General features: G+C 44.4%; 6 protein-coding genes, 2 long non-coding RNA genes and 1 pseudogene across 10 annotated transcripts in view; 7 read left to right on the top strand and 2 right to left on the bottom strand.

Annotated features, from left to right (window-relative positions):
* The window catches only part of mmp9 (matrix metallopeptidase 9), a gene marked incomplete at its 5' end in the record, with an annotated part of 4177 nt that extends 1328 nt beyond the window's left edge, over positions 1-2849 (top strand). The window contains 9 exons of the mRNA XM_080014955.1: positions 1-145; positions 267-440; positions 532-705; positions 878-1033; positions 1185-1398; positions 1487-1626; positions 1723-1873; positions 2041-2144; positions 2255-2849. The exon at positions 1-145 is cut by the window's left edge and continues 29 nt beyond it. Coding sequence (XP_079871081.1) covers positions 1-145; positions 267-440; positions 532-705; positions 878-1033; positions 1185-1398; positions 1487-1626; positions 1723-1873; positions 2041-2144; positions 2255-2379 — 1383 coding nt within the window. The 3' untranslated portion in view covers positions 2380-2849. The remainder of the gene's footprint in view (positions 146-266; positions 441-531; positions 706-877; positions 1034-1184; positions 1399-1486; positions 1627-1722; positions 1874-2040; positions 2145-2254) is intronic.
* Positions 2850-10768: 7919 nt separating this feature from the next.
* LOC307240743 (matrix metalloproteinase-9-like) lies at positions 10769-13331 on the top strand (annotated as a pseudogene). Its single transcript has 9 exons — positions 10769-10903; positions 11113-11315; positions 11547-11663; positions 11758-11863; positions 11995-12168; positions 12290-12463; positions 12555-12727; positions 12821-12961; positions 13318-13331. The product of its transcript is annotated as a matrix metalloproteinase-9-like (transcript).
* Positions 13332-14351: 1020 nt separating this feature from the next.
* LOC307241642 (zinc finger protein 335-like) lies at positions 14352-29378 on the top strand. Of its 2 annotated transcripts, none has more exons than XM_080015829.1 (28): positions 14352-14445; positions 16090-16283; positions 16405-16675; positions 16798-16875; positions 17285-18427; positions 18512-18691; positions 18832-19005; positions 19114-19369; positions 19466-19643; positions 19767-19879; positions 19980-19998; positions 20128-20244; positions 20611-20687; positions 20814-20974; positions 21094-21308; positions 21497-21596; positions 21681-21769; positions 22232-22482; positions 23099-23213; positions 23324-23521; positions 24147-24289; positions 25849-25988; positions 26224-26321; positions 26409-26492; positions 27603-27686; positions 27774-27833; positions 27928-28033; positions 28543-29378. In XM_080015829.1, exons 2-28 carry the CDS (start codon positions 16092-16094, stop codon positions 28662-28664), a joined length of 4764 nt encoding a protein of 1587 aa, XP_079871955.1. In that variant the 5' UTR covers positions 14352-14445; positions 16090-16091; the 3' UTR covers positions 28665-29378. The 2 variants fall into 2 exon arrangements, with proteins under 2 accessions (XP_079871955.1, XP_079871954.1); XM_080015828.1 differs by having other exon boundaries at positions 26406-26492.
* Positions 29379-30072: 694 nt separating this feature from the next.
* Positions 30073-30708, top strand: LOC307240769. The gene is made up of 3 exons (XR_013844525.1): positions 30073-30112; positions 30221-30535; positions 30630-30708. It is a non-coding gene; the product is annotated as an uncharacterized lncRNA (long non-coding RNA).
* A 146-nt stretch (positions 30709-30854) lies between these two features.
* On the top strand, positions 30855-32171 carry LOC307240771. The gene is made up of 3 exons (XR_013844526.1): positions 30855-30974; positions 31322-31368; positions 31505-32171. It is a non-coding gene; the product is annotated as an uncharacterized lncRNA (long non-coding RNA).
* A 698-nt stretch (positions 32172-32869) lies between these two features.
* On the bottom strand, positions 32870-35355 carry LOC307240742 (pepsin A-like; the record flags this gene model as incomplete). Its single annotated transcript, XM_080014593.1, has 9 exons — positions 32870-33007; positions 33095-33193; positions 33281-33425; positions 33516-33632; positions 33722-33918; positions 34087-34205; positions 34431-34548; positions 34773-34914; positions 35297-35355. 9 exons carry the CDS (start codon positions 35353-35355, stop codon positions 32870-32872), a joined length of 1134 nt encoding a protein of 377 aa, XP_079870719.1.
* A 1324-nt stretch (positions 35356-36679) lies between these two features.
* prok1 (prokineticin 1) lies at positions 36680-38321 on the bottom strand (the record flags this gene model as incomplete). Its single annotated transcript, XM_080014808.1, has 3 exons — positions 36680-36799; positions 37248-37373; positions 38247-38321. The coding sequence occupies 3 exons, from the start codon at positions 38319-38321 to the stop codon at positions 36680-36682; spliced, it is 321 nt and encodes a 106-aa protein (XP_079870934.1).
* A 3803-nt stretch (positions 38322-42124) lies between these two features.
* On the top strand, positions 42125-48176 carry lamtor5 (late endosomal/lysosomal adaptor, MAPK and MTOR activator 5). Its single transcript, XM_080014761.1, has 4 exons — positions 42125-42217; positions 42302-42363; positions 45225-45342; positions 47846-48176. The coding sequence occupies exons 1-4, from the start codon at positions 42183-42185 to the stop codon at positions 47904-47906; spliced, it is 276 nt and encodes a 91-aa protein (XP_079870887.1). The 5' UTR covers positions 42125-42182; the 3' UTR covers positions 47907-48176.
* A 3363-nt stretch (positions 48177-51539) lies between these two features.
* Positions 51540-68430, top strand: part of slc16a4 (solute carrier family 16 member 4) — a gene marked incomplete at both ends in the record, with an annotated part of 20708 nt that continues 3817 nt past the window's right edge. Inside the window, 7 exons of the mRNA XM_080014589.1 lie at positions 51540-51562; positions 57892-58027; positions 61867-61999; positions 62414-62557; positions 63238-63399; positions 63560-64213; positions 67632-67843. Of these exons, the coding sequence (XP_079870715.1) occupies positions 51540-51562; positions 57892-58027; positions 61867-61999; positions 62414-62557; positions 63238-63399; positions 63560-64213; positions 67632-67843 (1464 nt within the window). The remainder of the gene's footprint in view (positions 51563-57891; positions 58028-61866; positions 62000-62413; positions 62558-63237; positions 63400-63559; positions 64214-67631; positions 67844-68430) is intronic.

Here is a 68430-nt window from a genome sequence, read left to right as displayed (position 1 = left end):
GGCGCCTTGTGCCACTTCCCCTTCACGTTCGAGGGCAAGTCCTACAGCAGCTGCACCACTGAGGGTCGTTCTGACAACTTGCCTTGGTGTGCCACCACAGATGACTATGAAAAGGACAAGAAATTTGGCTTCTGCCCCAGTGAACGTAAGATTGACAATTTATACTTTGGGGGGAACATAGGTCAGACTCTTGAGCTGCTTTTGTGACCAACTGTCAGCACTCATCTTAACATGTGCCCTTCTGCTCCTGTTTGTTGCCCTGACAGTTTTATACACAACTGGAGGCAACGCGAATGGAGCCAAGTGTGTCTTTCCTTTTGTGTTTCTGGGGGAGACTTATGACAGCTGTACCACAGAGGGCCGCAGTGACGGCTACCGCTGGTGTTCCACCACAGACAACTTTGACAATGACAAGACATTTGGATTCTGTCCCAGTCAAGGTGAGTGGCAAACATCCGTATTGCATGATAGGTTAAGGACAATGGTGGCACAAGGACTTTTCTTCTTATTGCTATTGTTATGCTTGAGCAGACACGGCTGTGATTGGTGGGAATTCGGAGGGAGAGCTCTGCCACTTCCCGTTTGTGTTCCTGGGAAAGAAGTATGAATCCTGTACTAGTGAGGGTCGGGGAGATGGCAGGCTTTGGTGTGGCACTACTGACAACTATGATGAGGACAAGAAATGGGGATTATGTCCTGATCAGGGTGAGTAACATCAATAAATAAATAAAGAAAGAAAGAAAGAAAGAAAGAAAGAAAGAAAGAAAGAAAGAAAGAAAGAAATAGATAGATAAATACATAGATAGATAGAAAAATAAATAAATGCTGTATTTGTGGTTAAATATTTAACTCAAGAATATTTTGCTGTCCCTCTCAGGTTACAGTCTCTTCCTGGTGGCAGCCCATGAGTTTGGTCATGCACTGGGTCTTGATCATTCCAACATCAGAGACGCTCTAATGTACCCCATGTACAGCTACATGGAAAAGTTTCCCCTTCATGAAGACGACATCGAAGGCATTCAATATCTATATGGTACGAAATATTGATTAGGATAAATCAACATGCTGCATATCATCTGGTATTCCTAGTATCCATGATAAAATCGATCCACAACCACCAACAGGTTTTAAATTTTCAACTTCGCTGAAGCGATTTTTCTCATACAAGAATTTATTTTTCTCAGGAGCTAAAGCTGGACCTGATCCTACTCCTCCTAAGCCCACGGCCGCTCACACCCCCTCCACAGACCCTAGTGTTGGGCCTTTCACCACACCTACCACAAAACCTAGTACCACTACCTCCCCGGGAACCGTGGATCCAACCAAAGACGTCTGCCAGGTGACAGAATTTGACGCTATCACAGTGATTGAAAAAGATCTGCATTTCTTCAAGGATGGGTAAGTAGACACATCTTTCTCTGATTTGCGAAATACATGAGTACAAATATGTTGTATATTTGTTCTTACAACGACCTTTTTCCAACAGACATTACTGGAGAATGTCAAGCAAGAACAACGAAGAATTAAACGGCCCCTTTGCCATGTCTGAGAGGTGGCCGGCTCTTCCAGCTACCATCGACACTGCCTTTGAGGACGTCCTGACCAAGAAGATCTACTTTTTTGCGGGTAAGGTTCATACAATTTGATGAGAATGTAATCTCACCATACAAATAAATAATGCTGGTTAACCTTGCATAACTGTTTGCTTTGCACTGTTTATAGGAACTAGATTCTGGGTGTACACGAGACAGAGTGTTCTCGGTCCCCGTGCCTTAGGGAAGTTGGGCCTGCCAAGCAGCATTGAGAAGGTGGAGGGATCGCTGCAGAGAGGGACAGGAAAGGTCTTACTCTTCAGTGGAGAGAACTTCTGGAGGTCAGGGTTTATTTGAATATAAGTTAAATTTGTAGACCTAAACTTGGGCTGGTGACACAAGCGCCCCAGCTCCGGACCTTTTGCCAATTTGATGCTGATGTTTGATGAAGTGCAGCAGAGTGGGATAAGTATTTTAACAATCTGTTTGCCATGTTTGATCAAACCAGGCTTGATATGAAGGCCCAAAGAATTGACAGAGGGTATCCCCGCTACACAGACGTGGTCTTTGGTGGCGTCCCCAATGATGCTCATGATGTATTCCAATACAAAGGTAAATATTTAATCTCGTTCCGCATATGTCTGTAATTACAATGACTTATATATTCGTATCAGAAATCCTCCAGTACTTCCAATATGACAAAGTGAATCTTTCAACCATAGGTCACATGTACTTCTGCCGAGACCGCTTCTACTGGCGAATGAATTCCCGCCGACAGGTGGACCGGGTGGGCTATGTGAAGTATGACCTCCTCAAGTGCTCAGACTCCAGTGGCCTCAGTTACTAAGGGACACGTCCACATCCCATGTGTACTGAAAGAGCACCAGCCTCCCGATGCTCTGCAAAGCTTTGTGACATACAAGTAGAATGTGATGCGGTATTCATCGACAGAACTGTTTGAATTAAGTGCTTTTTTAGGTTGGCAATTGTTGGATGGCATTAATGTAGGCCTACTGTGTGATGCACAGCACCACTTCTTATATGTCAGGAGCCAGACCAATTAATCTGTGAAGATTGGTTATAGACGTCTACAGGTTTAGGCCCATAAATAACCATAGCCCAGATGTTTTAAAAGCAGTATCTCCATCAAATCAGCTTAAATGCTGAGAAATTATTTGTTTATGTCTGACAGGTTCAGACAGTTAAAGTATTGATATTTAAAGCAATATCTACTTTTCCAAGAGTGTGTTTTGTATATTTTTGTGTGTGTGATAGTGAAAATGGCTTAAATGCCACTTTTTTGCACTGGATGGCATTGCATGTCTCCTTCACTGAAGTAATTTATATTTTAAAAAATGAGCTGTTTTGTATTTTACTCCCAAGTTTAATTCCAATAAACAATTACAAAATACTTTCCTTTCTCAAGTATTTACTCACACACACGACAAGACTAGAGTGGATATTGTACAATATGGCTCTGCAATAGTGAGAAAATCACATGGTTTTTTTATGAATACCTCAATACTGATTGTGACAATACTTTACGGATGACTGCTTTCATATAGTTACAGGCAAAAAAAACCCCAATAACTAGCAATGTGGATATTATGACCAAACGCATTAGATGACTTTACTGCAATGCAGCTTTACAGACAACATTTAAATATACGACGACGTTACCACAATCTCCCAAACGATATTTAGTGTCATATAATGATACCTATATTAAATCGATATATCATCCAGCCCTGTAGCACAATCCACAAATGACTATTATTGCGATCCAAGCAAAGTACACGACAAACAGAATACTACACATTATGGACGACATCCAGGGAAATCCCGTGTCGCTGCGCACATGTGCTTATATTCGCCAAATATATGACGCATTATTAATCGTTGTAAAAATGAGTAAAAAAAAAACCAACAAACATTAATAAAAAAAATATAGAATGACAATCGAGGCGGATAAATACGTTTACAGCAAGAACATAAACAAGATCCGGCTGGTCGAGGCAAGGAGAAGCTCATGGCGCCGGAATGGAATGGCGGAAAAAAAAAATATATATATATATATCGTTCGCAAATCTCCCTTCTGTTTAGCCGCTCTACAGCGGGAGACGCGGACCAACTCCGAAATACACGGTAAGAAAACAATAGCGCCGAATCGCGGGCTGTGTGTGTGTGTTTGGGGGGGGGGGGTTCGGGCGGTCTGTTGACGTTGAGGTGTCGGGCTTTTGACGTCAGCGGTTTGAGTTCACTTTCCCCGCGCGGTGCGTGTTTGGACGGGTCGAGGACTGGTTTTGCCGAAAGTTTCCCCATCGTTGATACGTTTTTCCCCCAATAACCTCATTTGATTGCGTCCCTTGTTGTTTAAAACCAGAGTATTCCATTTCATGAAAAGTCATGAAATAGTCTTTTAAGTTGAATTTCCAGGTGTCAATTTCAACATCAGCGAATACATTTTTATTTTTTTGTATGTTTATTTATCTTTTCAATATTTGTCAAGTTCTGCATCAGTCCACACACCCCATGGTATTTGCTTTTACATTTCGAATTGATACACAATTGATGATTTTGTTTCTTTCCATTTTAATCGTACATTTTTCGTGTAGGACCAATTTTTCCTCTATATTTATTACTTAATTGTGATCTCAGTATTTGTTCTGATGTCTCTTTATACTTGTCTTCTACAGTTGGGGAAAACAGTTTATAACCTTTTGTTATAAATAAGTAATTCATAACCTTCCATATTCAGAGCTATCACTTACATCTGCCCGGCAACCAAATATATAGTTTATACTTACAGTATACTTAATCAAATTACTCAATTCACAGATTACTCAGATACCCATCAGCAGTACAGTTGATATTTAGGAGTGGTATTACTGGACACCATGCTGATTAAAAGGAAAGTGTCAATACTATTCTAAAAGTGATCTGCTATGTTTAGCCTTCAGCCCTGAGTTTTCCCGAGAAAATAATTGATATTATCGAAATGAGATGCAGATACATAAAATGGCACCACATCATAAGTGGCATTAACTTTTTGTTTACTGTATAAAAAAAAACAACCTTTAATGTTAGTATTGAGAGCTTAGTCCCTTTGACTGCACAAGGTGACTTGTCATTTATTTATTTATTATTTATTTTTGTTGGAAATTAATCCTATATGTAATGATATACAGCACTTTTTGAGTGACTTTCATGGTGTTTGGCGTATGTGTATGCATGTTCTGTGAGCAGCCATGGATTCGGAGGAGAACTCCTAATGTGTCTGTTTTCTTCTCTGAAATTTGTGACGTTTTCCAAACAGAACATTAAAGTTAAAGGCTTAAAAATGTTTTAATTAAACTGTTTCACCGACAGGTGAATGTCCAGCCGGACCGCCATTAAGGCTTAAGGAGAAGGTCCGACCTCCATCCTGACCTGCAGAGCAACCTGGAACCCGACCAACCAGGACATTCGGGCTACCCAGAGGAAAGCCGCAGTCAGCCCGATCAGCCCCGTGGAGTGCTCCAGAGAAGAGCCCGACCAGACGCGCTCCCAGTCAGGTTTCCCCAACTACAGCGGGGACAACTGTGGCCAGGACCTGTCTGGGTACGTGCAGCGGGGCAAACTCAAACCCTTCCAGCCACGGTCACTATGTGGTGGAGTGCAGCGCCGGGTACCTGGAGTGTGCGGAGGCTGACGGAGAGCGGCCACATCACTCACGGAGCTACATCAACAGCAGCGCCGACCACCTCTCTCAGACGAGTCGTCAGTATGGGGCCGAGTACAGCAGGGACTGTATTGGAGCTGCAGACTCAGAGCAGCCAGGCTGTTCTCAGTACAAAGCTAGAGATGGCGACGATGATGATGATGATGACGACAAAGATGATGATGATGATGATGATGATCAGAACCAGAACCCAGACTACACTCAGCAGTCGCAGCAACAGCCCCAACACTCGTGCTATACGGAAAACAGCAACGGCCCCGATGAAGGCTCCTCATCAGACCACCCCATCGCGGACACCGCAGGGTCAGCCGGGCTCCCCGAGGCCTTGGAGTGCAGTGAGAGCCAGCCCGGCACCTACATCAGCAGCAGCGGCACCTACACCGCCAACCCAGACCCCGAGGCGGCCCCGCAGTGCTCCCCCAGCCAGGAGGAGCCTCAGGGCTCCCAGGGGCCTCCGAACGAGGCCGGGCTGTTGGGAGACTCAGTCACGACGGAGGGCGGTGTGTCTCGCCCCCCAAACCTAGCAGAGCTGGAGGAGATGATGGAGGTCATGATCGTGCAGCAGTTAAAGTGCAAGTGCAAGTGGATCACACAACAGAAGGATGTGTGCTGTGTTCAGTGTTAAGTGCTCTGCGTATTGTATGTTTTACCACTCTGTGTGATATAGGGGACCCTCTGAAGAAGCGGGGCCGTGGGCGGCCGCCCAAAAGCAAGAACGTGGCCCGTCGTCAGGCAGAGCAGAAGGTGGCGGAGGAGAGGAGGTTGGCGAAGAAGCCTCAGGAGCCCCAACCAGCAGAAGAAGAGGAGGACGATATTGTAGATGCTGGTGCTATCGATGATCAAGCAGGTCAGTTGAGATGAAAATGTGTTGTGTCTGGTTCAGGAACCAGTAACAACCGACAAGTATAGGTACCATATCAAAGATTTTGACTCATTAGCCATCCCTTGTAATGAACATCTACTCATCCTTCTCGCTTATTTACTCAGAGGACAGTGATTATAACCCAGCCGATGAAGACAACAGGGCCAGACCAGCAGCTGTTGTAGCAAATCATCCTCCATCTCTCACAATGCATGTCCATTTTGTGGCCTGTGAAATGGCGGCATCCTGTGGCTAGATTGCAGTGTTTCCATATCGGCATTTAACTAAAGCCGTTTTCTAACAAGCAATGGGAGTTGAAAAAGATCAACAAATAATTCCAAAAATGTCCAACGAGAGAAAAATTGATGCAGAGGGAAGGCAACTTAATGAAAGATGGGAAAGCGCATACATGTTTGTGCCTCAAGGAGAAATGTCTTCTGTGTTATGAGGCAGTGTTGGTGATGAAGGAATACAATTTATGTCGGCATTTTGACACCAAACAAGGAGCCAAGTGTGCTGAATTTAGCCTCCAAGAAAAACATAAAATTGTCCAAAAATTAAAAAGCAGACCGCAATCCCAGTAGAATATGTTTACAAAAGCTACAGCCAAAAAATGATGCAGCAGTGAAAGTTAGCTTTATTGCGGCTGAAGAAATCGCCCAAGCTTCCAAATGCCTTTCAGAGGGTGCATTTTTGAAGTGGTGAACGCTAAAGGTATGTGAGCAGGTGTGCCCTGACCAGATACAGACTACATGTCTTTTTGTCAAGAAACACCATCGCAGATCCAGTTAAGGAACTAGCTGGTAATCTTACAACACAGCTGGCCAAAGAGACGCACAGTTACCTGGCTTTTTCATTATCTGTTGATGAAAGCACAGACAAGACCGAAATAGTGCATATATCAATTTTTGTGCTACGGAGGCACAGTGCATTGCACTGTGCCTCACAGCAAGAAGGTCCTGGGTTCCATTCCCGCCCACGGCGCTGTTGGCACCGTGCTCCGACGGGGAGGGACATTTTTGATGCGGCGGAGAGGTCCGTAAATAAAACAAAATGACCCTGGGAAAAGTCGGTGGGGCTAACTACCGATGGCGCACCTGCAATGTGCGGAGAAAAAACTGGCTTGTCAGTGCCACACACCTCTGATAACTTATCATTGCATTATCCACCAAGAAGCTCTGTGTGGAAAGGTTCTGGAACAGTGTGTTTACAGGTGTATGTGTTCATGCAGCCAAATGTTTACTGTAATCAAAACCATCTCTCATTAGTTGAATGTATGCACTCTGCAAGGCTGTCTGCAGCCATTTGTTTTTGTTAAATGCCACATCTGTCACGCATGTTCTTAGCAGCTCACAATTATTTGTTGTACCATACTTCTGTCCCTCTCAACTTTGACTAAAAAAAGTTTTAACAAAGTCGATGTAATAACTTGTGTTTGATGATATCTGTCTTTGTTATTCCATTGAAAAGTTTGGTCTTTGATTGATAGAGTAACATGGGTTTCTTATCCTGATAAATTAAAGGGATTTATGTTATAATAACACAGAGCAATATGCTTACATATATTTTTAAATTTAATGCATGTACAATATTTGTACCTGAATACAATAAATGAATGAATACACTTGAATACACTGATACACTTGAATAAATAAAATAAATCGGAGGGCCCTGGAAACGCCACTTGAGTGGCGCGTGGTGGCGAAACTGCCACAGTGGCACCTGAACAGGGACTCCGGTACGAGGAAGGGACACAGAAGGGCTGTCCGAAGATGTGCCGGAGCCACCAACAGGTCAACGGGCAGCCCCAGCACTAGCCTTTGCCCCGACTGGCAGCAGCAGCACCTAGGGGTCCGGCGGAGGACCGGGGAAGAAGCAGCTGCGACAGCAACGATGGGTGACTCTCTGCGGCTAGCTCCTCCGCCCAGCACCCACCGCCGGGACCATCCAACAGCCAGTCAAATGATTTTAAACATTGTGTGATTTCTTGATTCTATTTTATTTCCTATGAATTTATATGATTTTATTTCCAACATGTCAACCTCTGTTTAATGGGAATTGTATTAATTACCCTACTATGTTATGTTACCATGACCATATAAACTTGTGTGTGTAACAATATATCTAAATCTATGTAATCACATATCCGCACACAGTGTTAATTCCCACAGACAGTAATCACTGTGAACTATCTAAAGAAATAAACTGTACATTAATTCATTCCTTCGACCGTCACAGAGTTTGCCTTATCTTGAACACGTACGAATCTGTGACGCCTGACCATATATTCTCTGACTCCCCAAAATAAACTGTTGATCCCAGAGATCTGCTCTTAAGCACATCTCTGGTCCAACCCTTGAACAACCCGCTCTTGTACAAGATAATAAATTCACTTTGAGACCAAAAACCTTTTCCTCTTCATTGTTAATTAGAAAACAGGGCATTCAGCAAAATATTTTTTCTAACAAACTTGGCACCCAACGTGGGGCTCCAACATCCTTGATTTTCCTCCGGGAAGACCAAAAAGTGCAAAAAATCTCCACCTCTTTTTTCCTCAATAAAAGGGATTTGGAAATAGGGAGGCAAACTCTCACTCGAGGAGAACCAGGTGACAGAGTCCTGCGCGAACCAACCCAGAGGAAAAAGCAAGGTCTCATCTAAAATAATTCTCAGTATAAAATAATGAATTGAAATAGTTAACTAGGCTGTTGTACTGACAAACTAAACTGTCCGCTCGCACAGGTCAGGGACCTGAGGAAAAGTACCTGGGGTACTTAAGAAGGTAAAGGTTATCATAGTCTTGGAGACTTAGCCTTATCTTAAAGAAAATCAGTCTGGGATTGAGGCAGTTTGGAACTGTTTAAAGACACGAGGGACAGCGAAGATATTCAGGATAAATAACCATGGGTAACAACAACAGAAAAATCGCGAGAAGCAATCTCAAAGGAGATCTTAAATTTATGCAGGAGAAAGACAAAAGAAATTCAAAATACTATTATAGGTGGAGTAAGAAATATGGGTTCAGAGGGAAGTTGAATGTGGATGAATGTAACCAGCTAGTGGCTGATATTGCAAAGGAGGCGAGAGAAAAAAAGAAAGACAAAGAAAAATTTGGCTTTAAGGAAGCAAGACAATGGCTGGAAGAGGCTAGGAAGAGAAGGGACACAAATGAAAAAACAGAAACTAACGATTTTATGCATACTGGAGACAATGAGGAATTTTACAGATGGAGACAACAACTCGGACCACAGTCCGACCTCCTCCATAACCAGATCCGTCACTCCTCACTCCCTCAGCGTCCTCCTGCTCACCTCCTCGCCAGGAACCAGCCCCTCCAACTCCATCAATATACCCGGACCTGCAAGACTACCCTGCCAAGATCCCGATGGCCACGTCAACACCAACCCACCCCAAACGTGATCAGGTAAAACATTCTTTAATCCTTTGAGTCTAACGCCAAAATTACCGGACTGGACTATAAGCGGTGCAGAACGGTATCCTATGATAGCAATGCCAAATCCAAACGCCGGAGAGGACAACCAGCCTCAAACAGTGTATGTGTACAGGCCCTGGAATATGAATGATGTAAAGAAAGCTGTTGCCGGTATACTACATCTGCGAGACAACCGAGGGCGCCTTCCTCACAGGGGTCAGAAATTTGCTGGCTAGCTATCGACTCAATGCTGTAGAATGTGAACAGGCCCTTCTCTCTCGGTCGTCCTCAGACGAGCTTCCATCTGAGTCTCCAATCCTTCCGGTTCTCCATACACCCGGCCAGCTCCGAAGAGCTTTCAGCTCCCGCATCCTTCTTCAAGACGTCCACATACATAAGCGCTGAACGTCCTCGCGATCGATGCCCGTGCGTTGGTTCCCATAGGACCAGCCTGCTGGCCGGGAGCTCCCGATGTCTGTGACAGTGGCCAGCCAGCCTCATCCTCCTAGATGCTACCTTCTTGCTGAGCCCTGGCAGTTGCCCGTACAGGTCCTTGTTGGTAATGTGGATGTTCTGGTCCACATTCAGAACAGCTCGAAGCATTCTGGTGTAGCACCCATCCAGGGACTACTGCAGGGTGGGTGTAAGGGTCCAGCTTTCGCAGCCATACAGGAGGACAGACTCCACAGTGGCGTGGAATAGGCTCAGCTTTATGTGTCGAGGGAGATTCGAGCAACACACTCTTGACATACCCTTAGGCAATTATAAAACAGGGCATTCAGCAAAATATTTTTTCTAACACTGTTTGAATGTAATTAAAGCAACATCAGGTTGAAGGGGCCCGTCCCCAACTATTGTACCACCGGTATTGAATTTACACCAAAATGAGAACAAATAAATCAAAATTCATTAGCTCTTAGGCAAGACTAAATGGGGATATTTTGGAAAGTCCCGATTTCAATGTACCCAAGCATCCTGTTGAGATTGAAGTGGGAGGGTTGAGAGTGCGGGTGACTAAGATGTTGCGGAGCTTAAAAACAGAGTCCACCTCTCCAAGGGCACAAGGGAGAACAAGAGCCACCAGTCAAAACAAAGGAGGAGGGCCAACACCGCTGCATCGATTCCCTCAGAGATTGATTTTCGTCTGACGGGGCACTCGCTTAGCCTCACGAGGAAACTTCTTCACTGTGCATTTCTTTTAAAACAACTTTTGTCCCACCATGAGACACTCTGCTTTAGTTTCGCTGGTGTTGGGGATGTGCTCACTGCAGGGATGGAGCCTTCCCCTCAGTTCTGTGTTTGTCACCTTCCCGGGAGATGTCGTCAAAAACATGACTGATAAGGAGCTGGCAGATGTAAGTATCAGATTGCTGGTTTACGTTGCCGTTCACACAACATTGTTTAGACTGTGGAGAAAGTGTAGGAGACGCCTCCAAAGTGAGACAAATGAAGCTGTCTGTCTTGATTCTAATGCAAAAACAACAACTTTGTTTTGAGTGCCTGCTGTGCTGCTGAGTGGGCACAGATGGGGTAATTCAAAGTGTTCTGACGTGTTCTCCAACAGAATTACCTGAATAAGTTTGGCTACATGGACACACGGCATCGCAGCGGCTTTCAGTCCATACAGTCCACCTCCAAAGCTGTGCAGAGTTCACACTAGGCAGATGGGTCTGGAGGAGACGGGGCCCCCTGTGGGGTCGCTGATGTCCGTGGCTACGCGACGTTTGAGGGAGAACTTAAATGGGACCATCACGACATCACCTACAGGTGAGAGGAGATGAGGACCCGTGTCATTAATTCTGTACACTCCAAAGAAATCATTCTGAGCCAATACATACAACCTTTTCTTAATTGTAGTTTTCCATCTCAAATTATGGTGGTGATGCTGTGGCAAGAGGCATGTCCAGAAGGGCCCTATATTGACATGCCTTATATCTTTTTGTATCAGTTATCTGTAAAGATTGTGAATTTATGGCATTAATCCTTTTATCTCCACAGGATCCTGAACTACTCCCCAGACATGGGACCCTCATTGACCGACGATGCCTTCGCCCGAGCGTTCAAGGTGTACAATGGGACCGCTGACATCTTGGTCTCATTTGGAAAAGCCAGTGGGTAGCAGCAGTGTGCCATTTTAATACATCTAGGCATTCTTTTTGAAACCTGGATAATAAAATACATTAACTTTCAATTTAAAATTCTATGCTAGACACCATGGAGACCCATATCCATTTGATGGCATTTACCTGGTGAAGGGATCCAGGGTGATGCCCACTTTGATGATGATGAGTATTGGACCTTGGGCAAAGGACCAGGTAAACACAAACCCAAGTACACCAGAAATGGCAAACCTTTATTATATTACTAGTAATTCATGGATCATGGTCTCCTCCTAGTGTTAGGTTTAATAATGACAATGAAATGACATCCGCCTTCTGCTTTCCAGTTGTGAAGACACTTTATGGGAATGCAGAGGGCGCCTTGTGCCACTTCCCCTTCACGTTCGGGGGCAAGTCCTACAGCAGCTGCACCACTGAGGGTCGTTCTGACAACTTGCCTTGGTGTGCCACCACAGATGACTATGAAAAGGACAAGAAATATGGCTTCTGCCCCAGTGAACGTAAGATTGACAATTTATACTTTGGGGGGAACATAGGTCAGACTCTTGAGCTGCTTTTGTGACCGACTGTCAGCACTCATCTTAACATGTGCCCTTCTGCTCCTGTTTGTTGCCCTGACAGTTTTATACACAACTGGAGGCAACGCGAATGGAGCCAAGTGTGTCTTTCCTTTTGTGTTTCTGGGGGAGACTTATGACAGCTGTACCACAGAGGGCCGCAGTGACGGCTACCGCTGGTGTTCCACCACAGACAACTTTGACAATGACAAGACATTTGGATTCTGTCCCAGTCAAGGTGAGTGGCAAACATCCGTATTGCATGATAGGTGAAGGACAATGGTGGCACAAGGACTTTTCTTCTTATTGCTATTGTTATGCTTGAGCAGACACGGCTGTGATTGGTGGGAATTCGGAGGGCGAGCTCTGCCCCTCCCGTTTGTGTTCCTGGGAAAGAAGTATGAATCCTGTACTAGTGAGGGTCGGGGAGATGGCAGGCTTTGGTGTGGCACTACTGACAACTATGATGAGGACAAGAAATGGGGATTATGTCCTGATCAGGGTGAGTAACATCAATAAATAAAGAAAGAAAGAAAGAAAGAAAGAAAGAAAGAAAGAAAGAAAGAAATACTGTATTTGTGGTTAAATTTTTAACTCAAGAATATTTTGCTGTCCCTCTCCCGTCCCGGTCTTGATCACTCCAACATCAGAGAAGCTCTTATGTGCCCCATGTACAGCTACATGGACAAGTTTACCCTTCATGAAGACGACATCGAAGGCATTCAATATCTATATGGTACGACAATGATTGATTAGTTGAACAACATGTGTACCGAAAGGGCACCAGCCTCCCGATGCTCTGCAAAGCTTTGTGACATACAAGTAGAATGTGATGCGGTATTCGTGGACAGAACTGTTTGAATTAAGTGCTTGTTTAGGTTGGCAATTGTTGGATGGCATTAATGTAGGCCTACTGTGTGATGCACAGCACCACTTCTTATATGTCAGGAGCCAGACCAATTAATCTGTGAAGATTGGTTATAGACGTCTACAGGTTGAGGCCCATAAATAACCATAGCCCAGATGTTTTAAAAGCAGTATCTGCATCAAATCTGATTAAATGCTGAGAAATGTTTTGTTCATGTCTGACAGGTTCAGACAGTTAAAGTATTGACATTTAAAGCAATATCTATCCCCCCCCCTCCAAAGTGTTTTGTATAATTCTGTGTGTGAGAAAGTGAAAATGGCTTAAATGCCACTTGTTTTGCACTGGATGGCATTGCACGTCTCCTTCACTGAAGTAATATATATGTAAAAAAAAAAAGAATAACTTCTGTATTTAACTCCCAAGATTAATTCCAATAAACAATATATTACAAAATACTTTCCTTTCTCAAGTATTTACTCACACACACACACACACACGACATAAGACTAGTGGATATTGTACAATAGGGCTGAGCAACTGACAAAATCACATGTTTGTTTTTTTTTGATACCTCGATATTGATTGATGACAATATTTTAGGGATGACCACTTTCATAGATACTTACAGCAGGACGCAATAACTAGCAATGAGGACATTATGACCAAACGCATTGCTCGTGACGTAGAGGCATTACGTAGATGAGCCCACAACGTTCAGCATATTGGACGACTTTACTGCGACGCAGCTTTACTGACAACATTTAACTGCACGGCGACGTTACCACAATCTCCCAGGCGATATTCAGTGTCACATCATGATATCTATATTGAATCGATACATCGTCCGGCCTTGTAGCACAATCCACAAGTGATTATTGTCGAGATCAAAGCAAGGTACACGACGGACAGAACAGTACACATGACGGACGACATCGAGGGAAAACGCGTGTTGCTGCGCTCAACAGTCGGTGTCATTACTCCCTCTTCGCTCATTTTATTGCGCTTCTTCCTCCCGGTGACGCCGTATTACTCCGCACAAGGTTGCGTAATTCGCCTTCCACCAAAAACAATAGTCCGGCAAATAGCGTCAACGTTATATTCGCCAAATATATGTGCCGTAATTAATTGTTGTAAAAATAATGGTAACAAAACAACAATAAAAATATAGAGTGGCAATCGAGGCGGATAAACCAGTTTACAGCAAAAACATAAATAAGATCCGGCTGGTCGAACGAGAAGCAAGGAGAAGCTCATGGCGCCGGACTAGAATGGCGGAAAAAATATCGTTCGCAAATCTCCCTTCTGTTTAGCCGGTCTACAGCGGGAGACGCGGACCAACTCCGAAATACACGGTAAGAAAACAATAGCGCCGAATCGCGGGCTGTGTGTGGGGGGGGGGAATAAATTAAATGATTTCTATTCAGGGGCGGCGTTCGGGCGGTCTGTTGCGGCTCAGGCCCTCGAGGTCCCCAGTAGAGCTCTCAGAATGCCTGAGTGGAAAACAGGACCGTGGAAATGGCGACGCGGCGCAGGCAGGAGGAAGGGCAGCTCGGCCGGCTGGTGTCAGCCGAGTCGCCGGTGTCGTTGGGAGGGTGTGCTGTGCCGGTGCTGTGCCGGTGCGGAGCTCGGTGCGCGCGTAGTAACGTTCAGGTGTCGGGCTTTTGACGTCAGCGCTTTTTTTTGAGTTCACTTCCCCCGCACGGTGCGCGGAGCCGTTTCGAGCGGGTGGTCGTGGCCGTGCGTTGTGTTCGTCGCAGCGTCCACAGACACCGGGCGACGTCGGCTTGACCCGACCGCAGCGCTTTTGCCTTTTTCCCGGACCGCCGCTTTTGCGTGATTACTTAACACCTTCCGACACGGTCGGATGGGGTCGACGAGGAAATAAAGTCATGATCAAAACACGATTTCGTCATTACTGTTTGTTTACAACTAATGCAGCTGAAAACATTACGTTGTGGAAAAACAGCACATATATGCCAGCGACACTAATATAGGAACGGGTTGTGCCAGATGCTATCCCATAATTAATTTCCCAAATCACGTTTTTCCCCCAGTAACTTAATTTGATTGCATCCCTTGTTGTTTAAAACCAGAGTATTCAATTTTATTAAAAGTCATGAAATAGTCTTTTAAGTTGAATTTCCAGGTGTCAATTTCAACATCAGCGAATACATTTTTATTTGCTTGTATGTTTATTTATCTTTTCAATATTTGTCAAGTTCTGCATCAGTCCACACACCCCATGGTATTCGCTTTTACATTTCGAATTGATACACAATTGATGATTTTGTTTCTTTCCATTTTAATCGTACATTTTTCGTGTAGGACCAATTTTTTCTCTATATTTATTACTTAATTGTGATCTCAGTATTTGTTCTGATGTCTCTTTATACTTGTCTTCTACAGTTGGGGAAAACAGTTTATAACCTTTTGTTATAAATAAGTAATTCATAACCTTCCATATTCAGAGCTGTCACTTACATCTGCCCGGCAACCAAATATATAGTTTATACTTACAGTATACTTAATCAAATTACTCAATTCACAGATTACTCAGATACCCATCAGCAGTACAGTTGATATTTAGGAGTGGTATCACTGGACACCATGCTGATTAAAAAGAAAGTGTCAATACTATTCTAAAAGTGATCTGCTATGTTTAGCCTTCAGCCCTGAGTTTTCCTGAGAAAATAATTGATATTATCCACCAACAAAAAAATTTAAATTCCAACTGGCCCATTTGTCTATTTTTTGTTGAGATATACATTAAACAGCATCACATTATATGTGGCACTAACTTTTGTTTACTGTATAAAAAAAAATCCCTGTCCCATGTTAGTATTGAGAGCTTAGTCCCTTTAACTGAACAAGTTGACTAGTCATTTATTTATTATGTATTTTTGTTGGAAATTAACCCTGTAATGATATACAGCACTCTTTGAGTGACTTTCATGCTTTTTGGCGTGTGTGTGTGTGTGTGCATGTTCTGTGAGCAGCAATGGATTCGGAGGAGAACGAGGTGGAGAGCAGCAGCGATGCGGGCCCTTCAGGGCTGGAGGAGCCCTCGGAGAGTGGCATGGGCATGGAGTCTTCAGAGGCCATGTCCGCCGACAGCAGCGACGCGGCTGCCTCGCACGCTCAAACCCCAGAGTCCGACTGCCACGTGGGCCAAAGCTCGGAGGGACTGGTGGTAAGTCTTTTTTTATCCTATTTATGTCGGGGGAGGAGGTAACGAGAAACTTCATAGCAACAACTGTTACAAAGGCCTGTTTCACTCTCTAAGTGTCTCTTTTCTCTTTTTCTTCACCAAGGTGTTCATCCCGGAGACCAGCTCCAGCACCGATGTAAGGGTTTCGTCGGTCCACCTCCCAGACTCTTCCTCCGTAGCCCAGTCCACCAGCGTCTCCACGGTGACCCAGTCCGTGCTGGTGTCCGAGTCGGCCCAGGTGCTGCAGGTTCACTCCAGCGCCGCGTCCGAAGGGGCCATGATGGTGTCCGACTCCACCGCCTCCACCTCGTCGGACCTGGGGTCCGCCATAGACAAGATCATAGAATCCACCATCGGCCCTGACATCATGAATGGTAGGAGACAAAGTGGTCAGGAGAGCTCAGAAGTTTATGGGATTACTTAATTTTCATGTGAGTTTGTGGAGCAAGGTACTTTGAGAGGAATCCAGGTTCTCACTCGTTTGATTGTTGTTTAGGATGCATAGCTGTTACCAGTGCAGAAGACGGGGTCGCAGAAACAACTCAGTACCTAATATTACAAGGGCCAGATGATGGTAAGCTTCCTCTGTGTACTACTCATTAGGTTTTCCTTCAGTTCTTAAATTCTCTCAGGGATGCAATGGGCTTTGGATATTTTTATATATATTTAGGTGTTGACTAATTCATCACTCTGCAGCATTCTTTTTACATGAATGGAAGTGTCTTCAGGCTTATTCAATTCCAAGTAAAATATGTTATGCATGCATGCATTAAATCGCATAACATAAGTAGTACATAATAGCACATTATGTATTAACAAAGAAAGATCTAAATCTATTGGCATAGGAATTTGTACAATGCATATTCAAGAATCAACTTTTAGTGATCAAAATGCCAACTGCTGTATAGTCTTCAAACAAGTGAAATTTTTCATGTTTTCCAAACAGAACATTAAATGTTCTAATGAAGTTGTTTTACCGACAGGTGCACCTATGGTGGCCCAGATGTCCTCATCGGCCCTGTCCAGCCGAATCGCCATTGAGGCTTTGGGAGAAGGTCCGACCTCCACCTGTTTGGAACAGGGGGACCTGCAGAGCAACCTGGAACCCGACCAGCCGGGACATTCGGGCTACCCAGAGGAGAGCAGCAGTCAGCCAGATCAGCCCCAGCACTCCCATCCCTCCCCGTACATGGACTGTAGCGCAGATGGTCCAGACCAGACCGGGGAGTCCTCTTCATCCTACATGGAGTGCTCTGGAGAAGAGCCCGACCAGACGCGCTCCCAGTCAGGTTTCCCCGACTACAGCGGGGACAACTGTGGCCAGGACCTGCCTGGGTACGTGGAGTGCAGTGGGGCGGACTCGAACCCTTCTAGCCACGGTCACTATGTGGTGGAGTGCAGCGCCGGGTACCTGGAGTGTGCGGAGGCTGACGGAGAGCGGCCGCATCACTCACGGAGCTACATCGACAGCAGCGCCGACCACCTCTCTCAGACGAGTCGTCAGTATGGGGCCGAGTACAGCAGGGACTGTGTTGGAGCTGCAGACTCAGAGCAGCCAGGCTGTTCTCAGTACAAAGCTAGAGATGGCGACGACGATGATGATGATGATGATGATGATGATGATGATGAAGATGACGATGATGATGACGATGATCAGAACCAGAACCCAGACCAGACTCAGCAGTCGCAGCAACAGCCCCAACACTCGTGCTATACGGAAAACAGCAACGGCCCCGATGAAGGCTCCTCATCAGACCACCCCATCGCGGACACCGCAGGGTCAGCCGGGCTCCCCGAGGCCTTGGAGTGCAGTGAGAGCCAGCCCGGCACCTACATCAGCAGCAGCGGCACCTACACCGCCAACCCAGACCCCGAGGCGGCCCCGCAGTGCTCCCCCAGCCAGGAGGAGCCTCAGGGCTCCCAGGGGCCTCCGAACGAGGCCGGGCTGTTGGGAGACTCAGTCATGACGGAGGGCGGTGTATCTCGCCCCCCAAACCTGGCAGAGCTGGAGGAGATGATGGAGGTCGTGATCGTGCAGCAGTTCAAGTGCAAGATGTGTCCATACAAGAGCGCATCCAAACACACGCTGATAAACCACATGAGAGACCGGCACTTCAAACCTGCAGGTACGATCACAACAGAAGGATGTGTGCTGTGTTCAGTGTTAAGTGCTCTGTGTATTGTATGTTTTACCACTCTGTGTGCTGTAGGGGACCCTCTGAAGAAGCGGGGCCGTGGGCGGCCACCCAAAAGCGAGAACGTGGCGCGTCGTCAGGCAGAGCAGAAGGTGGCGGAGGAGAGGAGGTTGGCGAAGAAGCCTCAGGAGCCCCAACCAGCAGAAGAAGAGGAGGACGATATTGTAGATGCTGGTGCTATCGATGATCAAGCAGGTCAGTTGAGATGAAAATGTGTTGTGTCTTGTTCAGGAACCAGTAACAACAGACAGGTATAGGTACCATATCAAAGATTTTGACTCATTAGCCATCCCTTGTAATGAACATCTACTCATCCTTCTCGCTTATTTACTCAGAGGACAGTGATTATAACCCAGCCGATGAAGACAACAGGGCCAGACCAGCAGCTGTTGTAGCAAAGCATCCTCCTCCCATCTCCTCCTCGTCTTCCTCCTCTCAGGGACGTCCCCGTCGAAAGGTGGGACGCCCCAGGAAGTACAACCTCCTAGAGGAAGGCTACAGTAGTAAAGGTGGGCGTTGCAGGAGCCGTGCAGTATTTAGACTAACGCTGAAACAAAGCTTTATAATGCAAGTATTTTAACACTGTTGACTCATTCCTCCATGTGTATTTCCTGCAGAAGCAGAGAATGCTGCTAAGAAGCCCAGACTTGATGTGGATGCTGTGGGGCCTGAGGAGGCCAGCTCCTCCGGGTTAGGCAACGTTCCTGCTCACCTGACCAATGGATCACAGGACACGACTGAACCATCGGTTAGCCAATCAGACTCCGAGAACAAAGACCCATCGTCCAACACGGGGGCAGAAGAGGAGAGGAAACGAGGTCGACCCTCCAAGAGATTCCTTCGCAAGAAGTACAGGAAATACATCAATCGCAAGTATGGGTCAAGTTGTTTTTACCCGATTCCTCTATTGTAATTCAAATAAACCACATACATTTGAATACTTCATAACGTCTTTCCTATATCTTCCAGTCGATATTATAAGTCCCTCAAACCGCTACTGAGACCTCACAACTGCTGGATCTGCGGCTCGCGCTTCCTCTCCCAGGAAGACCTGCGCTTCCACGTGGACTCCCACGAGGGCAACGACCCCGAGCTCTTCAAGTGTTTGCAGTGCAACTACCGCTGCAAACGCTGGTCCTCACTCAAGGTGAGTTCTGTCAATTAAATTCGCTCTAGGTCGGCGGCAGTTCTCACAGAAAGGCATTTCAGGATTTATTTTTTTATTATTATTATTATTTTTTGTCTTTTACAATTTTGCTGTTTATCACAGGAGCATATGTTCAACCACGAGGGCACCAAGCCGTTCAAGTGTGAGGAGTGTGGCTACAGCAGTGTCTATAGAAAAGACGTCATTCGCCACTCTGCTGTCCACAACAAAGATAAGTAAGTTCCACAAAGGACATATGCACTCATAATAGAGCCCTTATGGAAATATGTGTGGGTCATATTTTGAAGCAAACCTATTTATTTTCTCTTCCCTCAGAAAAAGAAAGACAGAGATGGTAAGATTGCTATCCTTATGATTTCCTTATGAGGCACGCATTTCCAATAAAAGACAGATTTTCACTTTGACACTGAAATCTTAAATAGCTGGGTAAGAAACTATTTGTGTTTCATTCCCTCTCCTCCAGCTTCCCAAAGTCTCCCAGTTCCCGTGCCTAGTCTGTCACAGGGTTTACCCAATGCAGAAGAGACTGACACAGCACATGAAGACCCACAGCGCTGAGAAACCACACATGTGCGATAAGGTGAAGAATGAACTTCTTCACCTGATGAATGGGCGTCGTGTACAAAGGCGTATCGCACCATGTTGATAGACTAATACATTCATGTCAATTTAAATGAGTTATTTTGTCCCCTTGGCTACAATGAAGCTTGTTCTGGCACAGAGCAGAAGGACTTTCTTAAATTTTGCTCAGCTGGAAATTCCGACAGCGAATCTACAGTCATTTACAAGGACAACGGTTTCGGCACAAATTAGTAATATGATGTTTGAGCTAAATTAATAGGATTGTATTAACTTAAGCTTATTTTGATTTGAAATTATATTTGAATATTATATAAATATAACTCTAAATTTGGAAATATTCCTTTTCTCCTTCCTTCCTTTTCAGTGTGGCAAGTCCTTCAAGAAGCGCTACACGTTCAAAATGCATCTGCTGACCCACATCCAAAGCCTTGGAGACAGCAAGTCAGTATTTTTTTTCCACTATTTCCTTTCCATGTGTTAGTTATTGCTTTTGTCTGCCCGTTATTCCATACTGGAGTGTGTGTGTGTGATTCAATGTCTCTTAAAGGATATCATCCCATGTGTCAGGTTTAAGTGCGAGTTCTGCGACTACATGTGCGACAACAAGAAGCTGCTTCTCAACCATCAGCTCTCCCACACCAACGACAAGCCCTTCAAGTGCGACTACTGCAAATACTCCACATCCAAGGAGGAGTTCCTGGTGTCTCATCTGGCCATCAAGCACACCGGTCAGTCCCTGGCGTTCATTTCGTATACATTTGTTATTCCCTCGCATTCTTACTGTTGCGGTATTTTGAATATGAATGGAAAGCAGTATTGCATCCATCCGTATCTGGGTCCCTGACAGGAGAGAAGCCATTCTCCTGTGAGATGTGCCACTTCATGACCAAACACAGGAAGAACCTGCGGTTGCACGTGCAGTGCCGGCATCCCGAGGCCTTCGAGGCATGGTGCGTGGCGCACCCCGAGGAGCCGGTCCGCAGGCGCCGCAAGCCCTTCTTCACCCTGCAGCAGATAGAGCTCCAGCAGGGGGGGGACACGACGGACCTGCAGAACACCATCGTGAGTTGTGTTCAAGGAGGGGAGAAAAAAAAAAAAAGGGGCAACTTTCATGATATTTGTTTAAACGTCTTGACCTCGATAAAAAGGAAGTTCAGTTCATCGTCTAGGTGAGAGCGTTGTTCCAGGCTTTTCTGTTTGAATTGCCTGTTCTATTGTCTTTTTAAGTGTTTGTTTTGCCTCTTCATTAGGTGGCAGTAGATCCTGTCACACTGCAAGCAATGCACGGTATAGGGAACGCCTCGGTCTCCCATGATGCACTGGGCAACACCACCATCATATATGAACAAGGTATTTGAGGTCGCTGTAAAAAGAATTAAAAGTTGATCCGGGTCTCTGCAACAGTCTTGATCGAGCCACTCTCCTTCCTCTCAGCTGAATCCAGCGACCTGTCGGCCCAGAACGCCCTCGACTTGCTGTTGAACATGAGCAACGCCAGGGAGTTGGTGGGAAACTCCCTCCAGGTAGAAAGAATTTTTTAAAAACCTCTTGCAACAGATGGGTCTACTGAATTGTTCACGATCGTTTACAGTTGTGAGCTAAATATGCAATGTGTCAATAACAAGACGATTCGTTAATTAAATGGAGGAGATTCCATTGAATAAAACACAGAAGTTGAATCTTAGTCTTGTGGAGAATTTTAGCTTGGGAAAGCCCTAGCTGAGGTTAGATTTGAGAGTTACAATAGCAAGAGGACCAAGATATAAAATGATGATACAAGAATAGAGATAAATATAAAACTGATTGAAATGGCAAGATGCACAGTTGACTGTAGACAAATGTACAGGAAAATTAAATAAAGATGCTGCAGCTTCTGCAAATACTTAATGTGCTAACGTGCAGTTAAAAGTGTAAAGTATTTTGTTGGATGGGCACTGGAAGTATATTGAATATGAATTAAATATCTGTGAAAATCTTCCTCCCAGTTAGCAGTGCTGAAGCCGGAGAGCAAGGCCCCGGACGGGGAGGCGTGGAGCGGAGCAACACCAGGTCAGCCCCAGAAGGTGGTGACGTTCCACGTCTCGGAGAGCGGCGAGACGGTGGTGCAGGAGGCGTACGAGGCCACCGGCTCGGAGACGGGAGAGCTCACCCAGATCGCCATCGAAGCCTATGACGGAGCAGGGGAGTTCAGCGTGGTGGAGCAGTCGGCTGAGGAGGTCCACAGCCCTGAACGCAGGTATCCAAACCTCACTTTTTGACCGGCTACGATGGTCGGTGTGGGTGTCTCTGCCCACAGGGTTTAGGGAGGGAGAGGCAGTCCTTTTGTCCATGCTTCGCCAACATGGCGAGCGATTTTATTATAAAGTCCAACAGAACGGATCGCTGGCCACAATAATAAATAATAATGATGATGGTTTCGGGCGCAGGAGCAATGGCGTTCCGCTCTGGGTCCTGGTCGGCTGACAAGCCTGCGTGCCGATGCCCCTGTCACAAACATTAAGAAATGTCCCTGCCTCCAGGCCGACCAATCGGCGCCGATTCAAGGCAGCTTGGCGGCCGCGGGGAAAGGAACCGTGCTGTCGTCCGCAGCCGGTGCTTGACCACGCCCCTTTGTCCACCACAGTCGGTTTTTACTGTCGGAAAGGGAAGAAATTTCCATTTTTGGATTCATTCCTGGAGTGTCTCGGTCTCCCCAACAGCCATTCCCACTGAGTTCCCAGAGAGATGATCCACTTTATTACGTTTTAGCAAGAAGTCGATATTTGCGTCGGGTGAGGGAAGATTAAGGCTTTCAGGACAGATAATTTATGGACATTCTGGCGTTTTGACAATTTGAAGTATTGTGTTTGCAGCAATGGTGGGAGCAGTCCCGCCGATGCGGTTGAGGTGTGTGAATCCGACAGCCTGAAAGGAGACAAGTACTACCTCACTTCTGCACTGGCGGACGGGGTTTTACAGCAAGTAGAGGTATGTCTCCCTTGGAAACAGGAGAGCTCACCAGATGTTGTAAAACTAAATCCGTTGAATTTCTAGACTGTTACTATTTCTCCTAAACATCATTCTTTGTTTGCCGCCAGCTGAGCAGCGAAGCCCCAACCTCTCCCTCTGCGTTGAGCTCTCCCAGTCCTAACGCCAAAAGGTTCTCCTGTCGCATTTGCATGGAGACATTCCACGGCCGCTCGGACATGGAGAACCATAAGAAGGCGCATCTGGACGCCAGTACCTTCAAGTGTCCCGACTGTGACTTCACATCCCCTTCCTGGCCCGACGTCAAAGTAAGTCACCCTGCAACTCTCATTTAAATACGGGCGGTGTCACTTCGTTAACCAATCAGACGCAAACACAAGGGGTCAGGTGGTGAGAGAACCTTCTGGTTCATCACCACCAGAGGGAGGCATGGATCCAGATCATCAAGTCACCAGGGTTCCCTTTTCTTTTACTTTGGACCATAGGCAGTGGTGGAAGAAGTACTTAAGTAAAAGTATATAAGTACGTAAATATGTAAGTCTGTCAAAGTGAATATTTCTACTTGATAAATGTACTTAAGTTCAGTATAAATATGTAGTGTTACTTTCCACCAATGACAATAGCACACACATGAGTAGCAACAGCGTGAGAAACAAGTTCCACAGGTAGAAAACGGCACTAATGTAATATATTAAGAATATATAAAATACTGAAAATTGACTTTTTTGCACAACATCCTTGAAAATAATAGTTAAAAAAAAAAAGGAGTTGAAAGTCCTTGAATTTCATTTAGTAATGTCAGAATGAACCCTGTGTATGGGCGCACCGCGTTTTTATTTCTCTGCAGATAAACTAGGAAGTTGTAATCCAGCTAGAACCAAACGAAGTTGAATTGAAGCTGTGACTGCCAGGATATTTTCTTCACACACTCAGGCTCACATGGAGCTCCACTCCTACCTGCGGCCTCACAAGTGTCCCAGCTGCAGCTTTGCCTCCAAGAACAAGAAAGACCTGCGCCGACACATGATGACCCACACCAACGAAAAGCCCTTCTCATGCAAACTGTGTGGACAAAGGTAGAGTGGAATATTGTTCTTATTTCTGCGTGCCTTTGGCAGTTAAACCATGTAATATCCATATGTACCATCTGTGCATATACAGGCCAAAGTAGTCAACCATAACACACCATTGAGAAAACGTAATGTCTTCTGATGTGACACTGGTCTGAGGTGACTTGTTATAAAAGAAACTGCTGCAAACAATCAATCAATACAAAACAATAGCGTACATTTATTCGTTTGTTAAACGTCATCCCTCGGATTGGACCAGATGCTACGACCTTGTGCTTATGGTTCTGTATCCCCTCCCCTCCCCTCCCCTCTCCTCTCACTCAACATCCACTGATACACAGCGCACTGAGCGCAGCGCTACTTTATTATCCACCGAGGCGTAACGCTGCGTTGCTGCGTATCCGGTTCTACCCCGGTGAAATTTAAACGCCTGATACAGCGGTACCCTATCCTCAAACCAGATAACTACGCAAAAACGTTACATTACGTTGGTGACGCTCAAAAAAGAGAGGCAATAAAAGGAAATGTTGGCTGTTTGGAAGTACTTCAAGGTAAATGAAGAACATTAGATAAAAATATTTATTTACCGCCTGACAATATTCATATGCACTACTCTGCTCATGATGAAAAGTTCAACTCTTTTTTGAGACTCAGTAAAACGAGTCGTTTGATTTGATTCAGTTGGTTTAATGCACGGTGAGGGAAGGAGGACTTCCAGTGAACAAGAGTGAGAAGAGTCGGCCATTTATTTTATTTTTAATTTTTTTGTAATGATTGCAATTTATTTTGGAATACTGGCAAGTACCATATACAGTAAATATAATAGAAAGGTATATTTGCACGAAAAGTGAAAGAGACTTTGATTTGAAGTTTGAACTGGTCATTTCCATGTTAGTTATATGTTGTTTCAGTGAGAGTTACAGTTTGAATTCTACTGAAACTTGGGTGACAGTCCCAAATTCTGTTTTATTGGAACTCAGTGTCAGGACACGTGTCTATTATTGTTACCTAGTGAATAATGAACAATAATAAACCGTGTCAATATCAGCAATCTCACAATTGCGGTAACTAAAAATTGCAGCTGTAGTTTGTATGTGACTTACAGCAGATCCAAAATTGGCAGGTCAGAAAAAGGAGTCGGTCAAGAAAATTGCAATTGGTGCATCTCTATTTTTCAATCCAGGCCTTATTCCCATCATTTAGACCGGTTCATAGCACAACCTCGCTCAGCGCTTAACTGATGAAAGTTTAAGCGATTTAAAAACTTTCAATCTCATTGGGGAAAAAAAAACTAACTTTTTCATTTATCCAGCACCTGAACCCAAATGGGGTTTAATGTGCACACAAGAAACCAAATTTTTGAGAGAATTTAGAGATTTGGCAAACTAGTAATGTAGTTATTTTAAAAAGGTAAAAAAAAAACCATTGAAACATGCTAAGCCTCAGCCCTTCATACCAGTGGACCGGCACAGTGTACAAAACAAAAACGCAGCAAAATAACCTGCACAATACAATGACGCACATAACGGTATGTAACATTAGATTTTCTTTTCCTATGCCCTCAGGTTTAACCGCAACGGCCATCTGAAGTTCCACATGGATCGCCTCCACAGCCAGCATAATGCCGCTCGCAAGGGCCGAGGTGCGGCTGCCCAGCAGACTATAATAGTCAACAACGACGAAGAGGCCATGGCGACATTACAGAGTAGGGAGGATGGTCGCCCTATTCCACGATGCATCACACCACACCACATTACATAACAATATATTAAAAAAAAACAACACACAAAGGAAAGCTATGACATGTTTTCCAAAACCCAGAAAACGGGGGCAAAAAACAGTTTTAGTTTATTTATTTTAAATGTATATATTTTTTCCCCTAGAGAATGCTATAATATATCCACAGTGAGTGTAAGAGTGTTTCTCTGTGCTCAAACCAGCACTGCAGGCCGGACAGACGGTGATCAGTCCGGAGCGGCTGCAGGCTCTGGGGCAGGAGCACATAATCGTCGCCCAAGAACAAGCTCTGTCAGACCAGGTACCGGCTTGTCACGAGTCAAATGATTTAATATTTAATAATTCATCCATTCGAACCATTTCATAACAAACTCTGCTGCGTCAGGAGGAGGGCACGTACATCCAGCAGATCACCACTGTGGACGGACAGACCGTGCAGCACCTGATGGCGGGGGACAACCAGATGACCGAGGTATGCCTTAGTAGAACTTGAGTATTTAATCAGGGTTCACGCGGGGTCCGCCAAGTGCTTGAATTTAATCTTTGAGAAAGGAAGTGCTGGCATCACTGGACAATTTCCCTCTGTAGGGACGTTCTTAAAAATACTTTTAAAACAGATCATCAGCATGTTGTTCAGCTGCTGTCACCGCTGGAAATGCAGCCATGAATTGTATTTTAGAATCGCCTTTTTTTCTGATGTTGCGTGAACAAACACCCCGAATGTCCTGTAGGTCTGATTGCCCCGGAGTGCCAAATGAACATATGTTCCATATATTCCGTTTGAAGTGGTTCTCAGTTTCAGTGTGATCGCATTCATTAACGTGTGGATTCTCTCTTCCATTCCATTTACAAATGGCCAGGCAGTTGATACGCTAGTACATCTCAAATGCTGAGAACACTGGGTTTTTTTGGGTTATTTTTTTTGACCCCAGGTACACCGCGTTCCAAATTATAATTATTGTCCTAAACATTAAATTTTTTGTCTTTCAATTAAACTCATGGATGGTATTGTGTCTCAGGGCTCTTCGGATCATTGAAATCAATCTCAGACATTCTCAATCTAAGAAGGACGTTGCACATTATTAAGCAGGCCACAATATGGGAAATAAAAAGGATCTCTCTGCTGCTGAAAAGCATCAAATAGTGCAATACCATGGACAAGGTATGAAAACATTAGATATTTCATGAAAACTTAAGCGTGATCATGGTACTGTGAAGAGATTTGTGGCTGATTCAGGGCACAGGCGGGTTGGTGCAGATAAAGGCATAATGAGGAAGGTTTCTGCCAGACAAATTCATGGGATTAAGAGAGCAGCTGCTAAAATGTAAATAGCGCGCTGAGGGAGCAGAGTTTGGTGACGAATAGAAGTTTTGGTGAAGAGGAAAACTGCCCTTCCAGCCCAATTTCAAGCCCCTATTGGCATCGGCATCTAACGTCTCCTTAAAGAGCTACTGATGTCATATTGACTTTTAGGTACACTTAGCAGTATTTTGCATCCGGAAGCGCCATTGCTGGAGCAAAAACAAAATACTTGACTCTGGAAAAAGGAAACATTTTATTTTTCTATGTTGGATCTTCCAGGTCCAGTACATCATCTCAGAAGACGGGGTACCGCACTTAATCCCTCAGGAGTATGTGGTGCTGGCGGATGGCAACCAGATCCAGGTAAGTGCGGAGAAACGACCCTAACCAATAACCAAACAACCTCTGTTCCCGGTGTGATCCTTGTCTAACTCCCCCTCCGTCGCCCAGATGCCAGACGGACAGATCATCCAGTACGAGCACGACGGGGCCTTCCTGCAGGAGCAGCAGGTGAGTGAAGTTCCTCCGAAACGCGTCGGAGGAGCAGTATGAACCGCGCTGAGGGCGGGCGGCTTCACTGCTCTGCTTTCCTCCCGGTCCCCAGATCGCTGTGAGCCACGACGGTCAGATCCAGTATTTACCCATCGGCTCAGAGCAGCAGGTCGTCAGCCCTGAGGAGCTGGAGGCCGCCGCCCACTCTGCTGTTACAGGTGACCCTGAATCGCAACGCTTTGTTTTTTTTTCTCCACTCTACCCTGTTGACGTCATATTTTATGCAAGATCCCAGATACAGCTTTTGGATAAAAGACTGTAAATAAGTGCACAAATATGAGCGTATATGAGACTGACCGGGGGGGGAAAAAAGCACCTTCAGCAGCTTCTGGATTACTTTCAACAGTTGCCAGAAAAACAAGTTGTTCGGCTAAAGTGAAAATATTTTTGACATCTAGTGTTTCTGGGCAGCTTTTTTAGATGAGAGAGCGGTAAACCCTCCTGAGCCCATTTTTAAGCGTTTCGATGTACTCCATAATCCATCCCCGTTCGGGCCCCTACCGGTCTATACCCGAGTAGTCGGTCAATTCACATTTGTTTGCCGAACCCCGCAGGAAGACCACGGTGCCCGACTAGTTTCTCAGCCGCGAGATTTTCTTTCTGTTTTAACCCGTCAAACCCGTTCATCCTGTGACTGACGCTGTCCAAACCCTTCTCGGTGTTGCAGCGGTGGCAGATGCCGCCATGGCACAGACGCAGACGGTCTACACAGAGGCTACGCCCGAGCAGCTGGAGCAGCTGCAGCAGCAAGGAATCCACTACGACGTCATCACCTTCACAGACGAGTAGCTGCGCATCCGTGCACCGCGTCCGCGGCAGAACGATCCAGACACGGCTGCACGAGCCAAGACCGAACCCCACGAGTCCTGGGATTCAAACGAAACTAAAAGAGCATTGCACTGTTTAAAGAGATCGATAGCTTTTTGTAAATTTATAACTTTGCATCAATTGCTTTTAATTTAAGGGTAGGGGCTCTGCATTTTGGATTACATTTAAGCAAGATAAGCCTATACTGTAATTATTTAAACTGAATTGTGTTTACGTGCCTCGATGCTTTGATTTGCAAGACAATGTACAAAGAAGAAGAAGAGATGCTTGTGTTATGTTATGTTACAGGAGATCTACTGAGCGTTTCAGGTGAAATGGGGCGAGGGGAGTGTTTTATTTTTGGACTGCGAAACGTCCGAATGATGCAGCACAGTGCAAACTGAATATTGAGTCATTTGTACATAACTTTTGCAGTTGTCTCACGATGGAACAGTTTGTTTGGTGAATCAATTATTTGATTAAGCTCAAAGCTGTCACCAAATAAATCAATATTACTTTGTTAACCGTTATTTTTTGTGTGCCTTCTGAAATGATAGAACACGTGTTGATATTATAGATGTGCTACTTTGAAGATAAATTTGTTTATTGAAGAGCACTATGAATTTGTTTTTCTAATTACATGGCATGTGATTCTTTTACGTGATGTTATCTGTCAATAAGAATATTTTACAGTGAGCATACTCTTGTGATGTGATGCATACATTTGTGACAGTGTCATATTTTTCCTCAATTTATCCAGCAGTGCTACTTGGAAACTTTCTAAAAAAAACATTAGTAAATAAGCCACAGTAACAAAATCTGATATAAGATAAACAGGTATACAAAGAAAAGTGCTCCAGCACTTTAAGCGCTGTAATTGAATCATATTCAAAACCCTGTTCTTAATAGTCAGCAGACCAAAAAAAAAAGTTATGTGGTGAGGCCAAGAAAAGAAGAACAATCTTTAATCATCACACAGCACACCACACTACAACACATGCACGTACACACACGCACTTTGAATGGTGGCCGGTGAAATGAGGCCTCTGCGTTTAACCCAGTGCAATGCACTGTGCCACCGTGCCACAAGGAGAAAGGAGAGAGGAGAAAATGTTGGAACTAAGCAAAAAAAAATTACGTCAAAATTAAATCAATCACTCGCTGGAAGAAGTTGTGGTGAACAATGTTTTTTGTCGAGAGAAATGACAGATTTTAAAATGAAGCAATAATGTAGAAAAACTGCAGCAGAGTCTGAAGTATCTTCCAGTGACCCCTCTGGCAACTTCTCCTTTCTTACTCAGCACAGGAAAGGAGGAGTGTATACTTTGTTCAAAAAGTGCAAAGCTTACTTTTCAAAAAAAAAAAGTGCTGAGCCTGTCTGAGCATTTGACACAAGATGAAGTTCACATATTTCTTGCTTCTTTTATTAGGTATGGTGAGTCCGTTTTCCCCCACACCTTTTACCCTCTTTCTGTGTGCCTTGCATTGACTTGTTATTATGGTATTTTATTTGCTCAGAGAACACGGTTGTTTTACAGATGCTCCTCATTCCAAAGGACAACAGACGGTTGAGACATATGGACAAATATTGCTGAAGCTTTCCTTCCCTGCCGTCTACAATGGTTTGGACAAATCCTGCTGCAAACTGTATCACAGAGCCTGTTACCCGCTCATGGACACCAAAGGTTTTACCTGTGACCGTCTGAGAGGAAGAGTCACCAAAACCCAAAACAACGGCTGGATTGAATTCAAAATATGGAATGCCCAGTTGGTGGATGCAGGCTATTATAGATGTTTGGTCGTGGGGACCCAAATCCATCAAATTTACCAAGACTTTTATGTGGAGATATCTGGTAAGTGATCTCACAATGTCCCGACCTTTAATTGTGTTAAACTGCCATGATGAACATTGTGATTCATATCTACAAATCTCCCTATGCTTTTTAGAACATTCAGCACGCCGAAACCTTCCTCTACCTTCACCAACATCCACCCTTAAACCCTTGAAGACGTTCAGAAGTCCCCCTGAGACGACTGGGTCCATCCTGGCCGAGGATCACAGTGGTGGTCCCGTGTAAGCACTCCATGAAAATTCCACTTCTTCAGCTTTCTTTGGTTGCAGTTGAAAAGCCACTATGGATGCAATGTGCAGGACCTTTAAATCAGTGTGCACTCCCTTTGCCAGCATTCCCTGGATCTCTGACGTGCATTTGGCTGCAATTGTGTCAATTGCAATTGCATTTATCGTTGTGCTTGTGACCACAGTTGTTTGCTGCAGACTCAAGGCAAAAAGTAAGCATTTCAACTTGAATCTAAAATATTAATTATTATTATTATTATTATTATTATTATTATTATTATTATTATTATTATTATTATTATAACAAAAATACAATTTGTATTATTATTATTATTATTATTATTATTATTATTATTATTATTGTTATTAATAACAACAACAATAATAATAATAATAATATATTTCTTGTTATAACGATGTAATAATTATGTATAATTTATAGAAAATTATAACTGTAATAAATATAAAATATAACTGATATAAATGTATACTTTCAACTATGCACACGATATTCGTTTAAATCTATAAACCACAACCTGATATGCTCTTTACTTCACAGAAAGACGTGTCCAAACACTATCTGACTCATCAAAACACCAGGCTCCTGTGAGTGCTAAAATAGGGCGTGTAGCCCCTATGACTCAGGCTCAGCTGTTGTTTCGACATAAAGAAATTTTTTTTTTTGTCACAAACGTCCTTCTTAAGATGTAACGTGACACTGGGTACCATTTGTCTGCCCCAGGAAGTGAGCAGCACTGTCTACACCACCGTGGACTTCATACCACGCCACACACCCTCACAGCTGTACGTAAACCTGTGGACTTTCAGCCCCACTGCAAGAGGCCCGGACACTGACTGGAGCGACGGGCGTGATTGGACCGTGGAGTACTCCACATTGGCTGTCAGTCAAGGAATATAAGTGAATATTATTCACTTTACCTGTCAGTGGTTTTAATGTTGTGGCTGATCGGTTTATATCCAGATCACAACAGTTAAAAGGGTGGGATCGCTTCTTTTCAGCCTTTTAAAATGTTGGTTCCCATCATTCAAACTGTTTGTGGCACAAACACTTAACAAACGAAAAACCTACCACTCTGCTGCAGATTGCTTTCAAAAAGGAGATTGCATGTATTTTTAAAAGCTTAAAAAGCTGCCCCATCGGACTGGACTCAAGCACAGTGAGAAGCAACAGCGGAGTGGGAAGTTTCTCAACAGTAAAGCTAAGTTGTGCCCTGGTCGAAAAAAATCCATTATGGACAACATTTTAGGTTTGCCCTCCCCTCATAATTTTCTATCTTACTTTCTTTGTTCATGATTAGATACATTAGGAGCCAGCGCTTTCTAAGAGATATACATATTTTATTTAATCTTTTTTGATATGTTAATGCTTAACGAGTTGTTTTATTTCCATTATTACAGCTTTACCAGTATTAATTTGACTGGTGATCCCAGATTTTACAATTTTGTCCTCTAAAGCCTGAGTGCAATGTTAATAAAGTGATCGAATGGAATTTCAAAGGCAATTCCGTTCTTTTGTACGTTTGGCGGTTTGATACCCGTCTTTCTTTCAGCAGCTCCTGATCAAGGGTCAACACACTGGTCGGTTTATCCAGTTTTATCTCTGTGTGTCCTTATTATCTTCCTCTCAACCACAACCTCAGACGAAACCTGATCCTCCACTATTCTATGGGTCACTCAATATTCAGTTTTCAGCCTCTTCTTCCTTTTCACAAAAATAGATAGCCACCATCCTTCATGGTACCTTCATGAAAGGATGGGTTTTTTTTCTTTTAAAGAGAAAAAAAATCAACACACTTGGGGTTCAGCGACATTTCATGACACTTGGACCAAACCAAAGGTTTTCCCAGCATAGTCGTTGCTGTATGGCAAACACGCATGGCAGCTTCTCTGGGTTTGTGTCACTGAAGTCACAATCACCAACGCAAAAGCACACACACCGTTTTGGTTGCTAAAATCAATTTTATTCCATGACAACTACAGCCCGGTCACCTCTACATCATTAACAATTTCCAGTTTAAATATTTAAGCTGTTCTTGACTCAACTCGGTCCACTAGCGGAACTGGATCTCCAGGTTAGCGCTTTGTTTTAGTTGACAGACTGAGCCAGACCGATTTGCTTAGACTGGGTGTCAAAGATGGCGTAGTACTCCCTGATGAAGACATCTCCCAGGATCCAGAGTTCAGAGTTGGCCTGGCTAAAGCCAGTGTGGCAACCGTAATAGTCCTAATGAGAGACAAAAAGAAATGTGTTGAACTCCCCAGTATTGCAAAAACTTGATACGTGTCTGCATATGTGACTGCGTTAACACACCTGAGAGACGTAGGCGGATGCAGAGATGGAGAAAGGGTGTCCATTGAGAGTGAAGGTCACGTCAGGCATGCTCTGGATGTTCTGGCAGTTGACTGTGGCCTGTGGGCAAAACATTTGATATCTGAGTAGTAGTAGTAGAACATTTCAGGAAATTTAAGGTCAAGCGAAAGTCGTCGTGTGACTCACATCTCCGTATTGGTTGTTAGAGGCTCCAACCCAAGAGTTCATGTTTTTGATGTCGTTGATTGGGCCAGCAATGAGGGAGGTACCAGTGTCAATGATGGCTTGGCAGCCGCCAACACAGGCCACAGCTTGGCCGTTGATCATCACACTATAAAGAGCACAGTTAGAACATTACATGCAAGTTATGTCTTTAAAAGGTCATTTCAGTCAATAAGTTTAACTGGACTTCTATTTATACTTGTCCATCTTGATCTGCCAGTAGGTGGCAGAGGTCAGAGGGATCCAGGTGATCTGTCCAGTGTAGTGGCCGGAATCAATGCCTCCCAAAACCAGCTCACTGTCCTGCTGGTTTTTTCTGAAATAATGGAAAAACAAATATCAGACATACAATATCACGGAAAAGAAAACACAAACACAGCTGACCTTGCTGTACTAGGTCAGTACCCGCTCAGATAGACGGAGAAGATAGGCTCGGAGACCAGGTCCTGTTTGACCATGTTGTCAAAGACGGGCATCACGTTGTCAGCGGCGAGCGACTGGAAGGCTAATCCCAGGATGCCATCAGCGGCCATGTGGGCCATGAAGGGAGCCTCGGTCTCGCTGATTCCGAACACCTGGTTGGTCACGGAGACGTCACCAACCTACACACAAAAGGGTGGCTGTCATTCACAGTCAACTAGATCGCGGGTTCACAAATTTTATTATTGCAAGGCCCCTTTGCTGGAAAAACGAAAACAAAACTTGATAACAGTTTAGACATAATAGCTGGTATTGTAATGCATTTTTGTTTCTGGGGGTGTTTCAGTCACCTGCACAGTATCAATAGCCAGTCTTCCAGTCATACTGCCAGTGCCGTACTGGATGGACAGAGGCTGGTTGCCCCACCGGAAGCTGGAGGACTGCTGTGGGATGAATTTCCTGTGGTTTTCTGCAAAACATTGTGGCAGACTTTGGAGCTCTGTATTGGATGGACTGTATTTGATAGTGGTATTGCTAAGGCTTATTGTTGGAACACCCTCCGAAGACCCCATTGCACTCCTCCATATTTTCCCAGCATAGCTATTTGGTAGATACCCAACTGAGATATGCCTGGTCTACAGCACAAATCCAAACAAGCCACCTCTGTTGTGGTACCCGTGTCAGTGGGACTCACTGCAAGCCTGGTCGCTGCAGTAGACCGAGGGGACCCACAGGTTGGCGGAACCAGTGTCGAAGATCACTTTGAAGGACTGGGGAGGGGTGCCAATGGAGATCACGCCATAGTAGGACATCTAGGATGACACAGCAATGGGCAGGAAGACACGCATGATTATTTAAACTCAAACATACATATACATACGGTCATACAGATATGCAGTGAAATGTCATGACACCCGGTGATTACGAAAATCTCTTGAACTTGAACTTGAACTTGAACATTGACCATTTAAAGGCTTTTTGCAGAAGGTTAAAATCAGAAACAAGGTGAAACATCCTCCTTTTGGTCTGAACTCACGTCAGCATCGTTGGTCATGGACTCAGTGCCAACTTGGTTGAACTTGCCCGTCGGGTTGTACGGGTACTGCTTCCTGACCTGCTCCCACAGACCTTTCTCCTGCAGGGACTCCCTCGCAGTCTTCCCCTTGATCAGGGTAATCCTGCACACAAAACCATAGACACATATTTTTAATGTTAAGTAGTTTGGCCTTAGAGTCTAAATCAGCGTTACAGTCCCTTCAAGGGTGTTGGTTTAAATCTTGATGCCGTGACTGATGTTTGCTAAGCTTTCTCAAAGGAATAAAAATAATGTGCTAATCGAATGTATTCACCAAGCCTCTCCTTCCTGTTCAGCATGGAAGATAAGGAGAATAAGCCCAGATCTCCTACTTTACAATGCTGTTAGTGTATAAAGCCATCCACCCTGAAGGGCCAGCCCTAGGACAATAAAGAACACATTCCTGGCTGTGTATGTTATGGCATGTACAGTAAGTAGATATTTACTTTTTTTTTTATTTTTCTTGTGAGTCAAGTTATACTTACTTGTGGAGACATTCGGAGAAAGCCACCAGGGCCAACAGGACGACGAGTGACTTCAGCATGTTGTTCGCTTCGCTGTTGGATGCAGAGTGTGTGCTTCTTGGTTCGGGACTCCCAAGTTTTATACTGTACACAGCACGTTATGTCCCCGAAATGCCCTTCCGTCTAACTATTTCCATCCCCTTATCTCTAGCACATGCGATTAGATAAAATGTGAGACAATGATAAATAATGATCTTTTATCTATAAACAAATATCCCTTTTAAAGGGAAAGCGTTGATAAAGCTCCTAAATTGTTAGTTAAAATTATAGAATTTAATATGTATTTTCTAAAATGTTGGCGGATAGAATGATGGTTCCTACTTTTTAGTATACAAATTAAAAATGGTTTGGTAAAATTGGACAATTTATTCAAATATTAAAAATTATGCTCAATAGTTATTGACAAATGGTTAAAGATATGTGTAAAAATGGCCAAAAAGAACGTACTTCCTGTCCGGAAAGAGAAGGTTAACCTTCATAATCTTATCCAAAAATGAATTAATGATTGCAAAATAAACACAAGACCGATTGGAATATTTGTTATTCATAGTTTTTGTTTAATGTTGATATCCACTCTTTCTGAGAAAAAAACACATAGATGCAGGCCACTTTGATAGTGTTATTTAATCTATTATGTATTTTGGGGCTTATAATTGTATTGTAATCATATCACTGACATCTTGCACTTTGTAATACAGTTGTTTTCTGTGTTTCCAATATTGGAATATACACATTTTCACTCATTTTAAGTGGAATTCATTGTCAAAAGACCTGCATTTATCTGGGAAAAGTATATATTGGAGGATTGGGTTAAGCGGACTAGGAAGGTCATGCATGTACTGATGAAGGTGAGAGCTTGATTTTCACCTTCAAGTCAGATTGAAAGAACGTCACACAAGGAGCACACACCACCACTCACAAACACACAAAAAACATACGCAGGTCTTTGATCAAACTGACGTCATATCACTTTAGTTTTATTTTCAAATGTTTAAATATTTCTCTGGATAAATAAAAATACATAGGCATGAAACAAAAATAGCAATATATTGCAGGCTTCACCAAAAGCTTGTCAGGACCCTTGTTCTCTATCCAGTAAAAGGTTTGCCGCCCTTTTTACTGGAACGGGTACATTGTCTTGGCATTTCATTTTCAACCCACAGATGCATTACTTGAATCCAGATGTACATTGGATACAGTGCGTAGTAAACACCAATAAAAGTAAAGAATAAGAGATGGGAGACGAATTTGCGCTCCGTGGTCGGCTGTTCAAGGCTTGGTTGGAGGCGCTGCGTGCGCTGTGCTTCTTTTTCCTTCGTTTTATTTTTTATTTTTTGGGATCCATTAATAGTCCATATTTTTGAAGTTGTCAGTACACCTGTATGTGCCTTCAGTGTACCGGCTGCAAGCCAAGTGAGGAAGACAGGGGCAGGTGTGGTGCTGCCTCTTTCCTGGGTAGGGCACCTGAAAACACAAGACATGGAGAGGGGAATGCTGTCTCACCCTGTCTCTGGTCAGGGCTCATGGCTCAGATAGAGCGATTATCTTCACAGAATTTATCATCGCCATCTCCAGACAATCAAAGTGAAGGATGGTTGTGACAGCTTGATTCGGGGTACAGTCGATCAATAGTCTCTGCAGTTATAAGCGGATTTTCTAAAGCCCCTGAAGCTAGAACTTGATAGCATCTTAACTTCTGCAAATAAAGAAACAGGCCAACGCACGCGCGCTGGCCTGTTTCTCACTGGTCCTCACAAGTATAGCAATGCAAATACGCATGCACGCGCACACACACACACACACACACACACACACACACACACACACACACACATACACACACAAACACGCACAAACACACAGAGTGCACGATAGTAAGTTGCATGCAGATAGGTTATACGTTTCTGTGCACCTTGTGGCTGAAGGGGTGGCATTCATCCCCTTCCACGCCCCTCGGGACACACATCCTCAGCCCCCTCAGCCAGAGACTGACAGCGCAGCACAGCCCCAAGCCACACTGCGTGTCTCTCTCACATGACTGAAAGAAGAAGAAAACTGTTTGAGCAAAGTTAGAGTGATGAACACAGGGTGTTGAGAATTACAAATAGGGAAATATAAAGAGAAAGCCAGAAATAGAAGGAGAACCAAGAGAGTTTTTGATGCATAATGAAATTTATTGTCTGTATTGGCATATAGTGTCATTTCCCTTAATGTTTGCACGGCAAAAGCTGTTTTATCTATTGCCTGTCATCTTCTAATCTATTTAAAAGTGTATTCCAATTAGCTGACTAGAATAATTTCCTCTTGTTTGTCCATTGTATTTGAAAAAATTAAGGATGTGGTTTTGCATTCGGTCGGTTCAGTTGGTAATTGCATTCACTCAGTAACTGAATTAACAGAAAATGAATAGGCAAAGGAAATATAATTATTTGAAAATACATTGTTTGCACATCAGCGGTTCAAGAAACAAAGGGCAATTTTCTTATATGTAGAAAGCTTCTTGTTTGTGCAACTATGTGTGCTATACTGTAATAGTCAAATTCACTGTGACCACAGAGTATGGTGGGAAGTTTCCAAGGCAACTCATCGACATTGTTATTCGGACACTCTCAGAATCACAGTGACTTTAATGCCATGTTTGATGTGTGACGTATGGAATCTGCCTGTGCAGGTGCAATGACATGTCAAAAATAATTTAATAACATTTGAAAATTCACTACTAGGACCACTGACATACACAAGCAGTGCAGTGTGTAGTATCCCATGTGTAGCATAATTGAAATGGTTAGTAAAGACATGGCCGTAAAACATTAAGTTCAATTAAACAATAAACAACAGAACTGTTTCTCCAATCGCAGTCTTAAATGTAATACTGATCACTGACCAGATCCACGGGAGAGCTCCCACTCACCCCAGTGATGACGGCTGCTCTGGAGCAGCTCAGAGCCAGCAGCAGGATGGAGAGCAGCACCGCCCTGGAGCCCATGGCGGATGCGGGACAACAGCTCTCTGGCTTCACAAAAAACTGGACTGAACTACCTCTGCTGTCCCTTCGTGCCCGGCGCCTCGAACTGTGTCTCTGGCTCTGTGCTTGTGTACATCCCCAGGTCTCCTGGGCTACACCCACTCCCACTCTCTCATCCGTTGCCACCCCCCACCCCCCACCAGCGGCGGTCTTAGTGATTTGGCGGCCCGAGGCAGGACCAATGTGAGGCCCTTCTCCACCTCACTTAATGCTAGCATATAGTAAACAAAAACTGTGTAGAGAGAGCTCCTTTCAGTGAAGGAGCTAAATGAGGCTGCTAACCGAAGCGTTCAAACGCTCTTCGCTCAGTGGTTCAAAGAGACAAGTTGTTGGACGAGAAACTTCAGCGTTGGAGGACTTGATCCGATGCCGGGTGAGCTTTTGAAAGCTGGCAACACAAGTGCGCGTTGAAATGAGCCCGGCGTGCTGAGCGTGGAGGCGACCCGGTGGCGTGGTGGTGGTGTCATCGCACACCCAGGACAGGTCCGCGGCTATCAGGTGGAAAATTGTTGGAATGAATCCTGCTGCCTGGGTCTGGGTCTGGGTCTGGGTCTGGGGGGGTGGGACTCTGTGCCCCCACCAGCCTCCGGAAACGATGACAATAGGGGGTTTTCCGGGAGAAAGCTGTGCACGGCTGAAGTCCTGAAACGCCTCACAACTGGCAGTCGTCGTAATTTCAAAGATGTTTTTTACGTCTTACACCGTATTTTAGCTTTAAGACTGAGTGCTCTCCACCTACAAAAGTGCAGTGTCTCAATCATCGTGTTAGATGGTCACACGATTCGCAGCGTTCGTTCGGGTATACATCATCTGTAAGAGAGTTATTAAACTAGACGATATGTTTACTCATCACGCGTCTGTGACAAAATGAAACAAACGTAACCGAGATGCTTTCTTCTTCTGAACACACTTCTCCATCTACAACAACAGTCAGCTGCATGCGGCTTTCTCTCAGAAAAAACCCTAGTGGCATTGTTCCCAGAGGTTAGGGGGGCTTCGAGTTATCCCCCAGACCAGCGGCAGTGGCGATTCTAGGCGGTGGCCAAGGGTGGCCATACCATGGCCACCACTAAAATCTCATTGGCCACCCCTATGGCCACCACTATGGCCGCCCCACATCTGATAGGTAGCTGGTCAAGTTCAACAACACAAGAAGGCAGGACAAACATTGGTCGCTCGGGCCCCCCGTGCATCTTGCGTGCACAAGCTCCAGACCGGCTTTGTTCCCGCTCCCTTCACGGTTCTGGCTAATTGTAAATAAACATGTTAAAATAAACTTTGTTTGTTCACCGTTAATGGTACGCCCCACCATGGTGCCGTGACATGCCTCCCCCACGCCAACGAGGTTTTGGTGTGCCACCCCAAGATTTTCTGTGGTCCTATCTGGCCACCCCCATGAAAAATTTCTGGTGACGCCACTGACCAGCGGGTTTTGTTGGTGTTGCGATCCAGCTACCGGGGCAGTTGAACAGGCCACCTGCCCGACATCCTCGGATGTATTCCGGGTGCACAATTACAACACCATCAGGCCAACAGGTCGCTTTCCCGCTCAGCCTTTCACGGTCTCTCGGCGCATTTAAACGCGCAGCTGTGTTGCTGGCTTTCAAAATCTCTCCCGGCATCGAACCCTCAAGTCCCGCCACACTGAAGTTCTCATCCAACGAGTCTTACGGCGCAAAGCTTGGTTGTCTCCTCCAATCATTTCATTCAAGGAACGGGATTTGGATGGAGGAACCAACCACCACGCCACCAGGTCCCCTTTTAACTCAGCCTTGGTCTCCTGGCGCTTTTAAACGCTCACTCGTGTCGCCGGCTTTCAAGTGCTCGAGAAGGAGAGACTGAGGGACGGGAGTGCACGGAGCAGCAGCCAGGGAAACACAGCATACCAATTATACCTTTCTTCTCTCTTCTTCTTTGATATGCTTCTTATTTAAATTATGTTTTTATTTGTGTTTTTTTTTTACAGTGATCAAGAATATAATAAAAACAAAAAATCCTATCCTGTGCACGGTATCGCTTCATTTCGGGTGTCAATTCTCACGTCGTGTTTTGGTGACAAAACGTAGTTCGGAGACCCGACAGACTCGTCGGAGGTTCCTCCCGGTGAAAGATCTTGTAATGTATGACCCCCTGTCACCGATGAGTCATGTAGTGTGAAAGCCACAAGACCGCAAGATTTCCTATCACAAGACAGAACGTTGTGTGCTGTGAACAGTACAGCGATCTGACGATGCTGCAAGTTGTGTATTGTGTACAGGGCATAATTAGGACCAGAACCAATGTGGCTGCTCAAACCATACCACCCCCCGACACCACAGCGCACTTTTGTTGGAAAGATCAGGACTTGAACCTGTGATTGTTTAAGAACCCATTTTGCGTATTGTTTTGATGTGTCTGTTTTAGGACTAGATATGGAGGAATATATTCAATAGTGTAACTGTAGTTTCATACGTTATAATGTAGATTTCAGTAGTGCAACATATTTGAATCCCCCTTTTGCTTTTGATTGGAGAAGGATTGTGTGTGTGTGTGTGTGTGTGTGTGTGTGTGTGTGTGTGTGTGTGTGTGTGTGTGTGTGTGTGTGTGTGTGTGTATGCGTGCATGTGTGCATGCGCGCGCATGTGTGTCTGTGTGTCTCCATTTTGTGAGTAGCCCTTGATCCTAGCTTGACGAATCATGGAGTGTGGGCGACTTAGAGCAGCAAGGTCCTGATTTACAGTGTTAGGCGTGAGAGAAGACAGGACGGGAGCGAAAAAGAGAAGAATTGAAAGAGGGGGGCAGGGCAAATCCCATCGGTTAGGCGGTGAGACGCTTGCAGGTGATGGATTCCTCGGATGCCATCGCTACATCCCTGCTTTTCTGTCCGGTCAGCAGCAGCACCGAGGCCACGCCGCCGGGTCGGTCGACAGAAACCCTCTATATCCTCTAAATCTGTCTATAGACATCTACATAAACAAAATATGCCAATAAACTGAATCATGAGGCCAGTGAGGTGTGGTAGTGATATTTTTGTGTGTTTTCTTTCTCCAGACTCTGGAGTAGGAGCAGTTGCTAATAAAAACTATATATATATAGTGAAATGATTACATTATTAATCTGTTATGGATTTAATAAGACAGCAAATGCACCGAGGAAAAAAAAATACTACATTAATGTTGGTTTATTAAACAGCCTCATCTGTTTTATTTTGATAAGAGATACGAGATTCTAAGTATATTTTTCTGTCCGTTAGATGCATACTCAAGCTGAGAATCATTCATATTATGAAAATCACATTGACATGGCTTTGTGTGAGTGCATAGGGATGCAGCCACGTAGAAGCAGTGCATAAACGCTGAATATGTATGTTAAACAAATATGTCATATGCTGCTAGGAAATTATTGACACTTCCATTAGCCACCGGGGTTTGAATGTTACGATTGTTTTAAGGTTTCACAGGCTTTGGATCTCTCATAGACAGGAAGTGTATTGTGTACTGATAGATCTCTATTGATAATAGGCGACAGAGAGCACGAGAGCCTTCAATATCCTCGACATCTTCATGCCTGAGGGAAAGGAATATATGATGTGTGTGTCATAGTCATTAAATGTCACACCAGGCAAGTGTTTTAAGTTGCAATGCTGCATTAGATTTACAACAATCATCATCAAGCCCATTTTTGTTACGAACATAACTATTCGGTTACAATCGCGTAACCAGACGCGCGAGTCTGACCCTCGCGTGCACTCGTAGCGCACGTGACAGTCAGCTGACTGAGGGAGAGAACCCGGAAGTAAACACGGCACCAAAGTTTGTTTACAGTTGTTGGCGTCGAGTGATCATGGAGGCGACGCTCGAACAGCATCTGGATGAAACGTAAGTAATTATCGAACAACGCGTGGATTCACCCTCCGTCTTTAATAACTGACCTTTAAAACGCTCTCTCTTGTTTTCTGACAGTATGAAGAACCCAGCGGTTGTGGGTGTGCTCGTTACGGACCAGCAAGGACACAACCTGGGCTGTGAGAAAACACGTCTTTATTGAAAAAAAAAAAAAAGTTATTTTATTTGAAATAAAATGTTTAATTTGAAATGGTTTCACCCAAAAGTCCACGTAGGTGCGTAGAAGGACAGGCCGTCCGTATGCTTTTTAACGGTTTCTTAGCCGCCTGATTTAGAAACGGCATCTTCAGGTTCAGGGACAGATTTTCCATCCTGTTGTTGGTGTCCGCCCTGGAGGGGTGGGGACCCGAGTTGTTTTTGTTCCGTCTCTTCTTCTTCTAGCCATTATCGCCGGCCAGAGTGCCGGCGCTCAGAAACCGTCGAACCCGCGGACACAAATGAATAAGATTTGCATTTGGGGCAGTCCACACATGCCGTGGTCCAAGTGTGATCCACATCGTACTATATCTGTAGGAGGAGTGAGTGAAAAGACAGCGGAGCGAAGGGACAAGGGGTGGTGGGGCAGAGGGCTTTGTGACGTCGTCGTCCAACATGGCATACAGGCACCCCTCACTTAACGACCTACCGGTTCAACGGCCGCGCGGACTTGCGACCAGCTCTCCGATCAGTCGGTATTGTACGCCGTACCAGAACTTTGGTCGTGGCAAGGCAGCGCGGCGTCTCGGCGTCAAGCATCTCATCTCATCGCCGTTCTCAAGTCTCGGTCTCGTTCCCGTAGTCGGTGAGTATTGTCTCCAGGCGTGGGAACGGAACTCGGTCGTTAAGTGAGCGGTACCCGTATATGTGCAGGGTATGGCTCGGGGGGCTTTTGCATGGAGCGCAGCGCTCTAGACTCTACTGGTGTGTTGGTGTGTTTGTAGCGCCGCACAACGATCGCCGCCATGTTGAGACCAGAGTATCCGTAGGCTCACACCAGAAGCGATCGCTTCTGTACGCTCAATCGCCAAAGAGCCGTCACTTCTAGCTCACACCAGAGGCGATCGCCGTCGCTTGTAGGTATTCCTGTTCAACTCATCGCCAAAGAGCTGTCGCTTCTAGCTCACGCCGGAGGCGATTGCCGTCGCTTGTAGGTATTCCTGTTCAACTCATCGCTTCATGTGCACATAGCTGCATTCATTTATTTAGATGTTGTCTGTAAATATGTTAAATTTTAAGTGACACGGTTATTTTTTACAATTATATTTGTTAATAAAATGTCATATACCATATAATGCATATGCAACATGACCCACTCATCTATCTATCTATCTATCTATCTATCTATCTATATAACTTTATATATATATATATATATATATATATATATATATATATATATATATATATTTATATTTATATATACTTTTTTACATTTTATACCAGATTAGCGTCACAAAAGATATTCCCATGTATTCTGACTATATGATGCGTGCTATATTATGACATCATACTGTTCATGGAAAGTGTTTTTAATCAAACGATATGGAAGTACAGGGACACTCCACGAGAACTTCAACAGAGATCCAACTTGGACTTTCACATTTTAACTTCAGGGCATCATGTAATAAACCTCGGCAGGGATCCCAACTACCGTCCGAAACTTCTTCCACGCGTTGTTTTTTTTTTTTTAATTACGTCTCTTCGCAAGTCGTAATGCACGGGCAAACCAGCTACCGCAACGATAAGCTTCTCCTCCATCATGGGAAACATAAGTTTGGTAGGGACCAAAGTCAGGGGATCGTTCATCTTTTTTTATTTTAGCCGTCGGACCAGTGGAAATGCATTATCGCTGTTTTGCGTCACAGCTTATGAGCATAAAGTTTAAATCCGTTCAACTTTCTCCCATCGTCTAGTCTCCCGAGATTGCGTCACTTTGCTCCTCGTCGACATCTCCCGCTGGGAATCACTGACTTCCGACCACATTGCCGCTGCATGTGGTCTCGGGGGTGAGCGTACAGTGTGGCGTCATGATCGAGATTCCAGTCACGGCCGCCCTTGATTGGCGGATCGCCTGTCAAGCGCAAACTGAGCGCAGCAGAGAGATGAGATTGAGATGAGACAGTGCAGGCTTATCTCAGTATAGATTATTAAAACACGAATGAATATCATTTCACATTTATTTGGATTTTGGTGACATTCCAACTAAAAAAAAAAAAAAAAAGCAAAGTGAAGCTGTGAAATGTTTGCAAGAGTTTAAGTAAGTTAACATGTTATTTGTGGTAAGTGGGGGGTTTCCAGTTTACGTTGTGTAGTTGTCTGTAGTTGTACTTTATTTCTTTTTTTTTTTTTTGTTTTTTTTTTTACATAAGTGCAATTGCTGCGACTAACCCGGACCCCGTCTGTTGCTGCCTGCAACTCTATTTTTGGCTTAGTATCTGACTTTGACATTCTTGAGTTGAAAATGTAGGGTCTTTTCCAAAAAGTGTGTCGCCAATGTTATGGAGGGATACTTTTCAACTTTGCATGGTTTAAGTGGTAATCTCTGAGATTATAAAGCCATTTTTGATAACTATCCGATACTGATTTAGCTGATGTTTTTAATAAACTGCCGTTCAATGTATTCACATTATACATTATGTGCTTCTCTATATGGTATTTCCATTGTTGCTGGTGGGGTCTGTCTTTTGCAGCAAAAACTCACTGATCAGCATGCACAAGAAGTAAAATGCAGCCACAGTGAATTTGGCGTTGCTAGCTTTGGTCGGTAAACTTTTGATGTGAACGAACATTCCCAAAAAAAGAACAGTGCCCTCTGGGGAAAAATGTAAAGTAATATAATTCTCCTTTTCATTATTTTCCAACCAATCAATTAGAGAAAAGTCTGTTTACTAATCGCGAGTGTTTATAGCACCACAACATTGATTATTACATTATTATGAAGTATATTCCAAGTACCATTGATGTCAAGTAATAATTGTATTCTTTATTACGCGTTGAATAGGTCGTGGCTCCTTGGCAGACGAACACGGCGGTGTGGTGTCGGTGCTGGCCAAACAAGCGGCGGCGCTCACAAGAGACCCCACGGACACGCCCACCGTGTGCCTGGAGTCTGACACAGGGTGAGGGCGAGCGCCAGACGGTGGCGGTCAGCTCGAGGAGGGTTGGACCGCCGTCTTTCTATCCTTGGTTCACTGTCATCCTCTTAATGTTCCATAAAGGTTCGAAGCGAACGTCTTAACAAAACACAAAGCCGAGATCTAGAGAGAGAGGGGGAAAAAAAAAAAAAAAAAAAAAGGTAATTCACCTACAAGTGGATTCCTTGTAATTATTTTTTGGTCTATTTTTGCCTTTATTGCAGAGCTCAGTGGAGAGGGATGGGAAATATTGAGGTAGAGTGAGATACGGGCAGAAAGTGACCACTGGACGGATTGGAGCCTGGGTGGCTGCAAGGCAGTTCGCTACATGGTACACGCACTTAACTGGTTGAGACACTAGAATTGAATCAATATAATAAGTTTAGGGTTTTACCCCAATTCTGTTTGTAAACCTATATTGGGGATCGAGGGTAGCCGCTGGGCATGTCTGCATTAGCGCCTGTAGCGATGGGGGGGATTCTGGGACGACCACAACTCTCTGTTAACCTTCCGGAGGTGAAGTGGGTCTAATCCAATGAAACATCGGTGAAAGAAGGTGCCCACTCGATAACCTCAGTGGAATACTCCCGCTGGCAGCTTGGTGGTTGGTGGTTGTCGCGGCTTGGTAGCCCCCCCCCCCCAAAAAAAAAAAAAAAAAGACATTTGGAGCTGGTTCATAGAGACTCCTGAAGGTTTCCGAGGAACTCTCCTTCGGCGCGGTGCCGGGCGTGTGTGGCTCGACCGAGCTTTCTGTGTGTCGCCCCCTGATTTGTAGCACAAGGGATTTAACATCAGATCATGTGTGTTGTAGTTTGCTGCCGACACACTTGCCGCCTGTGTGGAACAAAAGCCCCCCGGCGGCTCCCCTGCCCTCACGACCCTTCTTGATCTGGAAACAAAGGGTTTTGTTTTTTTTTGTTGGTTTTTTTTTTTTGCCACAGCGCTGGTGTTATCATTATTATTATTATTATTATTATTATTATTATTATTATTATTATTATTATTTAATTTTTTAGCTTGAGATGAAACCAGAGTGTGCGTGACTGTTTGATCCCTCCTTTGAGATGCGGCGACGCGAAAATACCACTGGCGGGGCGCCAATGGGATTTTCCCCCAAATTGTGCCGATTGATCCCTTGTATTTAAACCGTTTGGTTTTGTTGTTAAAAAAGTACTACCTCGTTCTAGTACTACCACATTCCACTATTAACTCATTCAAGTACGACCTCATTCCAGTACTACCTCATTCTTGTACTACCACATTCCAGTACTGACTCATTCAAGTACTAACTCATTCAAGTACTACCTTATTCCAGTACTACCTCATTCTAGTACTTCCACATCCCAGTGCTACCTCATTCAAGTACAACCTCATTCTAGTACTACCACATTCCAGTACTACCTCGTTCCAGTACTTCCACATTCCAGTACTACCTCATTCCAGTGCTACCACATTTCAGTACTACCTCATTCCAGTACTACCATGTTCTAGTACTACCACATTCCAGTACTACCTCGTTCCAGTACTACCTTGTTCCAGTACAACCACATTCCAGTACTACCTCGTTCCAGTACGACCACATTCCAGTGCTACTTCAATCTAGTACTACCTCATTCTAGTACTACCACATTCCAATGCTACCTCATTCCAGTACTGCCTCATTCCAGTATTACCACATTCCAGTGCTACCTCATTCCAATACTACCTCATTCCAATACTACCTCATTCCAGTATTACCCCATTCCAGTACTACCCCATTCCAGTACTACCTCATTCCAGTACTACCTCATTCTAGTACTACAATATTCCAGTGCTACTTCATTCCAATACTACCTCATTATGGTACTACCACATTCCAGTACTACCTCATTCCAGTACTACCTGGTTCTACTACTACCACATTCCAGTACTACCTCATGCCAGTACTACCTGGTTCTAGTACTACCACATTCCAGTACTACCTCATTCCAAAGCGGTGTGCTGGTCAAAACGCTCAAAAATCTGCTTTGCTGCGCTGCCACCTTGTGGATGCTGCGAACTATCACGGCCCCCTGCCGCCAACGCCTCGTCTCCCTACAACTATTACGAGCGTTTCCCAGTCCTTCAGCTTCACACCGACGTGGAGAAAGAGTGAGCCCACGTGCCGGTTTAAGTCTAGGTTTCTTTCTTTTTTCTTGGGCTTTATTATTTTTTAGTTTTGCTTGGTTGCCTGGCATGCGCCTAAGCGTTGGGAGGATCACACGATCACGAGACGGGAAATATGTGACGTCGTGGCATTTTAAGCTGGGGTGATGAGTAGAGTTCCCCAAGTTTACCAAAAAGCTCTCGCAGATCAGTGAAGGTCAGCTGTTGAAATGTCCAGCATTTTGATTGACGGTTTGGGTGTATCTTTCTCAGTTGTGTGTATTTGTGTACATATATATATATATGGTTTTTTTTTTAATATATATATATAATTGCAGTGACATGACTCTTTACATTTTTACAGGAACATTCTGGTGAGGACACATGGAACCATCACGGTGGCGGTTCACAAGATAGCCTCGTAAAGGAACCCCACGGAGAGACCACTCAGAGTATTCTCGTACAGTAACTTATGCACATTTGTACACGTTGACACAAATACTCAATGGGCTTTTATAATTTAATGTTGTTGTTTTTTTTTTTGCCCCCCCCCCCCCCAATGTTATGAAGTTTTCATGGACATATATTTTAGAGTGAAGATCATCGCCGTCTTGTCTTTTCGATCATTTGTGATTCTAGAACTGTGCGGTCAGACATGGTACTGGTGTGATTTCAAAATAAATTAAAAACTGCGACAAACATCATTTGAATGGTCTTATTTCCTTTTTTTTTTTTTTTTTTTTTTTTTTTTTTTTGTTCCTTTCAATATACTGTACCACCCATGCTGTATTCATGTCTACAGTACTGTGGAAAACCTTTCAAGTATGACCAGCCATGATCAACCTTAACCCCAGTGGGGGTTAAGCAGCAGTCATCCATCCACTATTTTTTTTTTTTCCCCCCCTTGAACGTTCCCTGTATTTGGAATTGAAATGCTTTGGAATTGAGCATTTCCTGGCGGGTGGAGACACCACCCGCGTGCGCACGTTTTGTGAACAAACCTCCACAACATCTCAGACCTGCCTGGGAGTCCGTGCCCAGAAAGCCTGTATTTGCACCTGCTTTTCACACAATCAGCCTGTTTTGAGGTTGCCCTTTGACCTTTTGTCGAATCGGCCCGTTCTACGTTGCCCTTTGACCTTTTATCTGTGTATTTTTATCTGTGGTTAGACGTCCGTCCCCAAGTGAGTAGTGACAGGAGGCCGGCCTGTTTTTAATTGCGCCTCAACGTCTTTCTCGGTTTTTAGCAACCCCCCCCCCCCCCCCCCCCCTTCTTATTTCACGTGTTTATGGTTTATTTAAACCAAGTAGAGCTTCCTGTGTGTGTGATATATGCCCAAGAAATAACTTTCCTTTGCCGAGTAACTGCCAGACATTCAGTTTGTAGAGAACCTTTCATCGACGACCTGCAACTCAAAATGCTTGACGCCAATAGAGGGCAATCAAATAACAATGCACCCACGCAGAGACATCTTTATGAGGTAAGAATAAGGAGATAGAATGTGTTCACACTGGAAGACGGAAAAAAAGAAGAGAAGCCAATATGATAATGACGAGAGAATGAGGTAAGAATATGTATCACGTAAGAGAATGAGGTAAGAATATGTTTGTACCATGTAACAGAATGAGGTAAGTACTAGAATGAGGTAGTACTGGAATGCGGTAGTACTAGAATGAGGTAGTACTGGAACGAGGTAGTACTAGAACAAGGTAGTACTGGAACGTGGTAGTACTGTAATGAGGTAGTACTGGAATGTGGTAGTACTAGAACGAGGTAGTACTGGAACATGGTAGTACTGGAACGAGGTAGTACTGGAACGTGGTAGTACTGGAAGGTAGTAGTACTGGAAGGTGGTAGTACTGGAAGGTGGTAGTACTGGAAGGTGGTGGTACTGGAAGGTAGTAGTACTGGAAGGTGGTAGTACTGGAATGTGGTGGTACTGGAAGGTGGTGGTACTGGAAGGTGGTAGTACTGGAAGGTAGTAGTACTGGAAGGTAGTAGTACTGGAAGGTGGTAGTACTGGAATGTGGTGGTACTGGAAGGTGGTGGTACTGGAAGGTGGTAGTACTGGAAGGTAGTAGTACTGGAAGGTGGTAGTACTGGAAGGTGGTAGTACTGGAAGGTAGTAGTACTGGAAGGTGGTAGTACTGGAAGGTAGTAGTACTGGAAGGTGGTAGTACTGGAAGGTGGTAGTACTGGAAGGTGGTAGTACTGGAAGGTGGTAGTACTGGAACGAGGCGAGATCCTCAGCGGAGCCCCCCCCCCCCCCCCCCAAGCGCGAGGCTCTCTGCCGCGCTTGCGTCACGTGCGCGCGCCTCAGCCGCCGAATCGGAAGCCGCTCGAGCGTCGTCGGCCGCGCCTCGCGCCCCAGCTCCGCCGCGCGTGAGATGCGAGGACCCGCGCCCGCGGTGAAGTCATGGCCCCAGCATCCTCCACGCACCGCCCCGCGCGCCGCTCCACGCACCGCCCCGCGCACCGCTCCACCGCGCCGCCGCTCCCCGCCGCCTTCCCCCCGCGAAGCGCCCGCGCCGCCGCCGCCGCCGCCGCATCTTCCGCCCGAACCGAGGGGATGAGACGCTCGTAGGGGAAGGGACGCGCGGCGCCTCGAGTGCACCGGGGCCAGGGAGGCAGCGCAGCGCAGCGCAGCGCAGCGCAGCGCAGCGCCTATATCTCGTCGCATCTAATTGAACTCGGAGCAAAGGTGAGTCCAGGCGAATTCCAGTGACCTTTGCACCTATTTCTTATTTCTATTTTTTTTTTTTTTTTTTTGGGGTTGAGATCTTAAGTTTTTATTTATTGCATTTTTCAAAAAACCCGCTTAACTTTATTTTTTTTTTTTGTTTTTTTTTTATTGTTATTTATTTCTCGCTTCGGTCACGGACGCTACACCACGACCCGCAGAATAAACAATGATGTTGTTGGTGTTTTGGTGGTTTTTGGTAAACGCGATAGCCAGGAACCCCGTCGTTCCAAGTTATTTGTACCTCGACGTCTTGAGTTGCGCGTGCATTGAAAGAATTCCCCCAAAACAAGACAAAACAAAACAAATGACCAGTTTGATTTGCCGCGTCGTGTCTGTGAAAAGATCGGATTATTAACCGCAAGGGTCGCTTATCTGTGTGCACAGATGGCAACTTTTATTTTTTTATTTTTTTTCTCTCCCCCTCCCAACCAGCGACGCTGTGAGCGAGGGGTACCATGCAACAGGGCCGTGAGGCGGAGATAACAACTGGCCCACATCGCCGCACAGTAAGACCTCCACCATGTTCACAACACTCTGCGTGTACTCGCTCCTTTCAGGGATAAGAGACTAAGCCAGGCTTTCAGCCCAACACTGAGTACTTCACAGCATAATCTCCCAATTCCTCCCTTACCGATGTGGTTTGCTTTTTTTTTTTTGGGAGGGGGGGGGTTTCTCCTTCCAGTTCCCAAGCTCAAACGTGAATGCAAATAGTTGGGAAGGGGTGTCCCTCTTGTTTTTTTATTTATTCATTTGTTTATTTATTTTCGTCGGGACCCGACCCCGGTGTTCTCCGTCACCACGCGTTGTCTTTGGTGATGAAATATGTTCATGAAAAGGTCGTGTCAGCAGTGGGCAGAGCACGCCTGCCCGAGCGGGGGGCGGGGGGAGAGACTCTTCGCACGAACGCACATTTGTCCCCTCATTCGTACCTTTCACGTCGAGGTAAATAAATACATTTCGGTTGAAGCTGTCCTGCAGCCGCGCGCCTATGTCATACACGGGCGCTGCATTGTGAATAATTGCACAAGTCCAAGGCTCCTCCTCCTCTCCACCACCCAAAGTGCCCGGGTGACTCCTGCGTGGCATCGGCAAAAGAAACCTGTTTGAGGAGATTGTTCCGGATAAATTCTGGCAACGCATAAGATGGAATCTGGGCCAGAAGATCTGGTGGGGGGTCATCGTCCATCTCTTGTTGCAGGTGTGAAGCTTCCCTTGAGGCAGCGGTCCATTCGAGCCCCCCGGTCAGCGAGCCTGAGGATGACTCTCAGAGAATTGGATTTTTGAATTGTGTTTTCCTCTCCAGAACCTTCAATCATGCTGCCGAAAGAGCACAACAGGTAGGAAAACATCCCGCTCGCGTCTGCCTGCTTCTCTGCTTTGTCTCTTGTGCATCCAATATTCTTGAAGGACTTGTGTAATGCGCTTCCCGTCGCTTCCACTTTTCATTTTAAATGTATTTCTAAAACAGTTTGTTTTTCAAGATTCAGGATTCGAGGGGCCGCGCCACAATCGTGATTCTGGGCTCTATAATTATGTAATATAATGAATTGTCTGTGTTGTATTAAATATATATTTAAATCTACCTAAATGAAACTTATCTTCCCTCCAGTACCTACCTCACAGAGTAGAAATCCTGGCATGTCACAAAGCTTCGAATGACTCGGTGTGTGCGTGGGTGTGTGTGTGCGCGCGTGTGGGGATGATTTGCCGATATTTTATTTAAACTGACCAATTACTACCTCCAGTCGGACAGATATGTATTTCAAGAAACCCCGACAGGACTTTGTGTTTTTTGTTTTTTTCAGTAAATGACTCATTTTATAAGATACATCAATAATTTGTAGTAGCCAGTCGACTCTAAGGTTTTGTCGACCAAATTCATAACACAATAACAATTATATGTGCATGTGTCCACGCTCCCTCACGCTACCGCTATCATATTGCGATTTCTTATGCTGAACAATCATAGCACACATAGCATTGTGAGTTATTTGGTAAAGTTATTATTATTATTTATTTATTTATTAAGTAAATCAAATGAAATAATAATAATAATAATAATTTTAACACTCATCATTAAGGTGGAGGGACTACATATCTCTGTATTCATAAATGAGTCCTTGCCTACATCTCAGTTCACAGATCACACCCTTGATACACCCTTGAATGCTTAAGCAGGCTGCTTGACTTGTTTTCTCGAAACACTGAACCTTTTTGAATCTTCTTTTGAACTTTATTTATATAGAACTTTTCTTAACAAGGTTACAAAGCACTTGACAGGAAAAAAAACAACCCGATAATAACAGCACAGATAACACAAATACAGATAAAATACAAAAAATACAAATACCTTTACCTATGGAAACTGAAACAAATAAGAACAACACGGGGATCATGAAACATCAGGGATAAAATAAAGTTAAAAAGTATTAAATGGCAGGAGTCAAATAATAAACCCCAGTAACTTAAATGTAAGAAATCGTAAACACTTTCCTATGAAAGAAAGATTTAAGAAGGGATTTAATGTTGCAGCCTGTCTGATGTCAACAGGCTCTGACAGCAAAGGCCCAGCCACCTTTGGTTCTGAGCCAGGATCTAGGAGGAACCAGCAGAGCGGCATCCACCGATCTCAGAGAACACTCAGGAAAAACAGATTTGCATCAAAAGTGCCACAGAGATTTCTGGCAGCCCGCCCAATATTTTTGGTCGGTGAATCAAGGTTACGGTGCAGCGGAATGGTGGAACGTGTTTGACCAGGGACTATCACCCCAGATTTACTGTATCATCATTCCGTCTTCAAAAAGTTTTGGGACATCCAACATTTTGTATCACCCAGGCAGGCAAGGAAATTATCTAAACTGCTTTTGATATTAAATTGGAGAGGAACATAAAGCTGCGTGTCGTCCGCATAACGCTGATGGGGAACACCATGGCTCTGGGTGCTCTGGCTGAGGGGAAGCGTGTACAGTATGTTGGGAACAATAGAGGGCCAAGAATGGACCCTTGGGGAACACCACAGTTTAAATCAGCAACACAGGGACTGACGTCTGCCATCACAACGGAAAAGGTTCGACTGGAGAGGTATTCGCGTGGGAGTTGTAGAGCAGTTCCCTGAAGACCAACCCAAGTTTTCAGACGGTGCAGGAGGACGAGCGCGATCAACGGAGTCGAACGCGGCTCTCAAAACTAAAAAGTGCGGGGACAGAGCAGTCGCCTCTACCTGCTGTTAACGGACCGCCATCAGAGCCCTGCACAAGGGCTGTCTCTGTGCTGTGGTGAGCTCTTAAAGTGAGTGAAAACTGTTCAAAATATTGTTATTGTTCATAAAATAAATTAATTGGGTTGAAACGATTGTCTCCGGTATCTTAGATTAAAAAAAATTAAAAAAAAGATCATTTAGAAATTGGCCTCTAATTATTGGGTGATAAGAGGATCCAAATGAAATTGCATTTTTGAAACGGTTTGGAAAGTTGCCAGAGGTCAGAGAACTCTAACTGTTAATAATCAATAAAAATAAAAGGACCGACAGTGGGGAAATCCTCCTTTAAAGACTTGGTTGGGAAAATATCCCAAACACAGGTGGAGGAGTCAGAACCTGAATAAAAAAACTTGGGAAAAGCTGTCTGAATTTGGCTGCAGAGTCAGCAGTAAAAAGGCGAGATCGTACGATAGGTTGAGAGTTTAAAAACGTAGAAGAGGAGTGTGTTGTGTTGTCCACGTGTGTGTGTGTGTGTGTGCGCGCGTGCGTATGCGATGAGAGGGCAGCCGAAAGCCACAGGAAACGACAACGACCTTGAACAAGTGCGACACACTAAACTTTCACGACTTTCACATGTGCCCTGAAAAAGAAAACAAACAAAAAACAGCAACAAAAAAAAGCCTTTGGCTTTGATCTACCCAGAATGTTCGTCTGGCGTTTTCAGGACAAACGCTGATCCTAAAAGGGCTCAAAGGAAATGTCTTTCACCACTTTGAGGTTTGTTGTCCCCTACGCCCAGACCTATTTGAAGTATGAGGGATAGGATAAAAGATAGATCCTTTTCTCTCATGGCCAATATGGACAGGGTGTCAAGGCGTGCCTTTAACTCTTACATCAGCTGCGTTTTCAAAGGTGCAGGAGACAACCTTTGCGCCGCTGTGGCAAAGACAACCGGATCGCTTTACGGCCATTCCCTTTGGATGTTCACCGAGGAGGTCAATTCAAATTGTCACAATTTTAGTTCAATTTTTATCTCCTTTGGTTTGCGGAAGCATAGACGTGTACGCATTGATGCCGCATTGATGCCGCATTGATGCCTCATTGATGCCGCATTGACTGCTACGGCCCGTTGCCGCGATATTGGAACGGGCGATACTGGCCTGTAAACAAATACAAGTAAACCGGGGGAGCTGCGTTTTTTCCTGGATAAAAAGCACCGTAACGTTGGCATTTCTCAACCCCTTTCAATGAGTCGTTGTTATATTCCAGGGGTGGTTGATCTACCTGGAGTAGTTTGCTCCACCGTCCGCCATTTCCGCTAATGGTTGCACATTGGGTAACGCGCTTCCTGTGACCTCCTGCCGTAAGTCCATCATTTTCCCGGGAGTTCGTACCCGGTGGCAGTGCCAATGCACAGTGATATGGAGGCTTAGAGGGAACCGATCTAACAACGATGGTGTCATTATTCTATAGCCGTTGCACTGTGCAATCAACATTAACTTCATAATGAGAAGTTAAACTGGCAAAGTTGTCTATTGCTCCTTTCGAATATACATCATATTTCAGAACAAAGGCTTGATTTGTTCATTTCTGACTCTGGGAGGGAGTTGTGATAACCCAAATCACAAGCATATGAAAGTGGCGTCCCCGTTTCAGCGCTGCAACGACACAATATTACAATCCCTTCATTAATCGCCAACATTACAACAATTCAAAATGAACAGATTATCTGGCTGGTTTTTGGGTATTTTGCGCGTTTTCACGTTGCTTTTCCCATCGTTTCCCCATCGGCGACGTACGTTTATTTGAAAATTATTTCAACACCACGTGTGTCGATATAAAATCCCAAACTCTTTTGATTTTGGTTTCGTAATAGTTACGTGGCGGGCGGAGGACGTAGTGGAGGCCAGGTTTGCGTCTATCTCCGCTGACCACCTGTGCGCCGCAGTAAAGGCGTGAGGTTGTTTAATCCAGGGAAGTGCCGTCGCGGGAGCACACTCGACACAGGAGACAGTGGTTTGCTGCTCTTCATTCTCTGCCTTTCTGTGCAATTCTCCACATCGCCACTGTCACAATCATCAGGTTTCCAGGCTGCAGCGCTGCAACCCAAGATGCCCGCGCCATTGATTCGCAAACTGACCCCCGAGCAGCCTTTTTCTGGGCTTGTGGAGCAGCCTCCGCTCTAGAGAAACGCCTCCGATCCATCGCACCCCGCGAGACGCTTTGTTTGTTTTACTCGGAAATCGATGGAAGCAAGGCTGTGTTTAAGGTGGAATTCAGCAACTTTTATTTTATTTTATTTTATTTTTTATTTTATTTTTTTTACAAAGCGCGTGTGCTCAGGGGTGTGCTCAGGGGTGCCGTTAGGGGCTGATTTGCCTTCATATCTGAGCTCCTCTTCTGTTTTCAATTAGCTCGGTACCGACTCCCTGAAACTTGAGTCTGGCTTTTTTAAACGGGGGGTGGGACTGAAGGAGGATGTAAAATAACCGTCATCTGCATGGGCAGGTTGTCCAGTTTTGAGGAATTGTTTTTTTTTATTTTTTATTTTTTTATTCTTGCCAGCGTGTGCATGTGATTGTAGGCACCATGTGGGTTAAATTGAGGCATGCAATTAAGAAGGAATTAAGGGTTTCAAAGTGAACTCCTTTTCTGAATGCAAACTTTAAAAACAACCAAAAACATGAGAGAGAGAGAGGTGGAGAGGGTGGGGGTTTGGAAAAAAATGTGGTGCTAATTCCTCACTACAAGGCACTGATCTCAAATCCCTCATTGCCCAGACGCTCAGACCCACCACACATCCACGCACTCGCAGCGGGCTCTGGGGACAACTTGTGAACAGCACATGGGAAGAAATGCTTGTCCTTGCAGTACACTGGCCCGATTCATTCCCATTTAATCCGCTCTGTGTGCTCTGCCTAATTTGGAGCCGAATTCTTATAGGTGTCTAAGGAAGAAAAAAAAAAAACTCAATGATGAAGCATGAGGGCCATGGCACACAGCTGTGAAAGGAAGGAGGAAAATGTGCACGGGGGCATTAGTGCGCTCTCAACTTGCAGGGGCTTATCTCGGGTTACTCGTTTAGCTTGTGCACCATCCGACGTAGCTCATGCATTTCTGGTTTTTCAGCCTCAAATAGCTGGAATTTGAAATGGTAGAGGAAACAATTAACGCATTTTGCAGGTATGTGAAATGTTAGAACCTGCCCCACCCTGAAATGGAGAGCTTTTAACGACCATTGTTTCCTTGTCTCCCGCACCACGGCTGTCTACAGTCCACTGACATGTTAATTGAATGGAATTAAGCAAATCAAAGAGACATTCGTATCATGTTTACGTGCTGTCAATCCTGCATTCAGGACGTCACGGTTATTTCACACATACAGTACACATACCTTACGTTTTTCAAAGACTGTAACGGATGCCCAAACTTTGCTCCTTCTGAAAACAATGGCGTTGAACGAAATAATATGTAGTTCACAGACAAATGCACACGATCTAGCATGTGTTTATGTTTAACATGGGCGCTTTAAAATCTGTGGGAAAAAGTTAAAGTGTCAGCAGGAAAACGTGAGAAATTAGACATTTCAACCGTACAGTTTCTAAAGTGCCATGCTACCCGCATGGCTGGCTTAGAAAATATGTACACTAAATTCAAAATGTATACATTCAACAATGTCAACAATATCAATATCAACAATAAAGTAATAAGATCCACGTGTACCGGTGTGCATATCCACTAGTGCAACAGCGAATAATAATAATAATAATAATAATAATAATAATAATAAATTGTCATTATCTTAATATCTTGTTCAAACAAAAATCATAGATTGGATCGTAGAACAGATCATACGCAAAGTGATATATGCAAATGAATCTCCAAGTTCATCATTAATAAAAAAAAAAAAAAAAAAGACAGTCAAGCCAATAATAGCTGCAGGAGTCGAGGGCACAGTGGATGGGGAGGATGAAGAGGCAGAAGCTGCTGACACTGCAGGAGCTCAGACACTCACATAGTTAAATATTACATGTGCTGCATAACACACACACACTCAAACAGCGATGGAACACTCTGAATAGAGCAGAGGGAAGAGGAATGCAAATAAACTGGAGACATCTATCTATCTATCTATCTATCTATCTATCTAGAAATGGTTAGGTTGACCTAATCATCTGCTCCATAGCTAGCTTAATTCTATTGCTTCATGGTTAATTTTTATTAAAAAATGTTTTAAGTAGGTAGAGCTTCTATGATCGTTACACTTTGTATACTGTATGTGTAGGTGTTCACGTGTTTTGCAATTGCAATTTTAGGGGTGAAACAACAGGTTTTTTTGTTTTTCTTTTACATTTCCCCTACAACTAAAATGTATAATAACTCCAGCCAAGCGACTTGCATCAGAAAGCCCAGAGCAACTTAGAAAACTTGGAAAAAGTAACGCCTATTTTTATTTTTTTTCCACAGTGAGCCCAAGTCTGTGAAATTAAGCCTGTTCCGGAGAGCTGCTCTAGCCAGTAAAGAGGAGGCGGGAAAAGAGACCCAGTATGTGGATCCTCCGGACGGGGGTTGGGGCTGGATGGTGGTGCTGCACTGCTTCCTGGTAGGCACGCACATTTTCTGCAAATATCTTGATCGTAACAACCCCCCCTTAGCGAACAGTTTTAATTAAATATGCGACAAATACGAGGCCCAGGGATTTTTTTTTTTATTCAGTCTGTATTTATACAGGGAGAGCCCAGTGACCCATTTGCAGAAAGGCCCTGGTTGCAGACGTTCACATCCCTCACATGACGCACAGGGAAAACTTTAACGTAGAGCTGTGAGATTGTCCGTGTAGGGTGGATTAGATATCGGATCCCAGAATTCCCAGAATTCCATTCGAAACACCAACGTTAATTTTTTTATCGTCTTCGCTCTGATACGATCAAGTTATTTTTTACAAAGTTTGCCTTCTTCCGCTCGACTGAATTGTGTCGCACTGCAAAGGCCGTGGTGGACATCTGCAGAAGATTGCAGTACTTGAAACAACGTTGCCATCAAGGCAAAACGCAACAGTTCTCCTCAACCCCCGTGGTCAATAAAGAACTGCCATGGATTAAAAATAAAATAAACTCTCCCCAACCACTGATGACTCTACAGTTGGAGAACAAATTTCTACCACGGACGTGACTGAGCGAGCCGCCGTCGCACAGCTTGGCTCCCCTCCTCACCTCCACGCCACTCGGTGAGGACTGGAGCGCATTTCGGAAAAAAACCCACCGGGCCGCAGCAACAGCAAGTCGGTGCCACTAACGTTACTAGGCCAACAACGTTAATTGTGGGCAATTGCGTTGTAAAAGATATCAACGTTGGTGGTAAGAGGAATTCCAAAATATACTTCTTCACCGACGAAATGGTCTGAGGCCACAGGGGAAAAAAAAAAAAAAAATCCAGAAATCCCGTCTGCCCTCCAAACGGCGAACAAAAACGATTGTGCATGTAGGGACAAATGATATTCCCAGGGAACAGTCAGAAATTCTGAAACATGACTTTGTTCAACTGCTACAGACGCTGGGCTCCCTACATATTGGGGCATGTGTTAGTGGTCCCCTGCCTTCAATTTGACAGGGAGTAGGCTGCTGGGACTGAACACAGGGCTTTCAACTGCTTGTCCCTTACATATTTATTCCATTTACCACCCAACTGTGGCAAGACGCAAGGACAGCCCAAAGATAAAGACAGCCACACACTCCCTCCAACCGTGAGACTCACAGCGACCTTGCAGAGGAGGTCTCGCCCGCCCCTCCCGCCGCCCGATTCCACCCCAACAGCCCATGACGTGGTAGTCTGTGCCCCGATCCTGACCCGGACGACGACCTTGCAAAGGATCCCTCTCTCTCTCCCTCTCTCTCGCCCTCTGTGCCTGATTCAGACCCAACAGCCCATGACGCCTCTCTACCCCACCAACAGCAGTCAAAGGAGGCTTCCACCTCCCTGCCGCCACCTGCGGCCCATGACGCAAAGGTTTCACCCCGCCCCAGTCCTCCGGATCTTCCTCTCCCCTGTCCCTCTCCTCCGACTCCCTCCACTCCACCAGATCATCCTCCGCGCGCTCTCACCCCCCTCCCTCATTTGGCATTTACGGACGGTATGAGGGAACTAGTGAATGCTGGTCTCAACACCCCGACCCTTCTCCGACTCCGTCCTACCACCCCCAGGACCCCCTCAACTTACTCCCACGTCAGTCCTTGCCAGCCCCCAATTACATCCCCCAAAACCTCCTTGATCTTGTCCAAAGTGTTCTAGTACAGGTTCTCCTCACTTAACGGCCAAGTTCCGTTCCTAGGACCAGGTCGTTAAGCAAATTTGTCGATAAGCGTGGACCTGTCTTATTGCAAGGTAAGGGTGCGTGGCTGGTACATATAGTATATATAGTGCATATAGTGTGTATAGTGTTATTTCACGGTAAGGGGGCGTGGCTGGTATATATAGTATATATAGTGCATATAGTGTTATGTCACGGTAAGGGGGCGTGGCGTGGAGTTTGCTCCTTTTTTTTAGGGATACAATTCAAAACATTAGGCAAACTATCAGTAGTTCCACATTAAACAAAAATGTGTCACCACTAAATTCATATAAAAGTAACTTGATGAACATGATTTTAGAACAACATTTAGTAATTTATTAAAGTATTTCTGATTCTGATCCTGATTCTGATGATCCAGTTTAATGCCATTGACAACAAAACTCTTGAGGGAACTACAACATCTTAAGCCATCCTCATACTTCCTCGAAACCCTGCCAACGAGCTTCCTTAAAAATGTTTGCAGCTGCATGGGGACCGACTTATGTCATAAACAGCACCATCCTATCTTGCATTTTTTTCAAAGGCCTTGAAAACTGCAGTTATTAAACCACTGCTAAAAAAAGAATAGCCTGGAGGCTTTTGTAATTAGCAACTACGGACCCATATCAAATCTATCCTACCCAAGTAAAATAACCCAAGTAAAATAATATAATAAAATTTCTACCAACAACTTAATATCTATTTAACCTCAAATAGTTTCTTCGACAAATTCCAATCAAGTTTTTGACCCCGTCACAACACCAAAACTGCTCTTATTAGGAGTCTAAACAACATTCGCATGAACACTGATTCTGGCAAAATTTCAATTCTAGCGTTATTGGATCGTAGTCCTGCTTTTGATACCGTCGACCATTCAATACTTTCGGACTGGAAAACTGTGTTGGACTCTCCGGCACAGTCTTAGATTGGTTCAGGTCCTATCTGCATGACCGGGACTACATTGTTTCTATTGCCAACCGCACATCTGAGCGAACAAGCATGATGTGTGGGGTACCTCAAGGTTCAATTCTGGGACCTCTTTTATTCAACCTCTACATGCTCCCGCTGGGCCTCATTATGCAAAAGAACAAAATCGCTGTCCGTAGCTATGAGGACGACACTCAATTATACATAGCTCTATTATCAAGTGACTATACTCCTATAGACTCGCTGCGTCTATGCGTCAAATTTGGGCACATCCATTCATTGACCAAATCAGTGACCAACTAAACAAAGACAAACAGAGATCATGGTGTTTGTTGCTAACATGGAAGACTGAAAGTGGTGGCTCGTCTTGATCCCCTTTATTTAAGGTCCAAAAATCAGGTCAGAAATCTTGGTGTTATTAAAACTCAGATCTAAATTTTAACACCCACATCAAGTCAATAACAAAATCGGCCTATTATCACCTTAAAAATACAGCAAGAATTAGAGGATGCGTTCAAACAAAAACAAATTCACGCTTTTATTTCGAGTAGGTTCGACTACTGTAATAGTCTAATCTCAGGCCGTCCCAAATAAGCACGTCGGCACCTACAGCTCATTCAGAATGCTGCTGCTAGAGTTCTAACAAAAGCTAAGAAAGCTGAACATATTACACCAGTTCTCAGGTCTCTGCATTGGCTACCAATGTGTAATAGAATTGACTTGAAAATACTGTTACTTGTCTATAAATCACTTAATGATTTAGGGCCAAAATATATCTCTGACTTGCTTCTTCTGACTTCTTACGTCATCAGGGACCGACTTGTTCCCTGTTCCTAGGATTAAAATAAAACATGGTGAAGCCGCATTAAGTTATGATGCCACACATAGCTGGAATAAACTACCGGAAGATCGTAGTTCTGCCCCAACTCTGGCTATTTTGAACAACAGGATAAAGACTTTTATGTTCACCTGTGCCTTTAATTGCTGCTGATAAATGAACTCTGACTTAAAATACACTGACCTTTTATTATTTTGATGTCTTCTATGCTTTGTTCAATTTGTTTATTTTTCTATGCTCTTTCCTTTTTATCTATTTTATGTAAACAAATTTGAATTGCCTCTGTGTATGACATGGGCTGTATAACACATGAACACCATACTGCATGTTTTTCTTTTTGTGACTGCAGGTAAATGTCCTGGTGATGGGAACTTTAAAGAGCTTTGGGATTTTCTTTGTGGCATTCCAAGATGAGTTCAAGAGCTCGGCCGAGAGCATCAGCTGGATTGGTTCCATCATGTCCAGCCTCCGTCTGTCTGGAGGTCAGGCTTAAAAGCAGATTCTCACAGTCTCTGTCCATGTCGTTTTATTTGCCTGGATATGATTTTCCTATCTTTTTCCATCCTTGATGACCATCCCTGACTAAATTGGAATTAAATGGATCAATTTTAAAATTTTCAGTGACTGTTTTAGGGTACTTAATGTGAGAATTCCCCATGTATTTACATTGTGGACCACCATCCGGACAACCTAAAACCTTCCAAACGCTCTGCTCGAGTCAACTTTGGATCAGAGATGATTGTTGTGGTTGGGAAAGATTAGGAAATCAGGTCCAGGTCAACAAATGGCTTGTACCATTTTAGTCCCCATGATATGGTTAAGTGTTACGTGTTGAGCGAGAGGAAGAAAACCCAGCTCCAGTGAAGTCGTGGTGAGTTTTTCTGTGACCGTTACAGCACCCATTGCCTCTGTGGCCTGTGCCAAGCTTGGGACCAGGGTGACGTCCATCGCCGGGGCAGTGCTCGTCAGCGGAGGCTTCATCATAAGCATCTTTGCCAACAGCGTGGTCTTCCTCTACATCAGCATGGGAGTGATCGTAGGTGAGGGGAGCTATGTAATGAGCCACTGGTTCTCAGTCTTGATATGATGACAGACTCAAACAGCAAATTATTTTGTGGATCCCTTTTAACAAGAAACACACCCACTTTGTGCTGCGTCATCACAAAGTGATCCTGCTGCCCTGTTTGTGCGGCATGCAGCAGCAGCAGTGACCCTAAACAAAAACCCGCCCTAAGCAAACCATGAGACTGTGTTTAATTTGTGGGATGGGTCTGGTTGACACTGCAAAGACGGTTTATTCTTGTGATGGTGTGATCGGTGATCATATTATTCTCCATTTTCAGTCTGTTTGATGTTTTGTTTTTGATTGCTGTCATTGCAGAAAGAGACATTTAGGTTGTAGATATGTTTATAGGTGGAGAAGATGTAAAAATGGGAATTTGACTTACGTCAAGGGCCAAGGGCCAAGGGCCCCCAGGAGGTCCAGTTTGGAAACAACAATCTATATTATGAATTCCAAAGAGAGATATATTATTTGCTGTTTTACTGTATCATAAAGTCAAAACTTAAACATGCACATTTTGTGCAGCTCTAGCCATCAAGAATATTGTACTTTTACTTGTAAATATGATCGTATTATTTTTTAGCATGTCCTACAAATAAATCAATTCTGTTTACAAGGTGTATGGTGATGACTTTTCTTAAATTTCACCTCACATAGGAATGGGCTTTGCACTTTTATACCAAGGCTTCTCCGTTGTCACAGCGCTGTACTTTCGAAAGAGGTTAGCAACAGCGTATGCCATTGGACGTTCTGGCATGGGTTTGACTTTTGCTCTGGCTCCTTTTACTCAGTTGCTCCTGGAACAATACGCTTGGCAAGGTATGTGGGTCCATTTCTATGCCACAATTGTAGCACATTGTAAAATGTAATGTAATTAGATTTGTTTTAATTTTGTATGTTCAGCTAATGTATGTTCAGGAATTAAGCAAATATGTTGACATAGAGACTGGGTTGGGCTGATTCTGTTTGTCGTCCCCAGGAGCCATGCTGATCCTTGGGGGTCTCATGCTTAATTTGGTCGCCTCTGGTATGCTACTGAGACCAATCACTGTGAAGCCATCAACACCGCCCCCAACATCAATTCAAAAGAGCCCTGCTGCCTCCCTCAAAAGCAGCTCAGATAAGGAACACCCAAAGACCTGCCTGAATGGGAATAGTTCTTCGAACTTAACCAATGGCATCTCCAAATCAGACTCTTTCCCATCGCCTCCTCCTCTTCCTCACTGGGATACTGAGGCCCTAGTGGGTGAGAATGCCCATGGGCCGCAGGACCCCACAAAAAACCCTGAACTGGCGAGGCTTGTTCTGAACAGTGTAAATGGTCATGAGCCACAGCATGACCTGACTCCAGGTAAACACGTAAGCCTAGACAGCTCCCTGGAGCTCAACAACAGCATGAATGGCTCTGCCATAGTTGGGCTTTCATCTCATGCAACCACGCCCAATGAGGTAACCATCAGGAAAGCCAAAGTATTGGACTTCTCGTTGCTGAAAGACCCCTTCTTCTGCATCTACACCTGGTCCCTGGTCTTCAGCCAGTTGGCCTACTTCATCCCCTATTTCCATCTCTCTGCCCGTGCCAGGGCCCTGGGCATTGATGCCATGGACGCCTCATTCATCATCTCAGTAGCAGGTGAGTTCCACACGGGTGATCAAGGTCAAAATCAGTTTGCTCACACGGTGTGTTTGCACTTAACACTTAAGAACACTGCCATACTCTGCCAGGTGTGGCAATGTATGGCACGGTAGCTCATGGAACAGTGTAATTACAGATTAATTACAGAGGAGGCAATTATTATAAGTCAAATAAACAAAATAGACTTGAGCAAGCAGAGGTCCAGCAGAAGAGCCGTTTGATGAAGGAATAAACTATCAACTATCAAACTGTCAATCAAATGATTTAATTGACCATGAAAAACTCTAACTCTGATTCTGTCTAAATGCACTCCAGTGATTTTATTTTGTTATGCAGTCTGATGAAAAGGTGATAGCCATGTACTGTTTATTATTTGTGCATTACTAATATCAACGTTTACGCCCTAAGAGGGACTAGGAATCTTGTGCACTTGAAAGTCCTGAAATCTGTCTTAAAACATAGCTCCTAATGGAGACATTCACCATTCTTGCGAGGGGAGGGGTACAAGTTGCTTTAGGGATGTGGTCTAAAGAGAAAAAGTCCTTGGTGAACTTTCAGGCATTAATTATTTGTGAGCTGCTCAGACTCTGCAGTCTTATGTAATGAATGTGCTTACATAAAAGCTGAACTTTGGTCTACTGGCCAAAGCTGGTGGGTTCAGCAGTATCCCATAGATGAGGCCACAAGATATGAAAAAATGGCATTTACATTTTGTTGACCAACGACACACATGCATGTAAATCTGTAAGTGTGCTTCGCAGCACCTCGTAAATAATTGCACAAATAAAGTTAGCGTTGCGGTAGTCTGCTGGGTTTTAAAGTTACTTGCATCTTCTGTCATTTATTCAGTGTGACTGGCAAGGGTCACTGCATAGTTAATAAAGAGTGTATGACCTAAAATAAAATGATAAGGCTTCTGTCACTCCAATTTATTTTAAAACAAAGCATCTGTCGCTACAGCAATGTACAATGTCAATACTATTATACTTGAGACATGCCAGGAACTATTGTTTGTGTAGCAATTACAGGTCATTAATTTTTAATGATTCATATGTTTCTAGTTTACTAATCAGATTTATTTTAAATGTCCATTTTAAAGTAGAATAACCCGCTGTGACAGTCACTGTGTTTAAATAACGGCATTGTGTTTTCAAAGCTTCTGTTGTCATTTCTGTGTGGGTTAGGGTTGCCTTTATGAAACATTTGTCTAATGCTTTTTAAGTGCGTATCATCAGTAAGTCGGGACAAAGGATGCAGATTACTGTCTTTGGTTTGTCAGCAAGTAGAATACCACCACTATTCCAAATAGAAAGAAAAGTAAAAAGATAATGAGACTGAAATTTTAACTGACTGCAACACAATAAAATAAATGGAAAAATGACACTGATGTGAAAATTCTGCAGGACCCACAAAGTAAAGGTGTGTGATCATCCGGCAATAGTTTCCACGCTGGTCGACCCTTCACAAATGAGCAGCGTGCCAACAATTAGTGCCAGGGAGCCAGCGAGACAGAAGCAGATCTTTTCCGACACGCTAGCTTTTCTTTTCTGGTCACGTGCACGAGTCTGAGGATGACAGTGAGAGAGGGAAAGAGAGAGTCCTGCCACGCTGCTGCGAGGATGAACATGCACCCTGCGTCCGTCACAGAACACCATTGATTTGCCTTGAGTGAAGAGGGCTGTTTATCGACTTGGTCGTTCCCTGTGTCGGCCCACTACCCCTAGCCCATGCAGTGACGGGAGTCTCTAGGCAACCTCCAAATGAAAGAAGTTGCTGCCGTGGTGACAAAAGAGGGCACGTGATTTTCCTTTTTCTTAATTCTGAAGTGATTGAAATTTTTCCCAGAACCAGCGAGGCGGCAAAGTGCACAAAAGACAACGTAAGACGTGCCAACAGCACCCTCTCAATACAAACAAATGCTGCGAAAAAACCAACATGCCTTTAATACCCCCTCCTCTTCTAAGTGGCCCACTGTCCAGAGATGGACGAGCAAAGGCATGCGCCAACAGCGGTTTAACCTACTCATTCTGAGAAAAAACTGAACAGGGATCAATGAGAGCCTGAGGCGCTTGCACAGGCCGTAATTAAACAGAGTTTTTCTCCAGTTTGACCAGAAACAGCTGCGGGCCTGGAATAACCTTCTGCATTGTAAAACCACAAACAAACTCAACACTTTTCTTTGTGCAAGCTGGAGACGCCCCAGGACATTCTCTCTGGTCACTAGAGGAGGACACATAAACACAGGCCAGCTGCGTCATGACATCCAGCTCCGGTGAAGATGTGCGCTCGCTTCATGCAACGGACAGAGGTGTCCGTGACAAGACATAACGGTCTCCCTTTGTCTTTCTCCACACTGAGAGTAAAGTATCCGTTTGTACGGATTGTGCAGCGGTTAATACGATCCTTAAGACACGCTTTAAACTCGGTTACACCATATGAACTGTATTGCGTTTAAAAGATCAAACTATAAGTGACACGAATGAGTAGCTGCAGGGTACAGCAGTCTGGGACACGCCGGGGGTGGGTAACTTTAATCTGCATTGGACCGGTTGGTTTCATTGATTAATGGCTTGGTGCTGCCTGCTTGCAGCTATTCCTGCGTCAATACGCTACTGTGGTTGGCTCATCAACTGTCGCATTCCTGTTGACCTCAGCAGAGAGCAGCAGATATCTGCCTCGTCATCATACCTGCTGCAGGCGTCAGACCAGAAACCAAATAATTATGCAGGAAAAAGAGAAGAAGTGATCTGCTGAGTGTAAAACAAGTAGAGAGCATATGGATGGTTTGCCGCCTGCTGTGTTTGGCACTTGCACATTGTGTTGTGAACATTAGATCAATGCAGCAAGACATTGCATCACCAGACACACATTTGATGCTGTTGCCCCTTTAGCATTTAATGATAGGTTCGTCAATTTCTTTTTAATACCAGTCCTTGTTAGAATGTTGGTTCCCATCATTTAACTGCCTTAAGGCACAGTTAGAAGTTGCAGCAAGGTTTCTCAATACCAAAGCGTTGTGCAAGGTTGTGCCATGAGTCAACACTTAAATAGATCTGGGTCGAGAAATGCCGAACCTATCATTTAATTGTACTTGCCCATTTTGAGTTGACTGCATGTCATGGATTGGCTCGTCCCGACATTTACTGTAGTTTGGCTAGACCTTTGTACAGTTTCCTTGGGATTGAAGCATATGCATGGATGTGTTTGCCTTCCTTACCTTTTACCTAAACTTTTCTGTTTTCTGTGTCTCTCCTTCACTCATTTCTTTCCTAACTGGTTTATCCACCTGCCCCACCCTTTACTCATACTCTTGTGGGATCATTCATAACTTTACTATTTTATATCTTATATATTATATCTTATACTTTTTTATATATCCTGATCCAAATGGGTTTTTTTCTTTTGCTGTTGGCAGGTATCACAGAAACCATCGCCCAGTTGGCCTCAGGCTGGATGGCAGACAGGAACCTGTTCCATAAGTACCACTATCACAAGGCCTATCTCATCCTCTGTGGCCTGGTCAACCTGTTGTCCCCCTTGGCCACCTCCTACATCTTGCTGATGGTCTACGCTGTCTTCTTCGCCATCTTCTGTGGGGGTTACATGGCACTTCTGCTGCCAGTCCTGGTAAGGAGCACCCAACCAAACTCAAGAGAGGGCAGATGTTGTGATAATAAGATAAGAGATAAGATAAGATAAGTACTGTATTTAATCAACAGCTGAGATTTTTTTTGAAAGAGCAACAGAGCCTTTGTGGTAACGGCTCTTTGAGCAAACGGTGTCATCATGTACCCTTTCCCTTCCCTTCTTGAGGTTATTACCCTAGATAATTTACACTTTGGGCTTCTATGTGTGCGTGTGAACATGTATTATAGGAGTGGAATTTTGTCTAGGTGTAAAGGTGAAGTTACTTTATTACATGATTCTTCTTGGGTGTGTGCGTGGGTGTGTGCGTGCGCGCGTGTGTGTTGACGGAAGAGGTGGTTTAGCATGAAAACGTTTTGTTCAAACACCCGACAACTGGCTCCTGGGTGTAACTGTCAGTGTCGCTTTCATTGTGTCATCCGAAATCCGATGACTCGTCTTCAGTTCATCTTACCTGAGAGCACGGACGTCTGTCTACACAGCATCTGTGAAATTCAGTGGGAAAATGACTTGTGCAATATCGTTTTCTTTGAAGGCAAATGTCTGTTTTGACTTGACTTTTAACTACT

This window comes from Zeus faber (assembly GCF_960531495.2).
Source record: "Zeus faber genome assembly, chromosome: 15".
In the NCBI taxonomy this organism is placed as follows: Eukaryota; Metazoa; Chordata; class Actinopteri; order Zeiformes; family Zeidae; genus Zeus; species Zeus faber.
This window is presented reverse-complemented; position numbering and strand designations above follow the sequence as displayed.

Excerpts from the sequence above, each read along its gene's own strand:
- LOC307241642 (XM_080015828.1), top strand. The coding sequence starts at position 16,092 with ATGGATTCGGAGGAGAACGAGGTGGAGAGCAGCAGCGATGCGGGCCCT. Across the intron at positions 22,483-23,098 it reads GTCCACAGCCCTGAACGCAG|CAATGGTGGGAGCAGTCCCG; the intron begins GTATCCAAACCT and ends TTGTGTTTGCAG. Across the intron at positions 27,834-27,927 it reads CCTTCCTGCAGGAGCAGCAG|ATCGCTGTGAGCCACGACGG; the intron begins GTGAGTGAAGTT and ends CCCGGTCCCCAG.
- lamtor5 (XM_080014761.1), top strand. The coding sequence starts at position 42,183 with ATGGAGGCGACGCTCGAACAGCATCTGGATGAAAC. Across the intron at positions 42,218-42,301 it reads GAACAGCATCTGGATGAAAC|TATGAAGAACCCAGCGGTTG; the intron begins GTAAGTAATTAT and ends GTTTTCTGACAG. Across the intron at positions 45,343-47,845 it reads TGCCTGGAGTCTGACACAGG|GAACATTCTGGTGAGGACAC; the intron begins GTGAGGGCGAGC and ends ACATTTTTACAG.